At 33.4% G+C, this 72,089-nt stretch overlaps 1 protein-coding gene and 2 long non-coding RNA genes across 3 annotated transcripts; 1 reads left to right on the plus strand and 2 right to left on the minus strand.

Moving 5' to 3' along the window:
• Positions 1-24,718: 24,718 nt before the first annotated feature.
• CENPW (centromere protein W) lies at positions 24,719-32,639 on the minus strand. Its single transcript, XM_031964310.1, has 3 exons — positions 32,342-32,639; positions 27,114-27,227; positions 24,719-26,077 (listed from the first exon to the last, which is right to left on the minus strand). Exons 1-3 carry the CDS (start codon positions 32,462-32,464, stop codon positions 26,051-26,053), a joined length of 264 nt encoding a protein of 87 aa, XP_031820170.1. The 5' UTR covers positions 32,465-32,639; the 3' UTR covers positions 24,719-26,050.
• Positions 32,640-33,239: 600 nt separating this feature from the next.
• Positions 33,240-44,221, minus strand: LOC116423145. Its single transcript, XR_004233616.1, has 4 exons — positions 44,095-44,221; positions 42,869-42,942; positions 37,965-38,035; positions 33,240-33,397 (listed from the first exon to the last, which is right to left on the minus strand). It is a non-coding gene; the product is annotated as an uncharacterized LOC116423145 (long non-coding RNA).
• A 77-nt stretch (positions 44,222-44,298) lies between these two features.
• On the plus strand, positions 44,299-55,236 carry LOC116423146. Its single transcript, XR_004233617.1, has 3 exons — positions 44,299-44,480; positions 52,097-52,245; positions 54,591-55,236. It is a non-coding gene; the product is annotated as an uncharacterized LOC116423146 (long non-coding RNA).
• Positions 55,237-72,089: the final 16,853 nt, after the last annotated feature.

Raw genomic sequence — 72,089 nt, forward strand, 5'->3', positions numbered from 1 at the left:
CAAGGAAGTCAGTAGCACTCGTCCCAGGAAGCATAAAGTTACTTTCACCTATAGAGAAAGCTTGGGACAATCTCCCCTTGCCCTAAAAATAGACTTCATCATTTAAAAATGAGCAAAAATGTAAAAAGAACTCTGACCATGGACAGCTTTTATGAAGACAGAGAAGAACAGACTTCAAACACTGAGGACACTCAAAGCACATCATCTCTAGATGAAGCCCAAAGGATAATATGACTTGATGCCCATCTCATAAGGCTCTCTTGGAAGAATCCAAAAAGGATCTTAAAGAGAGAAGAAAAATGGAGAAAGGAAATGATAACTTTGCAAGAGTGTTGGGAAAGGGGATTATTATTTGAAGAAAATCCCTTAAAAATACAGTCAGTGAAATGGAAACATCATATAACTCCTTTAAAAACTGATCTGATGAACTGGAAAAAACCATAAAATGCATTACAATATAGATTTTTTAAAAAAACCAACTTGTTGAAAAAACAGAATTTGTGAAATAGAAAAAAAAATCCAATGAACAAAACAACTTATTTAAAAGTTCGATTGGCCAAATGCCAAAAAAAAAAAAAAAATAACTTAAGAAAATAATTCACTAAAAATTAGAATTGAATGGAAGTGAATGACTCAAAGAGATATCAAGAATCAAACACAACCCCCCCCCAAAAAAAAAAGAAAACTAGAAGAAAATGTAAAATATCTAATTGGAAAAAAAATTGACCTGGATAGCAGATCCAGGAGAGATAAAATAAAAATTATTGGACTCCCTGAAAACCATGATGAAAAGAAGAACCTAAACATCAGGAAATAATTAAGGAAAACTGACCTGATATCCTAGAACCAGAGGGTAAAATAGCCATTGAAGGAATTCACAGATCAGCTCCTGAAAGAGAACCCAAAATGAAAACTCCAAGAAAATTGTATATATTTTCAGCTCTATCAGATCAAGAAGAAAATATTGCAAGCAGCCAGAAAGAAACAATTCAAATATTAAGGAGCCATGATCAGGATTACCCAGGACCTAGCAGCTTCCAGTTTAAAGGATCAAAAGGCAAGAAATATGATATTCCAGAGGACAAAGAAATTTGGATTGTAGCCAAGAAACAACTATCCAGAAAAATTAAGAATTATCTTTCAGGGAAAATGATGGACATTCAATAAAACAGGTGAATTTCATTTATTTCTGATGAAAAGATCAGAGCTGAACAGAAAATTTGATCTTTACAGAATTCAAGAAGTATAAAAAGGTAAAAATGGAAAGAAAAACTATTTCTTTTCAAAGTTAAAAAGGTTACATCCCTATATGGGAAGATGATATGTTTAAATCTTGAGAACCGTATCTCTATTATGGGTATACTTAGAAGGTGCAAGTATAATTTGATTTTATTGTGATGATATAAAAAAGAAACTAGAAGTAGAAAGGGGATTGTACTGGAAGATGAGGAAAATGAAGGTAAAATGGGGTAAAGTATATGTCATGAAGAGACCAAAAAGACTTATTACAATTGAGGGAAAAAAGGGAAGGGGATGAGCATCTTACTCTCATCAGATTTGGCTTAAAGAGAGAATATCAGATATGTTTAGCTTCACAGAGAAACTTGTTTCACCCTATAGGGAAGTAGGAAAGGAAAGGGGAAAGGAAAGGGGGAGGCTAATAAAAGGAATAACAGAAGTAAGTAGAAGAGGAAAGGAATAAGAAAGGGGGAAGGTTTGGGAAGGGAGAGGCTGTTTGAGGGAGGTGGTGGGCAGACGCGAAATACCAAGAGGGAAAGGAGGAAAGGAAAGAAAAAAAGTATAACTTAGGGAAAATAAGATGATGGGAAATATAGAATTAATCATTTTAACTGTGAATGTGAATAAGATGAACTCTCTCATAAAACGGAAGCAGATAGCACACTGGATTAAAAGCCAGAATCCTGCAATATATTGTTTACATGAAATATTTTTAAAGCACAGTGGTACATACAGAGTAAAGGTAAAAGGCTGGAACAGAATCTCAGTAGACCAAGTTAAAAAAAAATAGATCTAATTAAAAGAGATAAGGAAAGAAACCATATCTTACTAAAGGGTATCATAGATAATGAAGTAATATCAATACCAAACATATATGCACTAAGTGGTATAAGATCCAAATTCCTAGAGGATAAGGTAAGAGAGTTGCAAGAATAATTAGACAGCAAAACTATACTAGTACAAGATCTCAACTTTGCTCTATCAGAACTAGATAAATTGAACCACAAAATAAATTAAAAAGAGATTAAGGAGATAAATAGAATTTTAGAAAAGTTAGGTATGATAGGCTTTTCGAGAAAATTGAGTGGAGACAGAAAGGAATATAGTTTTGTTTTTCTCAACAGTACATGAACCTGGACAAAAATTTAGTATATATATATTAGGGCATAAAACCCTCAAAATCAAATACAGAAAGGCAGAAATAGTAAATGCATCTTTTTCAAATCATGATGCAATAAAAATTACATGCAATAAAATGCCAGGGAAAAATAGACCAAAAATTCAGTGGAAACTAAATAACCTAATCTTACAGAATAAGTGGGTGAAACAACAAATCATAGATACAATCAATAATTTCATCCAAGAGAATGACAATAATGAGACAACATACCAAAATTTATGCAATGCAACCAAAACAGTTAGGGGATATTTTATATCTCTAGATGCTTATTTGCACAAAATAAAGAAAGTAAAGATCAATGAACTGGGCATGCAACTAAAAAAGCTAGAAAAAAAACAGATTAAGAACCCCAATTAAATACCAAATTTAAAATTTTGAAAATAAAAGGGGAGATTAATAAAATTGAAAGTAAGCAAACTATTAAATTAATAAACAAAACAAAGAGTTGATTTTATGGAAAAACCAACAAAATAAGTAAACCTTTAATTAATTTGATTAGAAAAAGGAAAGGAAAAAATCAAATTGTTAGTATCAAAAATGAAAAGGGTCAACTTTCCACCGATGAAGAGGAAATTAAAACAACAATTAGGAGCTCTTTTGTCCAAATAAATGTCAACAAACCTCATAATCTAAGTGAAATGGAGGAATACCTACAAAATTTAGTTTGTGCAAATTAACAGAAGAAGAAATAAATTATTTAAATAATCCCATTGTAGAAAAAGAAATTGAATAAGCTATTACTCAACTCCCTAAGAAAAAAACCTCCAAACAGGGACACTGATACATTGTTGGTGGAATTGTGACCACATCCAGCCATTCTGGAGAGCAATTTGGAACTATGCTCAAAAAGTTATCAAACTGTGTATATCCTTTGATCCAGCAGTGTTTCAACTGGGCTTATACACCAAAGAGATACTAAAGAAGGGAAAGGGACCTGTATTGCCAAAATGTTTGTGGCAGCCCTCTTTATAGTGGCTAGAAGTGGCTAGAAGAAAATGAATGGATGCCCATCAATTGGAGAATGGTTGAGGAAATTGTGGTATATGAATATTTTGGACTATTATTGTTCTGTAAGAAACGACCAGCAGGATGAATACAGAGAGGATTGGAGAGACTTACATGAACTGATGCTGAGTGAAATGAGCAGAACCAGGAGATCATTATATACCTCAACAACGATACTGTATGAGGATGTATTCTGATGAAAGTGGATTTCTTCGACAAAGAGAAGATCTAACAATTTTAATTCATCAAGGATGGACAGAAGCAGCTACACCCAAAGAAAGAACATTAGGATATGAATGCAAACTGCTTGCATTTTTGTTCTTCTTCCTGGGTTATTCATACCTTCTAAATCCAATTCTCCCTGAGCAACAAGAGAACTGTTCGGTTCTGCACACATATATTGTATCCAAGATCTACTGTAACCTATTTAACATGTATAGGACTGCTTGCCATCTGGGGGAGAGGGTGCAGGGAGGGAGGGGAAAAATCGGAACAGAAGTGAGTGCAAGGGATAATGTTGTAAAAAATTACCCTGGCATGGGTTCTGTCAATAAAAAGTTATTAACAAAATAAAAATAAATAAAAAATAAAAAAGAATTTTTCTTTAATTATTTTTTAAAATAATTTATTATTTAATATTTAAATAATATTGGATGGATTTACAAAAATGTAAATAATTACAAAAATGTAAATAATACAGATGGATTTACATATGAATTCTACCAAACAGTTAAGGAACAATTAATTCCAATACTATGAAAACTATTTGGAAAAATAGGGAAAGAAGGAGTTCTACCAAATTCCTTTTATGACAAAGATATTATGTTGATACCCAAATCAGGTAGGATCAAAACAGAGAAAGAAAATTATAGACCAATTTCCCTAATAAATATTGATGCAAAAATCTTAAATAAAAATGTTAGCAAAGAGATTACAGCAAGTTATCCCCAGGATAATACACTATAACCAAGTAGGATTTATAGTAGGAATGCAGAGCCGGTTCAATATTAGGAAAACTATTAGCATAACTGACTATATCAATAATCAAACCAACAAAAATCATATGATTATCTCAATAGATGCAGAAAAAAGATTTGACAAAATACAACACCCATTCCTATGAAAAATACTAGAAAATATAGGAATAAATGGAGTATTTCTTAAAACTATCAGCAAGCATCATATGTAATAGGGATAAACTAGAAGCATTCCCAAGAAAATCAAGGGTTAAACAAAGTTGCCCACTATCACCATTGTTGTACCAGAAATGTTGGTTTTCTCAATAAGAGAAGAAAAAGCAATTAAAGGAATTGGAGTAGGTAATGAGGAAACCAAGTTAAAAAACTATTAGGAACAAGTCACAACTTTAGCCAAGTTGCAGGAAACAAAATAAATCCACATAAACCACCAACATTTTTATATATTATCAACAAAGTCCAGGACCAAGAGATACAAATAGAAATTCCATTTAAAATAATTGTGAATAATATAAACTATAGGAGTCTACTTGCCAAGGAAAAATCAGGAACCATATGAACACGATACAAAACATATTTCATGAAAATAGTTACATCTAATCAATTAAAAAAATATCAAGTGCTCATGGGTAGGCCAAGCTAATATAATGAAAATGACAAAACTACCAAAATTAATCTACTTATTCAGTGCCATACCAATCAAACTCCCAAGAAATTATTTCACAGAAAAAAATAACAAAGTTCATCTGGAAGAACAAAAGGTCAAGAATTTCAAGGGAATTAATGAAAAAAAAATTGCAAATGAAAGTGGCCTCGCTGAATTGGCCTAAAATTATATTAATAAGCAGCAATCATCAAAAACATTTGGTGCTGGCTAAGAAATAGAATTCAAGCCATTGTCCAACTGATAAATGATCAAAGGATATAACAAACAATTTTCAGATGAAGAAATTGAAACCATTTCTAGTCATATGAAAAAGTGCTCTAAATCACTGTTGATCAGAGGAATGCGAATTAAGAGAATTCTGAGGTACCACTACATACCTCTCAGATTGGCTAATATGACAAAAAAAAAATAATGATAAATTTTGAAGAATATATGGGAAAACTGGGACACTAATGCATTGTTAGGGGAATTGTGAAGTGATCCAACCATTCTGGAGAGCAATTTGGAACTATGTTCAAAAGGCTATCAAACTGTGCATTACCTTTGACCCAACAGTGTTATTACCTGGATTATATCCCAAAGAGATTTTAAAGGAGGGAAAGAGACCCATAAATGCAAAAATGTTTGTTGCAGGCCTCTTTGTAGTGGCAAGAAACTGGAGACTGAATGGATGCCCATCAATTGGAGAATGGCTGAATAAGTTATGGTATATGAGTGTTATGGAATATTATTGTTCTGTAAGAAATGACCAGCAAGATGATTTCAGAGAGGCTTGGAGAGACTTAAATGAACTGGTGATAAGTGAAATGAGCAGAATCAGGAGATCATTATACATGTCAACAAGATTATAGGATGACCAATTCTGATGGACAGAGCTCTTTTCAACAATGAGATGATTCATACCAGTTCCAAAGATCTTGTGATAAAGAGAGGCATCTGCAACGAAGTGAGGATGTAGGAACAGAGTGTGGATCACAACATAGCATTTTTACTCTTTTTGTTGTTGTTTGCTTGCATTTTATTTTCTTTATCTTTTTTTTTTCCTTTTTGATCTGCTTTTTCTTGTGCAGCATGATAATTGAGAAAATACGTATGGGAGAATTGTACATGTTAAACATATATTGGATTATTTGCCATCTAGGGAAGGGGGTAGGGAAAAGGAGGGAAAAAATTTTTAGACAAAAGGTTTTGCAAGGGTGAATGTTGAAAAGTATTTATGCATGTGTTTTGAAAATAAAAAAAAGCTTTAATAATTAAAAAAAGTTTAAGTTCAGGAGGTAACAAAAGTAATAAGTGAAAGATATGGATATTCAAATCCAAATTATCTGATTCTAAATCCAATGTTCTTTCCATTGCACTATACAGTTCCACAGTGTATTATATAGTACACATACATTAGTTTCTGCTAATAGTTTAGTTACTAAAATAAACTGATCTAGAAAATTTTACTCATATCCTCAGACAATAGTCAAATAAGAATTATGCATATATTTTCTTTAATGTTCATCTCAGTTTTGATTAGAAGCACATTTGTCTCCTAAAACCACACAAGCCAAAATGACCAGACTTTGTAGGATAATATCAATGGAAAGATATGCCATATATCTTCCACAAATTTCAAAACATGTAATAAGGGAAGAGAGAAAAATGAAATAGATGGAAGAAAAGGAAAAACAACTTGCTTGGCAATTCCCATATGAGTCTTACTTACAGAATTTGAGGAGTCATAGAAAAAACAAAAATGTGTAATTAAAAATATATAAAGTTAAAGACATATACACTGACATATAATGGCATTAATCCACACAGTAAATTCACCTGTAATTTATTTGATTATTTCTTTTTTAGTAACCTTAATATTGTCATTAAAAGTTGAGTCACAAGGGTTATATAGCACTTACATGTAGTATTTCATTTGATCCAAACAACTATATTAAAAAAGGCAACCACAACTTCACAAATTTCTAAAATATTTCTAAAATAAAAAAAAATTCATTAAAACATTATCCACATTGGCTTTCTCAAAAATCAAGAACAATATATTTTTTTAAAGAATTAGAGATCATTTGGTCCAAATACTTCATTTTACAAATATTGAAACTAAGAAATAGATTAAGTGATTTGCCCAATTTTATGAAGCCATAAGAGGTATAAATGAGACCAAAACTTAGGTGTTCTATTTTATTATAACTCCCTAGCAAAGAATTACAACTATTATTTGTTAATATGATTTTTAGAAGTTATCACTATGAGAGCTATATATAAGTATGTATTGTTTTGTCATGTCAAAAACATGATATTCTAGAATGGCTGATCAAACTTTTTTTGTACGCTGATCCTATTAATATTTTAAAGAATAAATAGCATCTGGCTTTATAACAAAGTGAACTTTGTGAACAAATACAAAAACTATATTAAGAAAGAAGGCAGTTATGAAGTATGACTTTCATGTCCAGAGCACAAAGCTCTGGCATATGTTAGCTGATGAATTAAATCACACTGAAATAAGTTTTAACATAACATCAAGAAAAAGCTATATACTTGTTTCTTTTATATGGAATAATGTAAAGAATGAATTTAGAATCAAAGAACTTTGGTTCAAATCCTAATTCTGTTTTTTAAAACGAATATGACCTAAGATAAATCACTTAATATTGCTTAACCTTAATTCCTCAGCTATAAAGTGAGAATATTAAATCAAATAATCTTTAGGGGGTCCCTCTAGTTTTAAAGCTATGATTCTCATCAACAAAAAATCATGAAAAATAAAGAAATGTATAAAAAAAATTTTAAAACTATTAAGAACCAAATGCACAAGGCACAAAACCTATTTCTTCCCAAATAGTTCAAATCCACCATCATCTTCTGCTGGACAATTTCAAGAGCTAAGTTTGTCTTTAGCTGCAAAAACTATATTCTATTAAATTTTTTTCACAATGTAATTATTTGAAGTATGCCTGCCATAACACTAACAACATAGCTCTAATTTTCATGGCCAATACTGATTATAACAAATTCCATACACAGATCAAACAGTTTCAATATATAACCAATTTATTTTTAATGTGAAAATTATTGTTTTTCTCATACGAGTTTTATTAAAACTTTCTGCATAAAAGATGCATGTTAAAAATTAAATCCCAAACAAAAGTATTTAGCTACAAAATTATATAGTAAATAGTTATTTTTAAAAGAAATTAGAAAATATTTCACATAAACTCTTCAAAAAGAAATAACATAAAACTGACGCAAACATTTTAATTTTATGCATGGCAAAAAGCAAACAAAAATCATGAACATTTAGGTTTTAATGAGATCTTAAGTGTTTAAAGATTTTTAAGTAGATTATGCATAATTTATACCAATTACCAAGCCTCTGAAAAATTCTATGTAAAAACATACTTTGCACTTTGTGAAAAAGCAAAAGGATTTGAGAATGATAGATTAGCCATAAGATATATAAGCCCCTCTTTGAATTTCAATTTCTTCACCTATAAAACAAAGAAGTTGAGCTACATAAACTAAGACTCTTCCTAGCTCTAAATAATTGTGATCTTAGACAAAATAACAATACTTCAGTTATTTAATTCCAAAGAATAATTAGAGGATGTTCATATATATATATATATATATATAGAGAGAGAGAGAGAGAGAGAGAAACTTCCTATAATCATAAAACCATATTGAAATATGTCTAAAATGCCTACAACATAACCTATATTTTTTTAAATAATTATAACTTCTTATTGACAACACATAGGCATGGGTAATTTTTTACAACATTATTCCTTGCACTCACTTCTGTTCCAATTTTTCCCTTTCCTCCCCTGGCAGGGAGCAAGCAGTCTTATACATGTTAAATATGTTATAGTATATCCTAGATACAATATATGTGTGCAGAACCAAACAGTTCTGTTGTTGCACTAGAAGAATTGGAATCAAAAGGTAAAACAAACCTGGGGGAAAAAAAAACAAAAATGCAAACAGTTTACACTCATTTCCCAATGTTCCTTCTCTGGGTGTAGTTGATTCTATCCATCATTGATCAATTGGAAATGAATTAGAGAAATGAATTATCCACTTCCATCAGAATACATCCTCATACAGTATTGTTGAAGTGTATAATGATCTCCTGGTTCTACTCATTTCACTCAGCAAACCCAAAGATCCCATCTTTTGGGATAAGAATTCATTATTTAACAAAAACTTCTAAGAAAACTAGAAATTAGTATGGCAGAAATTAGGCATGGATCCACACTTAACACCATATACCAAGATAAGATCAAAATGGGTCCATGATTTAGGCATAAAGAACGAGATCACAAATAAATTAGAGGAACATGGGATAGTTTACCCCTCAGACTTTTGGAGGAGGAAGGAACTTGTGACCAAAGAAGAACTAGAGATTATTATTGATCACAAAATAGAAAATTTTGATTACATCAAATTAAAAAGCCTTTGTACTAGCCATTTTCATCAATGAGATGAACCAAATCAGTTCCAATGGAGCAGTAATGAACTGAACCAGCTACACCCAGCAAAAGAACTCTGGGAGATGACAAAGAACCATTACATTGAATTCCCAATCCTTATATTTTTGCTTGCCGGCACTTTGGATTTCCTACACAGGCTAATTGTACAATATTTCTGAGTCCGATTCTTTTTGTACAGCAAAATAACGATTTGGTCATGTATACTTATTTTGTATTTAATTTATACTTTAATATATTTGACATCTACTGGTCATCCTGCCATCTAGGGGAGGGGATTGGGGGAAGGAGGGGAAAAATTGGAACAAAAGGTGTGGCAGTTGTCAATGCTGTAAAATTACCCATGTATATAACTTATAAATAAAAAGCTATTAAAAAATAAAATAAAACTCCTTTGTAGAAACACAACCAATACAAACAAAATTAGAAGAGAAGCAACAAATTGGGAAAACATTTTTACAGTTAAAGGTTCTGATAAAGGCCTCATTTCCAAAATATATAGAGAATTGATTCTAATTTATAAGAAATCAAGTCATTCTCCAATTGATAAATGGTCAAAAGATATGAACAGACAATTTTCAGATGATGAAATTGAAACTATTTTTACTCACATGAAAGAGTGTTCCAAATCATTATTGATCAGAGAAATGCAAATTAAGACAACTTTGAGATCTCACTATATACCTGTCAGATTGACTAAGATGGATGGGATGCGGGAAAACTGGGACACTGATGCATTGTTAGTGGAGTTGTGAACGAATCCAGCCATTCTGGAGAGCAATCTGGAATTATACCCAAAAAGGTATCAAAGTGTGCATACCCTTTGATCCAGCAGTGCTACTACTGGGCTTATACCCCAAAGAGATACTAAAGAAGGGAAAGAGCCCTGTATGTGCCAAAATGTTTGTGGCAGCCCTGTTTGCAGTGGCTAAAAACTGGAAAATGAATGGATGCCCATCAATTGGGGAATGGTTGGGTAAATTGTGGTATATGAATGTTATGGAATATTATTGTTCTATAAGAAATGACCAGCAGGATGAATACAGAGAGACTTGGAGAGACTTACATGAACTGATGCTGAGTGAAATGAGCAGAACCAGGAGATCATTATATACTTCAACAACAATACTGTATGAAGATGTATTCTGATGGAAGTGGATTTCTTTGACAAAGAGACCTAACTCAGTTTCAATTGATCAATGATGGACAGAAGTAGCTACACCCAAAGAAAGAACCCTGGGAAATGAATGCAAACTGCTTGCATTTTTGTTTTTTGTCCTGGGTTATTTTTAACCTTCTGAATCCAACTCTCCCTATGCAACAAAAAAACTGTTCGGTTCTGCACACATATATTGTATCTAGGATATACTGTGACATATTCAACATGCATAGAACTGCTTGCCATCTAGGGGAGGGGGTGGAGGGAGAGAGGGGAAAAATCGGAACAGAAGTGAGTGCAAGGGATAATGTTGTAAAAAATTACCCTGGCATAGGTTCTGTCAATAAAAAGTTATTTTAATAAATAAATAAATTTTTAAAAAAGGTAAATTTAAAAAAAAAGGAAAAATCCATTTATTCCTATCCTCTCAAGTGTTTTTTATTAGGAATAGATGCACAACCTATATTTTTAATCAAATGGTCAATTTCACCCAAGATCATATTTTTAAGTTTTCAAGAGGAGAAAAAAATATCTAATGATTTGTGTCTGAATGTTTCCACAAACAAATATATTCATAATTTTCACAAGTATGCTCATTGCTATTTGATGGTGATATTTCTCTGTAGTTTTGCCAGAACAAACATTCAGTATTTCAGAAGGAAGGAATGTCTGAGCCAGAGAAGAGATTTATTATATATTGTAATCACTGCAGTGGGAACTTAGAGTTCCCAAAATAGTGACTCCAAGGATTTGTAAATAGAGTCAGATGTCTCATGATATTATCCTCTGAAATAGAAACAATAATAAAAGGAATAATTCTGGAAATCAATTTGTAAGCATGCTAAAAATGTACAACGTTTATACCCTTTGATTGAGCGATCCCAGTGTTAATCATATGTCTCAAGGAGGTTTAATGATATAAGGGTTTCATTTAGATCAAAAATATTTATAGCTGTACTCTGTAGTAGCAAAGAACTAGAAATAAGGTAGATTCCCAATTTATTGTAGAATAGTAAACAAATTGTGGTATATGAATATAATAGAATTACTTCAGTGTAAGAAATGATAACTGTGAGAATACTTGTGAACTGATCATTCAAAGTATATTATGTGAAACCTAAGCAATGATTACATCGACCTAAGCAAAAAGAACCACAGAACAATTCAAACTAAAGGCTGTGAAATTATGACTAAGATTGGTCCCAAAGAAGAAAAATAATAAGGCAGTTCCCCAATTTCTTTTCAGAGAGGCTGGATAATATGGTGTATAACACAATATAAAATGTCAAATTTTCTGTTTTGGTTAGTTTTACTGAATCATTTTTCCTCCTTGTTTTTCATTCTTTAAGAAAAAAATACAAATGACAGAAAAACAAAAGAAAGCAATAAAATCTTATTTGAAAAAAAAATAAAAGGGATGGAATCATTCATTTATTGTAAAATTTCCAGGAAACAACCGCCTCTGAATTATTTGCAGTTATAGCAAAGGTTTGAAATGACTAGCATATGGTCAGAAGAGAAGGAACCTTTGTAACTAGAGAAAGTGATAAAATGGACAGTCTAAATACTACAGTGCCTATGGAACTTTAAAAGACCAAGAAGAATGCCTCTGGCAAATTGAGTAAGTATTATGATTATTATTATTACTATTTCTTTTCTTTTTCTTTTCTTTTTTTTTTTTTTTTTTTTTTTTTTTTTACTGAGGCAATTGGGGTTAAGTGACTTGCCCAAGATCACACAGACAGGGAGTGTTAAGTGTCTGAGACCAGATTTGAACTCAGGTCGTCCTAAATTTAGGGTTGGTGTTCTATTCACTACACCAACTGGCTGCCCCAAGTATTATCTGAAGGAATTAGAGGAGAACATGGAGCACGTATTCCAGTGGAAAAGAACACTGATTTGGCAGTCCTAAAACCTCAATTTTAATTTGTCTTGCCACTCACTGTCTACATGACCTTAAATAAGATATTTTTCTTATAGTCTTCAGATTTCTCATCTGTACAAAAAGGAAATGAGTTACTGGTAGGAACAATATTCTAACTCCCCTGCCTTTATGCAAGTCAACCTAGTGTTTCTTTTTTTATATAGCTTTTTGTTTACAAGATATATGCATAGGTAATTTTTCAGCATTGACAGTTGCAAATCCTTTTGTTCCAACTTTTTCCCTCCTTCCCCCAGATGGCAGGTTGACCAATAAATGTTAAATATGTTAAAGTATAAGTTGAATACAATATATGTATACATGTCCAAATAATTAATTTGCTGTATAAAAAGAGTCAGACTTTGAAACTGTGTACAATTACCTGCATCAAAAATGCAGGCAGACAAAACTAGAGGGATAGGGAATTCTATGTAGTGGTTCAGTCATCTCTCAGAGTTCTTTCCCTAGGTGTAGCTGGTTCCTTTCATTACTGCTCTATTGGAACTGATTAGGTTCATCTTCATTGTTGAAGAGGGCCATGTCCATCAGAATTGATCATCATATAGTATTGTTGTTGAAGTATATAATGACCTTCTGGTCCTGCTCATTTCACTCAGCATTAGCTCATGTAAGTCTCTCCAGGCCTTTCTGAAATCATCCTGCTGGTCATTTCTTACAGAACAATAATATTCGATAATATTCATATGCCACAATTTATTCAGTCATTCTCCAATTGATGGGCATCCACTCAGTTTCCAGTTTCTGGCCACTACAAAGAGGGCTGTCACAAACATTCTTGCACATACAGGCCCCTTTCCCTTCTTTAAAATCTCTTTGGGATATAAGCCCAGTGGTAACACTGCTAGGTCAAAGAGTGCACAGTTTGATAACTTTTTGAGCATAGTTCCAAATTGCTCTCCAGAATGGCTGGATGTATTCACAATTCCACCAAAATGTATCAGTGTCCCAGTTTTCCCACATCCTCTCCAGCATTCCTCATTATCTTTCCCTGCCCTTCTAGCCAATATGACAGGTGTGTAGTGGTATCTCAGAGTTGTCTTAATTTGCATATCTCTGATTAATACTAGGAGCATCTTTTCATATGACTAGAAATAGTTTCAATTTCTTCATCTGAGAATTGTTTGTTCATATCCTTTGACCATTTTTCAATTGGATAATGGCTTGATTTTTTATAAATTAGAGTTAATTCTCCATATATTTTGGAAATGAGGCCTTTATCAGAACCTTTGACTAAAAATATTTTCCCAGTTTATTGCTTCCCTTCTAATCTTTTCTGCATTAATTTTGTTTGTACAAAAACTTTTCAGTTTGGTATAGTCAAAATTTTCTATTTTGTGATCAGTAATGATCTCTAGGTTTCTTTGGTCATAAAGTCCTTCCCCTTCCACAGGTCTGAAAGGTAAACTATCCTGTGTTCCTCTAATTTATTTATAATCTCATTCTTTATGCCTAGGTCATGAATCCATTTTGACCTTATCTTGGTGTATGGTGTTAAGTGTGGGTCAGTGCCTAGTTTCTGCCATATTAGTTTCCAATTTTCCCAACAATTTTTATCAAACAGTAAGTTCTTATCCCAAAACCTAGGGTCTTTGGGTTTGTCAAAGAATAGGTTGCTATAGTTGTTGACTGTTTTGTCCCTTGAACCTAACCTATTCCACTGATCTATTCCTTAGCCAATGAATCTATTCCTTAGCCAATACCAAATGGTTTTGGTAACTGCTGCTCTATAATATAATTTTAGATCTGGTACAGCTAAGCCACCTTCATTTGATTTTTTTTTTCATTAATTCCCTTGAAATTCTTGACCTTTTGTTTTTCCATATGAATTTTGTTGTTATTTTTTCTAGGTCATTAAAATAGTTTTTTGGGAGTCTGATTGGTATAGCGCTAAATAAATAGATTAGTTTAGGTAATGTTGTCATCTTTATTATATTTGCTCGCCCTATCCAAGAGCATTTAATATTTTTCCAATTGGTTAGATCAGACTTAATTTGTGTGAAAAGTGGTCTGTAATTTTGCTCATAAAGTTTCTGATTTTCCCTTGGCAGATAGATTCCTAAATATTTTATATTATCAGTAGTTACTTTAAATGGAATTTCTCTTTGTAACTCTACCTGTTGGATTTTGTTAGTGATATATAAGAATGATGATGATTTATGTGGGTTTATTTTGTGTCCAACTTTGCTAAACATGTAGATTAGTTCTAATAGCTTTTTAGTATATTATCTGGGGTTCTCTAAGTATACTGTCATATCATCAGCAAAGAGTAATAATTTGGTTTCCTCATTACCTACTCTAATTCCTTTCTTTTTCAGCTCTTATTGCCAAAGCTAGCATTTCTAATACAATATTGAATAGTAATGGTGATAGTGGGCAATTTGCTTCACTCCAGATCTTATTGGGAATGGTTCCAGTTTATCCCCATTACATATGATGTTACTAGTGGTTTTAAATAGATGCTAATGATTATTTTAAGGAAAAGACCCTTTATTCCTATATTCTCAAGTGTTTTTAATAGGAATGGATGTTGGATTTTATCAAATGCTTTTTCTGCATCTATTGAGATGATCATATTTTTTTTTTGTTAATTTGGTTATTAATATGGTCAACTATTCTAATAGTTTTCCTAATATTGAACCAACCTTGCATTCCTGGTATAAATCCTACTCGATCATGGTGTAATATCCTAGGGATGATTTTCTGTAGTCTTTTTGTTAATATTTTGTTTAAGATTTTAGCATCAATATTCATTAGGGAGATTGGTCTATAATTTTCTTTCTCTGTTTTCAACTTACCTGGTTTAGGTATCAGTACCATGTCTGTGCCATAAAAGGAATTTTGTAGGACTCCTTCATTCCCTATTTTTTCAAATAGTTTATATAGCATTGGGGCTAATTATTCTTTAAATGTTTGGTAGAATTCATATGTAAATCCATCTGGTCCTGGGGATATTTTTCTTAGGGAGTTGATTAATAGCTTGTTCTATTTCTTTTTCTGAGATGGGACTACTTAAGCAATTTACTTCCTCCTCTGTTAATCTGGGAAGCCTATATTTCTGGAGGTAGTCATCCATTTCACTTAAGTTATCGAATTTATTGACATAAAGTTGGGTAAAGTAACTCCTTATTATTGCTCTAATTTCCTCTTCATTGGTGGAAAGTTTCCTCTTTTCATTTTTAAGACTAACAATTTGATTTTCCTGTTTCCTTTTTCTAATCAGATTTGCCAAAGGTTTATCTATTTTATTGGTTTTTTCACAAAACCAATTCTTAGTTTTATTTATTAGTTCAATAGCTTTTTTACTTTCAATATTATTAATTTCTCCTTTTAATTTTAGAATTTCAAGTTTAGTAATTGATTGGGGGTTTTTAATTTGGTCTTTTTCTAGCTTTTTAAGTTGCAAGCCCAATTCATTGACCTTCTCTTTCTCTATTTTATTCAAGTAAGCCTCTAAGGATATAAATTTTCTCCTTATTACTGCTTTGGCTGCATCCCACAAATTTTGGTATGATGTCTCATCATTATTACCTTGAGTGAAATTATTAATTGTGTCTATAATTTTCTGCTTCACCCAATCATTCTTTAAGATGAGATTATTCAGTTTCCAATTACTTTTTGGTCTATTTACCCCTAACTTTCTGTTGAAAGTAGTTTTTATTGCATCATGATCTGAAAAGAAAGCATTTACTATTTCTGCCTTCCTGAATTTAATTTTGAGATCTTTATGTCCTAATATATGGTCAATTTTTGCATAGGTTCTATAAAGTGCTAAGAAGGAAGTATATTATTTTCTGTCACCATTCAGTTTTCTCCAAAGATCTATCCTATCTAATTTTTCTAATATTCTATTTACCTCTTTAATTTCTTTCTTATTTGTTTTGTGGTTTGATTTATCTAACTCTGAGAGTGCAAGATTGAGATCTCTCACTATTATAGTTTTGCCGTCTATTTCTTCTTGCAACTCTCTTACCTTCTCCTTTAGGAAGTTAGATGTTATACCACTTGGTGTATATATGTTTAATATCGATATTGTTTCATTGTCTATAGTACCCTTTAGCAAGATATAGTTTCCTTCCTTATTTCTTTTAATTAGATCAATTTTTGCTGTTGCTTAATCTAAGGATGGCTACCCCTGCTTTTTTTATTTCACCTGAAGCATAATAGATTCTGCTCCAGCCTTTTACCTTTAGTCTGTATCTCCCTACTCTAAAAGTGTTTCCTGTAAACAACATATTGTGTAGGGTTCTGACTTTTGATCCAGTCTGCTATCTACCTTCGCTTTATGGGAGAGTTCATTCCATTCACATTTACGGTTAAAATTTCTAATTCTGTATTTCCTGCCACCTTAATATCCAAGAATTGTGCTTTTCTTTTTCTTGACCTCCTTTACCCCCTTCCCTAGTACTAAACGTATGGGTCCCACTTGTGTCACGCAGCTCTCTCTCTTTAGGAACCTTCCCTCCTCCCTTTGAGTCCCTTCCCCTTTGTTGTACCCTTCCCCTTTGTTGTACCCTTCCCTTATTACTCTTTTCCCTTTTCCCTTTTCCTCTCCCACTTTTTAATGAGATGAGAGAAGATTCTCTGTACAATAAATGTCAATTATTTTCTCTTTGAGCCAACTCTGATGAGAGTAAGATTCACACAATGTTCCTCCCCTTCTCTAATTTCCCTAAGATATGATAGGGTTCCTTTGCCTCATCATGGGATGTAGTTTCCCTCTTTTTATCTCCCCCTTTCCCTTTTTCTGACACTATTCCCTTTCCATTTATACTTCCCTTTTTTATGTTATATCAATAAAATCAAATTATACATGTGGTTTTTATGTACATCCACAATACAGTTCTCAAGAGTTCTTGTTACTCTTTTCTGCTTCTCTTAAGTCCTATGGTTGGAGATCAAATGTTTTGTTTAGATCTGGTTTTTTTCCTTAGGAACAAATGGAATTCCTCTGTTTCATTAATTGTCCATCTTCTTCCATGGGAAAAAATGCTCAGCTTACCTGGGTAGTTTATTGTTGGTTGCATTCCAAGTTCTTTTGCTTTTCAGAATATCAGATTCCAGGCCCTTCGATCCTTTAATATTGAGGCAGCCAGATCTTCAGTGACCATTATCGTGGCACCTCGGTATTTGAATTGTTTTTTCCTGGCTGCTTGTAATATTTTTTGTTTAGTCTGATAGTTCTGAATTTGGTCACAATATTCCTTGGAGTTTTTATTTTAGGGTCTTTTTCAGAAGGTATTCGATGAATTCTTTCAAAGCCCATTTTACTTTCTAGTTCTATTACTTCTGAGCAGTTCTCTTTGATGATTTCCTGTAAAATAATATCTAGGCTCTTTTTTTTCATAATTTTTGGGAAGTCCAATGATCCTCAGGTTCTCTCTCCTAGATATATTTTCCAGGTCTATTGTTTTTCCAAGTAAATATTTGATTTTTTTTCTAAACTTTCTTTTTCTTTTTTTTTTTTTTTTTTTTTGTTTTGCTTGACTGATTCTTCATGTCTCAATAAATCAGTCATTTCTATTTGTTCACATCTGATTATTAGTGAGTTATTTTCTTCATTAGTTTTTTTTTTTTTTTTTTTACTTCTTTTTGTATATGTCCAATTGAGTTTTTAAATGAGTTGTTTTGCTCTATGGAATTTTTTTTCATTTCACTAATTTTTTTTAAGTGAGTTATTTTCTTTTTCCAATTCACAAATCCTACTTTCTTGGGAATTCTTTATCTTTTCCAATTCATAAATTCTGTTTCCCTGCATTTCTTGGGAGTTTTTTTACCTTTTCCAATTCACATTTCAGAAAGTTGTTGCTCTCTTGCATAGCTTCTCTTTCCTTTCCCCCTTTTTCTTCTAGTTCTCTTTTAAGGTTTTTAATAGTCTCTTCTAGGAGAGCCTTTTATGTTAGGGACCAACAATTGTCTGGGGACTTTCTGCTATTAGTCTCTTTGGGTTTGAAAACCTGCTCTCTTTCTGTATATAAGCTATCCATCATCCTTTTGATTTTTTTACTCATTTTTTTTACAACCTGTAGGGTCTGCATTCAGGGCCAGGAGGTAACCAGCTTCCTCTGCAGAGCAAGGATAGGTGTCTGGACGGGTAGCTGTCCTGCAAACTAACTACAAAGAGCAGCAAGGTACGGGAGTGCTCTGGGAAAAGAGTTCCCCACTGTGGGGAGCCGGCACTAATCTACAGCCACATAAGGCCAACCCTGAATAGGTTGAATCTCCTAATCACTTTATACCAAAGACTTCCTGAATAGGAATCTCCTAATCACATCCTAACTTTGAATAGGCAGCTATCTAGGCATCCCCTAATCACATCATAGAGCTTCCTGCCACCAGAAACATCTGAGCAGCTCATCCTTGGGCGGGATACCAACCCTTTGTCTAGGACCCTCACCCTATACTGTGTTTGAATAACCCTGCCTTCTTTTCTACTGCTATATATATCTGTACTATTGCACCCATTAAAATGGGGCTTGATCAGATGGATTTGTCTTGCCTCCATTTTGCGCGTCCCCTCTCTCTTGCCCTTATCTCTTTTCTTCCAGGGTCCACACACTCTGCCTCGCGGGCCGAGGCACCCCACTGGAAGTAACTCAGGCTCAAGTGCCCTGCAAAGAACCCTGCTATGCAGGTTAACATCTGCCCTGGGGCTAGAAGCTGAGCAGCAAAAAGAAGCTGAGCACTACCCTAGGCCAAAGCCCACAGTGGGACTGTGGGTATTAGTGGCTGACCAGTAAATAGTCCTGCACAGACCAGAAGGATCCCTGCCAGGGAAGCACTGTGACTCTGTGAAAGTTCTATTGCCCCAGACTGAGCCCCCCCTCTGTGCAGATTAGAAGCTACCCAAGATTGTACCCCCCCTGCCATGCATATTTGTAACTGCCCCTGCAAAAGCCCCATACTGCAGAATGTGGCTGCAGGGCTGTTATGGTCTTTGCTGAGTCACTTCCGGTTTTGGGTGGTTATAGCCAGATCTTGTTAGGTTCTGGCGTTTTTTAGAGAGTACCCTCTGTCTTTGGCTTTAATTTCTCTGCCAGTTTACTGCTTTATAATTAAGCCAGAGCAGTTAGCCTATGGGAGAGTTGTCTCTAGCCACAGAAGTCACTCCCGCCTCTGGTCTGCTCCAGATGCTAGTCTCTCCCTGCCTGCTCTGGTCTGTTCCTGACCCCTCATTCCTGGCGATCTTCCAGATTATCTTTGGCTGGTAAATTGTTGTACTTCTAACCTTAGTGAATTTTAGCAATCAAGCACTATTTTTGAGGCTGAATTTAATAGTTGATCATGAGGGCATGAGAGGAGCTTAGAAAGTTGAGTGTGCCTTCTCTGCCATCTTGGTTCTGCCCCAAAACCTAGTATTTCTTTAAAGCATATTAAAACTATGTCTAGTGTCTGAGGTGAAATTTTAACTCGGCTCTTCCCGATTCCAGGTTTGGTATTCTATCCACTGTGCCGCCTACTAGTATACCACAATAGGTAACTAAGTAGGGAGATTCACCAGAAATAACTTGCAGTGTCCTCAATGCATATCCTTGTATAATGTTCTCTTTTTATGTCTAAGCAACTATTATCTGTTAAAGGAGCTGCACATGACTCATTTCATTCTAATATAAAAATTAAACTACTACTGGGACCTCTTCAGTTGGGGCCAGTCTATTACTGGAGTATTAGAGGAATTTCTGAAGCTCCTTATAAACAACCCAACAACAAAAGTGAAAAAAGTTCTTTGGTCAACTTGATGAAATTACAGGGCACTGAAGGAAAACTAGGGACACAGGAAACTTACAATGGACCTCAAGATCCCTTTGTGACCTAAATAAAAAAAAGCAAGCTGGTCACACTTCTATCAGTCAGCTCTGAGGAAGGAGTTTGCTCTTTTTTTTTTTCCTTTGTCCCTCTTTCAGAGTCACTAAGGAGAGAGGAAAAGAGAGGAATTTTTTTTTATCTTCTTTCCCCCTCAATTAGCAATGAGATCTTACAACACAAATGGCCAGAAATGACATAATAATGTCTGGCAGTGAGCAGATGCAGAAATTCCAGCTCTGGAGTTCAACTGACAAAAGAAAAAAAGTACTTGGTATCTACAACTGATATCATGCTCTGGAAATGGTAGGCTTTTAGACAGATGCCAGCTGGTTTTAAGGTATAAGATCCTTCCAAAAAAACATAGCAGTAACAGAGGTTTGGATCTCAAATGATACTAAAGTTGGAGATATTGGAGCAGTAGCTTGTCTATCAAATACACCATGTCTGGCAAGGGGCAAATTCAAGGACATCAAGCAGTGATCCATCTAGCAAAAAGGTCAGACTCATAAAGGAGCAATAAAAGGACATTAAAAAGTCATCAGGATGTGATGAGTATATGAAAGATATGACTTACCTTGTCAATATTTCTCATGTGTGTGGATCTCCATTTGTGAATTTCATGTATGTTTATATTCCTCCTGACTGTATTTGTGGGAAGTATACTACAGGCTTATAGAATGAGAGGAAATACTGTTTTGTTACTACTGTTCATGCTATGTCATGTCAATAAATATCTTTACTTTGAGCTAATTATGTCAACTGGCTACTGAAATGAAGGAAATCCATCAATATAGGCTTATGAAGTATAGTTTCAAGGGTAAAGACTGATCAGGAACTTTGAATCTGAAGTAGTCATCTTTTAGAAGAGCTGACCTCTTTGAGTGCAAATAGGTGAGGTAGCCCAGAGGGCTGAGCTATATTACCATGAAACTTGGAAAAGACTATCTTTAAGGTCCCTTCCAGCAACAAATCCTGTTAGCCTACAAAAATCCCATAGCACAAGAAGGCAAGGATATATTACAATCACAGATCCATTTAAGTATTAAAAATTAAAGTTAAGATGCTGCCTTAAAATCTCATTTTAAAAATCTAAAATGAAATCTCACTAATGATATCTACATTAAATTAATAACAAGTTTTTAAGGATTAATATAAAAAGGGTTGCACCTCACAGAACATATGCAGAACCTTCTGGCTTACTATACACGATTACTAAGCACAGAAAGATTCAAGCTCTTTGGAATTTGGTAGCAATTCCTTTATTGATCCCTTACTTCATGACAGCAGTAGGAAACCTTTTAAAGGAGTCTGATTCTGACTCATTCTCCTCTCCATCTCTAAAATTCATGATAAGTAATCTATCTCTTTCACCTTCCCTCTTTTTTTTTAATAGCTTTTTTTTTTTTCAAAACATGCACAGATAATTTGACATTGACCCTTGCATAGCCTTGTGTTTCAGATTTTTCCCTTAAGACTTCTTATGATTGTACCCATAGGGCAAAACTTGGAACCATGGCTGAGAGTAATGTGGCATACAAATTATAATTGAATTCATAGCTTTTAATGATTGTCAAATTAAGAGACAGAGATAGGCTTGAAGAATTTTCTACCTCTACAGCAGGTTTAGAGAACATCTGGCCAGTGTGCCTTCAATCTTAGGCAATGAACTGAAATCTAGGCAGAACCACCTCCCATGGTTTGAGTTCTATAAATTGATAATTTTATATGGCTTGCAAATGATGTTATAAATATCCACATAACTCTTAGCAGAAAAGATTCCCCTCCCGTGCTCTACAGCTAAGTAGAGTGGGTTAATCTTTTCTATAAGTAACTTTAAAGATGTGATGATCATCTTTTCTATGTTCTAATTTAGAGGGCATCTTTGTTTAGATATACTTTAAACTCAGTGACTTTACAAGTATCTTCCAACTTTGATACTCCAATTTGCTTTCCACTATTCTGTAAGAAGGGGATTTTAGCTTTAGCTTAATAAATTCTAATATTTATACAATTGCAATTTGTAATTTCCAACAATCCACACTTCTTTTTTGAATATGTCCAATGTTGCTAAATAACTATTTCCATCTGTTATATTTATCAAAAATGTGGTTTTAAGTATCCCATTCTGGGTCTTAAAAGTCCAGAAAATCTGTTGAATACATTCATTAAACAAGCAAAGCTTCTTTTTAACAACTCCAAACATGGGTCCTTATTAAGGTATAAAATAACCTGTTATTTGTTTCCTTCAATTGAGACTATTACTCCCCTAATCCTAATATGCTGTTTCAATTAAAAGAAAAATTAAGAGGAATTATACTATAGTTTTGGCATACAATCTATAATCCATTTTAAATACTTCGGATTTCTTAGTTGCACCAGAAATATATTCCAGTTACTTTATAATGGATAAGCTCCTGAAAAAGATGGCTGTAAAATTAAAATTTTTCAATTTATTCATATTATAATTTAAGGTGTGACCCCACATCTTTTCAATGTTCTGCCAATGAAAACGCAAAAGAACAGTCAGTGATAATGGAAGGTAATGGGTTAGATTGATATTTGTCATTATCTCTTTATTTATACAGTTCTAAGCAAGAACATCAAGAGATGTCCATCTGTTAAATAGCTGAAGAACAAGTTGTGAAAAGAATTCCTTTAAATTAATCTTATAATGCATACTGAAATATTTTCATATTTTCTAGACAAGTAAATGGAAAATTTTCACATCACTAAAGTTGGGCACACCAGTATTTTTTGCCTTCTGTCTGTGATGTAACTTCCAAAAATCTTCCAGAAATCTTGAAAAATAACTTCATTTATTTTCTTTTTCATTGATTATAAGAGGAAACATAGCAGATAGGTTAAAAGATCAGCACTGGCATCAGGAAGATGTAAGTTCATGTCCTATCTGATTCATTCAACAATGTGATCAGAAGTTAATTGCTTAATTTTCCAATATCCTGGACAAATTAAGACAAAATTACACAAAACCTGCACTATTGCAGCAATGGAATGACTTTTCACACTAATGTTACTGAGGAAAAATACACTGGATAGATCATTGGACTTAAGAGTAAAACAAAACTCTTATTCTTTATTCTTAAGCAGTCTGTTTGCAGAATGCAGAGAATGTAGAATGAGAGACAGATTTGGTGAAGACAGGGAGATAATACTTGATGACCTCTGAGGCCCGTTCTTTTTCTAAATCTACGACTCCATAAAATCATAGATTGTAGACAGTACCCTCCTTAATCATTTCCTTCATTGCCTTGAGAATAACCAAGCATTATGGGTCCGGTATGTGCAAGAATGTTTGTGGCAGCCCTCCTCTTTGTAGTGGCCAGAAACTGGAAACTGAGAGGATGCCCATCAATTGGAGAATGGCTGAATAAATTGTGGCATATGAAAGAATATTATTGTTCAGTAAGAAATGACCAACAGGGTGATTTCAGAAAGGCCTGGAGAGACTTACATGAACTGATACTGAGTGAAATGAGCAGGACCAGGAGATCATTATACACTTCAACAACAATATTACATGATGATCAATTCTGATGGACCTGGCCATCTTCAGCAATGAGATGAACTAAACCAGTTCCAATGGAGCAGGAATGAATTGAACCAGCTACACCTAGCAAAAGAACTCTGGGACATGACTAAGAACCATTATAGAATTACCAATCCCTCTATTTTTGTCCACCTGCATTTTTTTATTTCCTTCACAGGCTAATTGTACACTATTTCAGAGTCCAATTCTTTTTATATAGCAAAATAACTGTTTGGAGATGTATACTTATTTTGTATTTAATATATACTTTAATATATTTAACATGTATTGGTCAACCTGCCATCTGGGGGAGGGGGTGGGGGGAAGGAGGGGAAAAATTGGAACAAAAGATTTGGCAATTGTCAATGTTATAAAATGATCCATGCATATAACTTCTTCCAGAAAGCTAAAACAAGTCACTCTTTAAGTATTGAGGGCCCCATAAGAGTCAAGGATGCATGTGTTTGCCCCACTGTGAATTCCAAATTGAGTTCCTTAATTAGTAATGTTGAATCAGAAGGGCCATGAGGACTTTGAGAACATGGTAGAGAAAAAGGCTCAGAAAAGAGGAAGAATTATATTGACTGGTTATAAGGTATTGTGAACCAATTAATATGCTTTTTAAATTGAGGCTCCTATAAATCCTTTGGGTCATCTGAATATTTTATGAGGTGAAATAAGTATTCTATATCCAACGTATACTTGTTACCTCAAGTACTTTTTTTTTTTTTTTTACAGGAGCCAGAGATCCTATTACTAGCATTTGTAGAAGGTCAAACACAAGTTATGTGAAGGGAGGAGAATAAGCACTTATATAGCATCTGCTATGCATCTGGCACAATCCTAAACACATTACATATTTTATGTCATTTCATACTTACAACAACCTTAAAAAGTAGGTACTACTACTACTATTCCCATTTTACCATTAAGGAAATTGAGACAGAGAAGTTACATACTTGCCCAGAATCTTGTTTAAAAGGAACTTTCGATGACAGGAAAGGTTATTTTGTTTTTTCTTTTTAGAAAATCTATTTTATCTTTTTAAAAAAAATACCTGTATAAAGAAAGAATAAAGCTTTTTTGTAGACATCTGTCTAATATCCACATTTTCATAAAAGATTAAGTTTTGTATGTTACTGGAAATTTAGTTCAAAAGTCACCAAAATGAAAATATTCTGAAATTCTCAGTTTGGAATAACAGATAGAGAATTGGCCCCACAGTCTGGAAGCTTTGGGTTCAATTTATGTTGAACATGTTATCAAATGACTTTGGCTCTGGACTGAGCAAGTCACATAAACCCTTAGTTCTTTAACTCAGTAAGATTCTAAGTTGCACAGAAGACACTGACTTACTTTGAGAGAATGAATTTCCTCCTCTTTAAACCAATAAAATTACAGGTCTAGACTCCATACTTGAAAATTTCAGCTAAATAATAAGATTTTCATACATACGTTGAATATGATGCATTATTTTTTTTAACAGATTTTAAGGGCTTTTCTTTAATTCATAGACTACACCTAAGCTATTAAAGACGTTATCATAAAACCATTTCCTCAAGTTATTTAATATAGTAAGCAATCATTTTTATCTTTAAAGAAAAACCATAAAACTCAGCAATGACAATTTTAAGATAAAAGTTTGAACTTTTAAAAACTAATATTGGTCACCTTTAGGAAAACATGAGCCTTCATAAAAGTGCTGAATAGTCTTTATAATATTTTTATTGACATATCTGTGTGGTTGTCATTACCACAAGTAGACCACAAATACACTGAGCTTTTGTGCCAATTATGAAAACAGCTATGTTCTATTTATCTTTGTACTTTCACTAAGAAAAAAATTCTGTAGAAATGATTAATAAACATTTGTAAATGAATAAATGAATATACCTAGGATACAAATTCAAAACTAGCAGTACAAAAGTTTGCCCAACTTATACAATGTTCCATGTTTTAAAGTGTTGTTAAAAAGCACAATTCATTATAAACATTTAATGAGAAAATATATTACACAGCTTCAAATAGCAGTCTTTAGGTTCTAACCCCTACTCTTCTTTAAAACCACCTGTCAAAAAGAAAAGAAAAGTATTATTTTTTTAACATATATACCTTAGCCCACAGGATATAACAACAGTTTTCCTCTAAAAGCCTCCTGAAATCAACACAGGGCATACTAATTAATTAATAATGTCATTTGCGAAATTGTAGTGAATTGTGACTGTTGGCATTTCAAAAAGTTTTCAATTTATAAAAGTACTCAATAAAATTTCCTTATAGGTTCTGTGCATTAAGTATCTAATGTGTATTTAATTTTTAGACAGCTTTTCAGAAAACAGAAAATAGCCTTTTGAATACCTGAGTTATGTCTCTATTTTAAATTAATCTGTTTTCAATTTAGAAAGGCCAAAGAAAAGAACACCTTGAAGACATTAAAACCATTCCACTTTTTACATCCATAAATGTGCAGCTAGCTTTTATGATCACACTTTTCCCAACAAGAGGATGAGCTTTAAAGTATCTGGACACACATTGACTTCATTTTCATCTAAACATCAAATGGAACTATGCTCAGAGATTAAATTTGGGTAGGAACTCATTTTTTCATAATGTTCCTACCCAAATTTAAATTTGTCATATAAATATCCTTCATAAGTTTACTAAGGCATATAATTTTAACTGCCAGTTAGAAAATTAAATAAACATTTAAAAATATTTAGCATGATTAAGTATGTAAGCTTTGTTGTAACCTTTATATGTGTTTTATTTTAGTTATACAAGTGTGCTATGTCAAAGTGTTGCTAAAACTAAAATGACAAAAAAAAAAAAAAAAAATCAAAGTTTTTCTCCTAAAGTATCATAAAGTCAGTTTATTTTTGAAACTTGTAGGTATTTCTTAACTTCCCCACCTAGAACAAAACTATGTGAATATGGAAATTTAATTATTATACCTTTAATTTAAATTCAATAACACACGCTCTAACTCCATCAACTACTACTGATTGAAATATAATTATCCAGAGTTTAAGGGACAAAGGAGGACACATTTGACTTATTCCATGGTCTTAAGTGTCCAAAAAAAGAAAATTAGCTTTTATAGTTACCTTTGCTGCAGCAAGTATATGTTTATCCTTAATTATCCTACTCTTGTTCTGAAAAGCTTGCATCCTGGATTCTTCTGCTAATCGATGAAGAAATAATAAACAGTTCAAGTGTACCTTAGAAAGAAAAAACATTTTTAAATCTCCATAAGTACTTAAAAATAGTTGATACACTAAAATAAATACCACATTGCATACATATAGACAATGTTTTAAAGTGTTTGCATGTGAAAATGTACCACACATTGCCTTTTCCTCTTCAAATTATTTTATTATATTTGTTTATTTGTGTATATGCAATATACTTGCACTCACAATAAGCTTATTGAGAGCAGTTAGTTTGACTTTATTTTTGTACTAACACCCAGTACATGTCTTTCACACAATAAATACTTAAATGCTTGATGAATTGAATTAATGCAACTACATGAATATTAAACTACTGTCTAATGATGCATATTTTCTATAAATATAGAACCTGGTTAAGTATCTAGCATAACAATTTGCTAGATGATCATATCTGCTTAATTTTTAAACTATGACCATAATAACATTTCAAACAAAGTGGCAATATAATCATAGTCAATGAGACAGGATAACCACACATCAAGAGTAAGAATAAATTGGATCAATTCAAATTTCCAAAACACTACTTCTGAAAGGCCAAAATTTTCCTTCAATTGATACAATTTACTAGATACTGATTTGAAATGTTATCTTTACAAGATATTCAGAATCTTTTTATAAACAATTATTTAGTCCCCACGTTCAGAAATATTTTTCTGATATTTTCACAAATCTTGATTACTAAGAATGACTTCCAGTTCTAATGCAAAGTTAAATAGTTTTCACAGGAGAAATGCTCACGAAACTGTAAGACTGTAAAAATGGCACATCAAAATGGGTCCCAAAGGCCAATGTTGTTCACAAAGTCTGAGATAGGAATAGAAAAGGAACAATTAAAGGACACAAAAGAACAGGAGATGGTAAATTATTTCAGAGGATTAAAATGGAAAGAACACTAGCTAAGAATGAATGCCAGAAAAAGGAAAACATGAGTTTAAAAGAAATAAAAGGAGTTTTGCAAAGTTTAGTAAGTCGATAAAAGAGATGTGTTTTTAAAAAGTGATGCAACTGCTTGATGAGATAGTTGGGAACACAAACTAAAGTAAGGAAACAAGTAAGAAAATAAACATTTTTACAAGAATTTCATTTCTCATGAAATTGAGAACTGCAAAATGTTTTCTACATTAGTCATTTTTTTTTTAAATAACAAAATTTGACAATAAAAATCTTTATCAACTTTAGCAAAGGATCTTCAACTCAGTGCCTTTGAAGATGGGCTAGAATTCAGTAACCCAGTATTCATTCCATTTTCTAAAATCAATGCAGCAGAGGGAGGCTGGAATCTCTGATCAACAGATGAATTGACTATTGCCCTGAAAGAAAAATATCTCAATTTTGCAGAATGACCATGAAAGTGTATAAAGAAGAACACAGGGTCGGACTCAAAGACCAAACAAAGTATTGAAAAATTCCCTAGGTAAATTTTAAGCACCAAGAGTTATGAGTGAATTTAGAACGAATTTTAAAACATTCATTAAATGCCTACTAGATGCAAAGTGCTAGTGTTATAAATAGAATAATTTGGGCTCTCAAAATGTTCACATTCAAACAGACAATAAACATACAGATTTTTAATTACAAGTCACATGACATGCTCTTTACCATAATTCTCATTAATAAAATAATTTCCATTTCTAATGCTAAACTATTTAACAGTGTCAAGAAAGTAGGTATATAGCATTTATTTTCACAACAGTTGCTCCCCTAGATGACGGATGCTCCCCTAGAGCTGAAAGGGTTGGGTAACAGTCTCGGGAATGAAGGTGGGGAAGAGTTTGAGGGGAACTTCTATTCCCAAATAGACCACTATTGAACTTCTCCTGTCGATTTGAAGGAAATAAATCTATTATTATACTCTTCAAACACTAAGGATATACCCCAAATTCTATAACTCTCAACTCATATGGGATCTCTCATCCATGAATTTCTATCTAAACCTTTCTTGAACTTTTTTTTTCTTCAAGTCTGTAACAATTTCAGGATCTTGTTAGAACTTTTCTATATATAAAAGATATTTTTAAAACAACTTTATAAAATCCTTTCTTTTATACTTTCCTAAGGAACTGAGGGCATGTCAACAAAATACAACATCTCATAATAAAGAATCAGAAATAAAGATTTAACACTTCAGGTGGCACAGTTTTAGTTCAAAGGACAGCTGTTTGCCTGAATAAACTGAGGAGGAGGAAAGGTTGGTGAGCAGCCTTATTAATACTTTTCTTATCTATCAATAGTACAATAAAAATTTGAAAGTTGAAAATTATCTGAAGTTTTATCCAACTAGCTACTGAAATGCATAAATCTTCTACATAACATCTGGCAAATGATGACCTAATCTGCCCTCTCAAGCTATATCAAATTATGTGTGTGTGCGTGTGTGTGTATATGTGTGTGTGTATATATACACACACATATGTATCTATATGTGTATTTGTGTGTATATGTACATATATGTATATATAATCATTCTTTAAATATTTGAAGACTATCATGTTCCCCACTACCTGATTTTTTTCTTTTCTTTAATATAAACATTTTCTGTTCCTGTCAGACACTTTATACTACTGCTAAACTGGCAGTCAGATGAAATCAGTCTTTTCCATCTGAACTGCTATATTCAGCCAGATAGTGCTTATATTTGCAATTTATTTTTTTGTAACTTCAAGATTGGGTTTAAATGCCTCCTTATTATTCATTAAGTCATATACTAAAGCCCTCCCCTTTAAAGTTCCCCTATATCAGCTTTGCATATATTTTAACATATATGTGAATCTTCTCTCTAAGCTCCAGCTCTGAGAGGTGAAATTGTTTCACTTTTTTCTTTGCAACACCTAGATTCTAAAGGACAGCATTTACTTAAAAAATGTTTTCTAATTAACTGGGGTCATCTGTAAATTTACTATGCATACTTCCTGGCTTTATTACAAACAATTTTGTAAAATTCATCAATTTGTAAATTGATAAAAATGCAGAATAAGATGGGGCCTAGATCAAATTCCATAGATCTTTCAACTACACACATACAAGCCCCATCTGATTCAGAAGATTCTTTCCTGATTAACACAACCACGAGTGACCTCTCTCACCTCCATTGCTTTTCTTAATTCCTGTCACTTATTATCTTCATCCCTCCCTCTGCAAAATAGTAATATGCATTACTTTTCTGCATTGGGATCTAGCTATTTCATGTATGAATACCTTATTAAATTAAGCTGTATGCTGTCAAACTGTCAAAAAATCCTTTCCATATCCCCTAGGTGCTGAAGGGGATATCCTCTTCATATCCCCTTCAGCACTTATTCACATGAAAGTAGTCAAATATTCTACAATATTATTTCAATAAAATGCCTGAAATTTATATTCACTATTTGCCTATTACTTAAAATCAGTACATGAGGGTTCATGTCCCTGCTGATTTTTATGACCAAATGATTACAGCTAAATCATTAAATCACCTATTCTTGGTGTCTTTATCCATAAAATAGGAAAAATAAGATTTGCACTGCCTACATTTCTAGGTTTTTGTTATTCAGTTCAATTCAACAAGCATTTATTGATTACTGTATGTCATGCATAAGAGACACACAGATCCTGCACACATACACTGTATCTAGAATATACTATGACAAATTCAACATATATAGGACTGCTTGCCATCTAGAGGAGGGGGTGGAGGGAAAAATCGGAACACAAGTGAGTGCAAGGGATAATGTAAAAAAAAAAATTACCCTGGCATGGGTTCTGTAAATAAAAAGTTATTATAATTTTTAAAAGAGAGAGAGAGAGAGAGAGAGAGAGAGAGAGAGATACACAGATCCTATCCTACACAAATCCTACATTCTGTTGGGAAAATACAACTTTTACATAGCTAAATTAAATTTGAACAGAGAGAATTCTTAACAATTACAAGTATCAAGAAAGATTTCTTATATGAGGATGTACCTCAATTACATTCTAACAATGTTGAAGTAACCTAACATTTCTGAGGAGGTAATGCACTGAAGTTATGGGGAATAATTTATGAAGGCGAAAACTGAGATCCTTAGCTCTTAAAAATAAAATAGTAAATAGGCCACTCTGATTCAAACAATATGTAAAAGGAAGAACTCTGAAATAAATCTGGAAAGTTAAGTTGGAACAAGATTACAAAGAGGAATAGATGAGAGTTTCAAAAATTGTTTCAAATGTAGCATCAATAGGGTCTGGTAACTGGATGGATGTGGGAGTAGAGGGAGAAGGAAGAGCCAGAGATAACACCAATATTTCAAATGTGGGAAACTAAATGAAGTCAAGAGTAAAATAAATTAGAGAAAAGATAAAAAAAAAAAAAAAAAAAAAAAAAAAGGCTCAACTCTAATGTGGTGAAATCAAGTCCAGGCAGAGTTGCAGACCTAAAATCCAAGTATTTAAGATTCAAAAACTGGTAAACTTTTCTATGATTCTTTTATTTTTAACAATACTTTACGTCAATAAAAGGACCAATCCATTAAATAACGCGATAATACAGCTCTGCCGCCGTACAGCTGAAAGAGCACTGATTTCAGTCGGAAAAAAACCTGCGACCAAACCCAAGTCCGAGCCCTAGTTCTACCATCTACTGGCTACGCAACCACAGGCCAAGTCATTTATTTCAGGATCCATATCTTTAGCATGGGGCAGGCCAACTGACTTTAAAGAACTTTTTTTAGCTCTGAACCTGTGATTCTATTACCTCCTCTGGCCCAGAAGCTCCTACATCTGCAAAACGAGGTATTACTACCAGCATCACTTATCTCAAATTGTTGTCAGTTCAACGCTTTGTAACCGTTAATTTTTTAAGAGTCACTAATCTTGAAAAGCAGGTAGAAAACTTCCTTCATAAACTTCTACGAGGCCCGGAATAACCTGCCAACTCGGGTGGGAAAACAGCTGACTCTTCCTGCCCCGCCCCCACCCCGATTTATCCCTCCACCCCCAAGGCCGCCCAGATTCCGGGTCACAAAGCGAGGAGGAACACAACGGGGGTGGGGGAGGGGAAGGGTTCGTCCCGTCTCTTTCTCCTTTGCCTTTTCCCCCCCCCCCCCCCCCCGCCTCCGCCTCGGCCGCAGCAGGAAAAGAGCGCTCACCCACAGGTCGACGCCAGACTTGAGGTGCAACTGAGGCTTCCGTCGCTTGATGAAGTTCTTCAGGAAACCGCGGGGAGCCTTGCGTTTCAACACCCGGGCCGCCGGCACCACCGCAGGCGTCATCCTCTCCTCGTCGCCGTCCTACGCGGCACCAGAGCCCCGCACACAGCGGCCCACGGCGATCGGGGATAAACAAGGAAGACCAGTCAGTCAAGTCGCAGGCGCGCCAGTCAGGAGCTCCCTTCCGGCTGTTTGAATCACCCGCCCTTGGCACGCGCCGCGGCGCTTCGGAGTGACGCGCGACGGGAAAGGAAGGGGGCGGGCCTGGCGCTGGAAGGGAGCGCATGCGCTCCTCTATTGTCGCCTCGCCGGGCCACTGGTTAGGAAGGAGCGCGCGATAATCTCTTGCTTGCCGTTTATACATTCGTTCCTAAGGGGTTTTTCCCCCTCACTTCTTACCCACTTCGCTTTTTCCTTTTTTTTTTCCTTTTTATTATCGTAGACTTACTATTCATTAAGAAATACAAGCACTTCAGGATAGGTCTCAGAACACTCGACCCTTTTCCTCCTATTAAAATTTATCTTTTATTCGATCCCCCTTAGGTCATGGGGGGAGGAGGGAGGAGGGAGGAGGGAGGAGGGAGGAGGGAGGAGGGAGGAGGGAGGAGGGAGGAGGGAGGAGGGATGTTCTGTTTTGCGGGGAGGAAGTAGCCTACCGGAGCCCCATTTTCAAAGAATGCTAAGAGAATGGGGTTCCCCTTAGCCAAGTTCCTCTTTAGACTGGTGTAAATTTTTGATAGATATTTTGTTACTCCTCCCGGGATTATTTTATTTTATTTTAGCAAGGTTAATGAGGAGCCATGCTCACACACACACACACACACACACACACACACACACCTGAAAAATAATAAAAATCTAATAACAATTCCATATTCTGGTAGATTTCTAGGAAAACAATCTTTCTCGGCATCCTCTGGTCTACATTATTACCAGCATCTCCATGCTGGGCCAGAAGACAATGAGAAGACCTTTGTTCTTGTTTTAATGGGTATCCTTTAAGAAAAAAAAAAAAATCATAAGTAATTTAGATATTAATTCAGCAGAAAACTAGATTCTGAAGAAAATAGATAATACTCAACTCTTCTCATAGATTCATAAATTTTAGAAGGGATTTAGAGATAGTCTAGACCAGCCTACAAGTAAATATTTTCCTTTCTTAAGCAAAGGTGTCTCCATAATATATTATGGAATTCTTTTTACAATTCTTAAAAAAAAAAAAAAACTTTTCAAACTGAACTTCTCGAAAGTCTCTTCTAATTTTAAATTCCTTTCATTCTCAATATATTATGGGGTTTTTTTTACAATTCTTAAAAAACATTTTTTTTTCAAACTGAACTTCTCAAAAGTCTCTTCTAATTTTAAATTCCTTTCATTCTCCATAATATATTATGGAATTTTTTTTTACAATTCTTAAAAAAAAAAATAAACTTTTCAAACTGAACTTCTCAAAAGTCTCTTCTAATTTTAAATTCCTTTCATTTCTCCATAATATATTATGGAATTTTTTTTACAATTCTTAAAAAAAAAAAAAAACTTTTCAAACTGAACTTACCAAAAGTCTCTTCTAATTTTAAATTCCTTTCATTCTATATATTTGACTAGGACTATGATCTTAACCGAACAGATTTAGAGCTAGAAAGAAGTTCAGAAACAATCTAGTTCAAACCTTTCTATTTACTGATGAGAAACTGAGGTTCTGGGGAGTTACCTTGAACAATGAGATATTAAAATACCTGCCCATGATCACATATTGAGTAATTGTGAGAGAACTTAGAAAGCCTTACTTACAAGTTTTCTTGACTTTATAACTGGTCCTCTATCCACAACAACATGGTATATCTCTATATACAGTTTCTCTATTATGCTCCCACGTATACATTTTTATCATTCTTTTCTTTGGAATTAGGATGGGCAGTAGGCAAAATTAAGGAGGAGGAAATGGTTATATGCAAAACCGCTTCCTCCAATAAAATTCCTTTCTTATGGATAACTAGTTCTCTTATGCTCACACCATTTTTTCTATCAAAATCTCTTAACCAATGCTCTTAAAATATTCTTAATTGTTACTCTGAAAAATGATAAACATTTAGTTTAAATGGCTTATTATACTTGAATGGGATGAACTGAGTGAAGACCTCTCATAAGCATGTGGCCTCAATCTATACTCTAATTGTGACTTTGCAATAACAGGTTGAGCTATAGCTAAAAGTTGCAGGTGTTCCATTATCTTAGATAAATATACATTTTCCTCCTGTTTCCACACACACACCTTTTCATTAGCATTTAAGTACCTAATATAGTAAAGAGAGTGTTGTTGACTAATATTCTTTGTTTTAGGGCTCTGGGTAAATTAGAACTCCCCAGCCAATGGGAGAAAAGGTTAGAAGGGAAGGTAGGGATTTCTGTGTTGGGGTCTATATAACCTTGTGTTTTGCAGTTTGCACTTTGCACTCTATTGACACCTTGTCTATTGGGAGTTACCCTTTCTCAAGAGATCATAATAACTTTTTTTTTGCTTTTGTCTTGAGAATCTCTTATTTTAATTTGGGTGTCATTCTCCCATATCCAATGTAATGGATTGAGAGAAGTTCTGTTGATTTGTTCTGACTTCATGGAGTATGCCTTGGAGTTACATTCCATCTAAAGATACATTTGCCCTGGCCCTTCTTATAGATGCCTTTTAAAAGATTTGGTGAAGCAATCACATTAAAGATGTGTCAGAGAGCCATTTATCCAGGAAAATCTGCCAGCAATGTGGACCTTAAAAAAGATGAGTCATTCCACCCTCTGTGAATCTCTCTTCTTCCTTCCCTGGTAAATATATTATGAATATTCACTGGGTTGTCTTATGAGAGATAGGAGAGGCAGAAGAAATGGCAACTTTTTGCATATAATTCCTTAAGTGAACCTAAATAAGAATCTCAAACCCCTGACTACTACTTCTGTTTTGTGATTCTTTGCCTGAACACAGGAAAATATGTGAGCAGAGTGATTCTGTGATAAACATTTCTAGAGTCAAACTTGTGAGTCTGAGAAGTTGGGAGTTCCTGGATCTTTTAGCCAATTTAACATAACAGACTTCATCTCTCTTTACGACTTGATGAAGACAAAGGACAGGAGGATATGCACAACTCCTGGTGAGACATCAGAAAAAAAGCATGAATTCAATGGGAGCTCTTGGGACAGTGCAAAGATGAGGTGAAGATAAATGCCTATTCAATAGACCCACCAAAAGCTTCATGTTTTAATATTTTGAGTAATCCTGGATGAATAAACTAAGCTTCTATCAGCTTCTGATTCCTTATCTATAAAATAGAGATAATAGTATCTACCTCACAGAGTGGTTATGAAGATCAAATGTGATCATATATGTAAAATATTTTGCAAACTTCAAAACACTATGCTAGCTGTTATTATTATCATGTGCCTTGTGAAAATAAGTCCTGTTATCTCACAGTCCTATGGTATACATCTATATAGTGAGGCTCCCAGCATGGGATAATGGACTAGTCCTTAGCTGTGAATTATAGTCTCATGTATAAGTCTGTCAATATGCACTAATGGGTCTTTCATGTTTTCAGGGTGGGAGAAAAATAGCTGTCCTGTACCTGGTCTACATTTTACTTTGAGTAAATGTAACATTCAATTACTGCTTTTGAAGAGAAGTTACAGCTGAGCCAAAACTAAGCTTTAAGCAGTTCTCTCCAGGAACTCAAGGCAGAGTATAAAAGAATCAGAGAGTTTGCAAAAAGCAACAACAACAAAAAAACAAAGTATGACTCTTTTTCTTTAGGAATCAGACTCTCTCAGTACTGAAATCAGTCTGCATAAATGAACCAAGGCTGAGGACCTATTTAGAGAGAGAAGTTTGCGCCCACTCACCCTGGGTCTAGGAGGAATCATCTGTTCTTATATTACTATAACATCACTATTTTCTGAGAAATTTTAATTTACATTTTAATTAGAAATAAACGATAGTGAAAAGAGACAGTAATTTTTTGCTTTGTTGACTGACAGCAATGCAAGACAAGTGTCATCAGTTTTCCAGCTCTCTAGGATCATATTAAAGGACACAACTTACAAAATTTTAATAGTCTGTTCACCCTGAAGCTGCTCTTACTGCTGATTTGTCTTCTAGAATATTATTTCTTTTTTGTGAAAATGCCTCTTGGGCTTCAGAACTAATGCCTTAGAACATAATCATTATTTCCTAAGTCATTTTTGTTGGGGAGTGATTTTCATATTTTCATCCTACCACATATTTGATACAATTTGCTCAGATGCTGTTAAGACCATGTTTACTCACTCTCCTTATTCATAGAAAGATCCCTAATTCCCAGGAAAATTACTTGTTATTTTTAATTTTTTCTTTACTTCAGGGTTTGGACTATATACTCTTCTAATTATCCCTAGATTCCCCCTAGATTTTCTAAGGCTAGGAATAAACACTGGACAACTTTTTATTCTTTCAATTACTTTCATTTTGCCATTGTGCCAGCACCATATCCCAAGCAAATTGTCTTATAACTACTATAGATTTGAAAGATTCACTTAGAAAAACTGATGGAGGAGGAGCAAAGCTGAATTTTTATCTTATATTCTTCCTTCCACAGTCAAAAAAAGTCATTGCACCCCAAAAAATTTACAGTGAAATCTAGGAAATCAATCTAAGATGATTGAGGAGATATTAGCTAAAAATGAGTAGGATAACATTCCAATTCTAAAAACTCCTCTAACTTACATGTCTGCCCAAATCTTTGAGCTTTTGAAAAGCCTCCTAGACATCTCACTGGACATCTCTTATTGTGTGTCCTATGATCATCTCAAACTTAATATGTCTAAAAGGGACTTAGTTATATAATCCTTACTAAAACTGTCCATTATCTAAACTTTCCGACTTCTGTGGAGAACAATTCCTTCTCTTCAGTCTCTTAGGTATATAATAGCATACTTGGCTCTTCCCTTTCAAATACTTCAATCCAAGTAATTGTCAAGTCTTGCCAATTCAATCTCTCAAACAGCTCTTGTATCTATTCCCTTCTTTCCAACTCATTTGGCCACCATGCTATTTCAGGTATTTGGCACCTCTATCCTAAACCACTAAAAAGGTTTCCTACTTGTTTTCTTTGTTTCTAGAGTCTTCTCTACATACCTCTCTATCCTTTCTGTAGCAGACAATGTAAGTCTTCTAATGTTTATATCTGACAATGTTTAAAAAAATCTCTACTGGCTCCCTATCAGGTCTAGGGAAACATTCTTCAGTCTCTATATGTAGAATATTCTAGTTGTTTTTTCAGCCTTATTTTGAAGTATTCCCTTTCATAAACTCTACAGTCTAGTCAAACTGGACTATTCAGTGTTCTCTTTATCCAAGTTTCCATTTCTCCATTCTATATATTCTTATATATCATCCCCTATTCCTAGAATGTGCTCTCTCCTCCCCACCTCAGAATCTTTTGTCTTTTTTCAATACTCAACTCATGTATCATCTCTGAATGAATATTTCTTCAGTTTACATCAAAAGATATATACTTATTTGCATATGTTATGTCTTGCTTACCTTGCTTACAAGCATCTTGTTTCCAGTGGCTGTTTCATTTTTGTCTTTGTATCTCTGGGATCTACATATAGCTATGGAAACACACCAGAATTGTTTAATAACTATTTGTTGAACTTTGTTGAACTACTCTACTTCCAGGTGAGATTGACTGATCAAAACGAACAGCTCTAGACAGTTACTGAAGGTTAACAATCAGCATCAATGTTTCCTGACTATATGATAAAATGTATACAAGTGAAATTTGAAAGAAGAAATTTTAGAAAATAAAGATATTATTTTGCTCTAATTCAAAATATGAATAACAGACACCAAAATTCCAAAAACAGCATTAAAATTAGAGTAACTATGACATATAAATCTGTGTCGCTTTCCTGTTGTAAATCTGATTATAATGGGCTTAACTATTAACTATGTGTCTGGTAGATTTCTAATAACAGGAAAACTTATTTATATCTATTCTCCTACTTTCTAGTTCAATTTGTAAAGGGTTTTTCATTCATAGAGGATTTAGTAAATGTAACTGCCAGTGATTTCACTTATCTATTAATATTGAGCCTACTGAAGAATGCCAGTATTGTGAAGTAGAATTAATTTAGAGAAAACTTTTTCCCATTTCATTTTCTCCTGGTTCCCAAAACAAAGGCCATGAGTGGGGGGCAAATAGGAGTTGAAAATATATCCTTAGGTATATAAAAATTCAATGAACATCCTGAAGAACAAAATAATTCATAATTATAATTAATAAGATCAGTTGACCTTTGGGAGATAGTTTTTTTTTTGACATGTCCTTTTTTAAGGAAATAAATAAATTTGAAAATTGAATTTTCTACTTTCTGATTTAGTACAAATATATATAAAAGAATGTGAAAACATATTGGTTATAATCCTAGTTGGATCTACAAAAAGAATCATTCTTAAATCATGAAACAAGTTTATATCCTGTGACCTCCTACCCTGGGCTGTAATGCTCTTGTCACTGACAAGAATTCTTACTGTTTCAGCAAGTCATCAGTTCACCCATTTTAAAACAAATTATTATATAAGCTTAAAAGCATGGAGTGGGGCAAAAAGGACCCAGGACTGTTATGCCTTATTGCTCCATTCATCGTCCCTTTGTTCTACCGTTTATGGTGTGTTACAGGAACTGGACTTGGAGTCAGGAATACCTGGGTTCAGATCCTGCCTTAGACACTCAGACTAACTATGTGACCTTGTGAAAATTAGATGAGGATTTAGTTTCCACAGAGTTATGAAACAAATCGGAAAATTTAAATGGAAATTGAAACTTGGGAAATGGAAATTAATTCAGGAATAAGGAAACAGACACTGATAGAGGGAAAATGTAATCAGATTCATAAGTGGAAGGGAATATGTAATTAAGGATTTACACTCAGGTGGGGGGGGAAAGAGAGAGAGAGAGAGAGAGAGAGAGAAGAGAAGAGAAGAGAAGAGAAGAGAAGATGTAATGATGCAATCAGAGATGGAAACTCACATGGAGAATTAGACTCTCCAGATAGACTGGAATTTTTGTAATTCTCAGTCAATAGGGAATCAGGGGAAGAACTGAACTAGGTCCAAATATTTGACACCAAATAAGGTGATATCAAGATGTAATGATGTAATCAGGAGTGGAGATTCATACTCACATATGGGGTTTAAGTATTCCTGATAGACTGTGACCTCTGTGTACTCAGTCAATGAGGAGTCAGGGGAAGGACTTGCATTTTGCAAGTCAGGATATAAAAAGATATGTCTACTGATTTTAAATGTGCCTATTCTATAGGACACTAACTTCTACAGTTATATAATTAAAGACTTTTATCTTCACTACTCCCAAATCTAATGGATTTATTTCTCACAATACTAGGCAAATCATATAACATTTCTGTGCTTCAGTTTTCTCCTCTTTGAAATTAGAAACCGAATTCAATGATCTCTATGGTTTCTTCTAGCTCTAAAACTATGGCTGGCTATATAATCCTATGATTCTAAAGTATAAAGTTCCTTTTAACACACACACACACACACACACACACACACCTTTTTTCTGACACTATTGTTAACAAGGTATACAAATCCCTTGACAAAGTTAATTGTGTGATGATGTATGAAGGTCCCACTTTGTTCTGTTGTACTAGTCAAAAAAATCATTTTTGCCCCTTTGGCGTAGTGTGGGGTCCATTTGTTTTCTGCTGATAATCTATCTAAGTTCTCAATACCTGGTCACTCCTGACTTATATTGTCTTCTCTGGAACTTCATATATCTAGAACTTTCCTTTCTGAAAATTTCCAGATTTCCAGAAAATAAATAATTGACACCTATGTGTCTGTCACTAGAAGAGAAAACCAATCAGAAAAGTTTAAATGAGACCCCAAACCTCTAAGCCACCTTCTATATGGGATGTTATTTTATAGCACTATCTGGATAGAGGCCTTTCCCATTTATCCCCAGAAAATCTTTACTTGTCATAAAGAAAGATATTTAAGCAAAACCAGTGGCCATACCTAATAGCTTTTGCAATGTTCTATGTCTATAATCCCCATCTCTCTAAAGAAAGAAGTTTAATACATTTTTTTCAGCTCTTGTCTTTGTCCAAGATTGACCATTAAAAACATAAAACAATCAATTTTATTTCACTGGGATGTTTTTCATTTGCATCATTGTTGGCATTGTTTATATAATTGTTGATTCTGTGTTCTTAACTCTGCATAGGTTCATAAAAGCCTTGTATTGTTTCTCTTCTTTATACTTATCATTCCTTACAGAGAAAATAATCTCCCATTACAGTTGTTTGCTTCAATGTGTTCCAACATTTTCCAATCAATTAACATTCTTTTTGTTTTCAGTTCATTCATCATTATTATAAGAAGCACTGCTGTGAATACTTTGGTATTATGTGGAAACTTTCTTTCTTTAGCCTTTTTTTGATATATTCCCAGGAGAAGGATCACTGGATCAGAAGATATAAATACTCATTTTTCTAACAATTCTAATGGTAAAACCATTTCATAGTCCCCCAGTACCATATTAGCATGCCTCTCTTCCCATATCTCCACCAATATCAGCTATTTCTATTTTTGACATCTTTGTTTATTTGCCATCTATAAAATAAAAATTTATACATTATTCCAGAATTATTTTAGTTTTCATTTGTCTTATCATTAGTTATTTGAAGCAAATTTTCATATGGTTGGTAATTATATCTTTTTGAGAACTGCTTATCCATGTTTTTAAATGAAATATCTACCAAGATTCCTTCTTGAAGAGGATCATGACATCAGAGAGCTTGATGCCATGACATAGAAGAGAATTGGTTTTAAGTCTGAGAAAGCTTTGCAAAGTCAGTAGCCTCACTTTATTCTCCAGAAATATCTGGAGAATATAGATATAGATCAGGACAACTAGAAATGGCTCTGGATGTGATGGGAAACCTTGGCCTTTTATCTCTTTTTTTTTCTTTAATATTTTTATGTGAGATTTCATATTTAGATTACATTTGAAATGTATGTATACAGTTCAATTTACTAGGACCACCTGTTCTGGGGTTATCTTGCATCTATTAATTTTTAGTATACTAGCATGAATCAGTTACTAGGTAGACTAATATTTTATGCCCTTAGTAGTTATTTAGAATGAATTTAGTTTTTTATCATTTACTCCTATTCTTTGTTATTGCTATAAATTTCTTGTTTCTGTGTGTTTCTTTTGAATATTGCTACTTCACTAAAGCTATTAATTATTAGAGTTAGTTTATTTGCTATTTCATGGGGTTTAAATAAACTATGTCATCTACAAATACTTCTTTTTTATTATTTTTATGAATTTAATTTCACTTTTCTTTTTGTTACCACTCTTTCAGAAATATTTAATTGATGCTTCTATGCCTATTTTAAAAAACATTTTAGAATAACTAAATACAATATTTTGTCAAATACTTTTTCAGAATTTACATAATAATGTGACTTTGTTGTTTTTGTTTTAATATGATTATGATAATTGTATCCCTAACACTGAACTATACTTGCATCTCTGATAACAATACCAATTTCACCATGAAAAACAAAATTTTGTATATTTTACTGTAGTCTTTTTATGGACAGAATTTTATTTAATTTTATATCAATATTCATTATTAATATTGATATATACTTTTCTTTATTTCTCTCTGGTTTTATAAAGAAGAAATTTTAGAGGAATGCTTCCTTTTTTCAATCATTCAAAATAATTTTGTAGCAGACATATTAATTGCCTTTAGAACATTGGGCAAAAAGAACATTGGATAGAATTCATTTATCTGGCCTTATTTTTTTCTTACCTTTATTACTTCATTTGAATTTAATTTCTAAAATAATGTGTAAGGCCTCTATTTGTGATTTTTTCATTTAAATTAAATATTTCATGTTTCCATAAATAATTTCCTCTAAATTCTCAGATTTTGTCAAAATATAATACTTGAATTTATTTCCTAATTCCTACTATGAATTCATTTTGTTCATTTTTATTTGATATATTGATTATTCCCTCTTCTATTTGATTAGATAAGCTAAAATGTTGTTTTTTTAATTCATTTTTAAAAAAACAAACAATTTTGTTAATAATTTCCAGTCATTTCATTTTCTATTTTATTGATTTCTTTAATTTCAAGATTTCTTGCTTTGTGCTTTTGGGGATTTGTTGATTTTCAAGGTTTTTTTTAACATAGCATTCTCAGTTCCATTAATTGTAATTGCAGTTAATTGGAATGTGAGTGCCTTGATTTCAGGAATTGTCCCTTTTTCATAACATGTATGTATTCTTTGTTCTTTATCTTCTCTTAATCCTTAGATATACATTCACTTCATTCACGTCATCAAAAAACAACCAAATCGATCAATAAATTAATCAAAAAAACATTTTTTAGTACCTGTTATATGCCAGCTGCTCTGCTAAATGCTACTGATTCAAAGACAGAATGAAATAGTTCCTTCCCTCAAGGACCTTAGATTCCATAAAGGGAAAAACATGTACACATATAAGAATTTACAAAATATATATATTCCCTGCCCTCTCCCAATCCTTAACTATCTTCTCTTTCAATCTTCACTAGATAGTTGCATTCTACAGGAAATGACTACCCTAACTTCAAAGAATTGTGGGTCTCTATTTCTAAAACTCCTGCTCACAAGTCATCACTATTGAATTCACCTTTAAAGGTGAAATTAACTCAAAGCAAAGACATTTATCAAAATGGCATGGCATGAACAGTAATAACAAGATATTCCTCCCATAAAACTCCCTTTTGAATAGTTACACACGTTAGTTGGAAATGTTTGCATACTTACAGTAATAGAAAGTGTATATGTTTAGCAATATAGTATGATAATATTATTATTAATAATATTAGTTATTATTATGCATAATAATAATATTAATAATAAAGTATAGTAATAGGAAGTAAAAAAAACTGTATATGAAGAACATATACAGGTAAGATAATTAACTCCTTAAATACTGCAAAGCCCTGATAATTTTTTTTCTTAGATTGTCTTGTTGAGCACAACTTATCTGCTGAGTGTATCATTTCTCTACTCCCTAGACCTCCTCTTCTCTACAATTCAACTCCACTATACAGCTAAATGTCCTGTGCCTGCTCCCTATCACCATATAGTGCCATTGCTATTAAAAGAGAAGAATCAACAGCCTCTTCTTTCTCTGTCTTACTTTGATGGGGCAACATATTTCTTCAAAGCCAAAAGTTTCAGATGCTTTCTACTAATTCATCATGCTGATGTCAGTTAGATCTCTTCTTGCCAGGAGTTGTTTTCCCCTACTCTCCCCAAGCTACTGTTTTTCTCTGCTTCTCCATCAAGTGCTATTCTAAAGTATTTATCAAAAGGGATTGCTCTCTGCCACTTACTATAAGTAAGATGCTGTTCTTTAATCCAACTGTTCATCAAGAGTGTCTATTCATTAAAATCAAAGAACACTTGGGGATACTAACTCACTAACTTTTATGCACCTTTCCCTATGGATTGTCACGGTTAAAATAAGCCTTCTATAGAAAAGGTGCAATCTATTGTACTTTCAATACACTGTATCATATGACCTTTCAAGCTCAGATCTAGTTCTCAACAGAAGTACTATCCTCACCTTCAGTCCTCCCTGTACCAGAGGGGATATGTTTCGTATCTTCTTTGCCCACAAAGAGAACTGAAGTTCTCTTCAGTTAGCATTTTAGTCAATGGCTATCAAGCTTTTTCCAGTCTTTGAAGTCAAACTGCACTAATTTAGGCTCAAGGTCATGTCTGCCTTTGGACTCTTCTAAGACTCTTCTCTTAACTGCTTCTTTTCTGAATTCCTCTCAACTACATTTCTTTAGAACAGTTAAATTTAACTGTCTCCCCCAGGTCTTAGCTGCCACTTAACTTAGGTCAGAAATAAATTTTAGTTTCTTCGTTCTTATCATACACCCTGATGGAAGTAAATCTACCCAGGATTTTGTCTTTTAGCAGTATAAATGAAATTGAGACACTATGGTAAGTAAACATTTAATTTTATCACACTGTCTCCTATATTCAGTGTAAAATAGCAATTGTTATGCAGGGCAAAGAATTGTGGGAAGATATGAGTTTAGTCCTATATGTCCAGCAGCATATCCCAGGCTGGTATCTCTATCCTTCTGGCCTCTATTCACAATCACAATAATGGAAACAAAAATTACATTATTTATATAACAATGACATAAATATTATAACATATTTTCCCCCCAATTATAAGATTCCCTGGAGAAGAAGATGAAAAAGTGCCTTCAAATACCATCATTTTTAACTTTTTGTAAACTTCTTTAGTTAAACCAACTGAAATATGCATCTAATAATTCCCATAGCAACCAGATACTTGCTTCAGAGAGAGACTTCACAATTCTGCTTAAATTATTTTGCTAAAAATGTTTCCCCACATCTTTCAGAATCAGCTTTAAATATTTGAAGGATTGTTGTATAAAAAAGGGATTGGATTTATTCTACATTAACCTGAGGGATGGGAAGCTAATGATAAGTAGTTTTCCACTATCTAAAAGAACTACCAAGCTGCTAAAGCTGTCCAGAAGTGAAATGGGTTGCCATATGAGTTCTCCATTCCTGGAATTCCTAAAGTGAAAACTTGGTGACCTCACAGAAATATTAACAGAGGGATGACATATTTCAAATAGGTTTAGACTAGATGACTTCGAAGGTCAATTCCAACTGATTCTAAAATACATTGAACTGTTTTAAAACAAAATGGAAATAGAAAAATCAGAATGGTTTTAAAATAGAGAAATTTGCTAGGACCATCATAAGAATTATTTGTAATATTTTTCAATGAAGAAAAACTTCTTATATTAATTATAACATCAATTCTAATATGTAGTCAGGGTAGGGCATTATTGTTTGTATTTTTCAGAAAGGTAAATCAAAGTTGGGGAGTAACCATAACCTTCCCAAATTAAATGGGTAGAAAACTTAGAACTAGATTTCAGGTCTACTTATTTATCTAGCATTAATTCCTAATTTTGTGACCTTTCTTCATTAAGCTGCAAAGGATTTCAAGGATTTATATAGCGCAAGTATTCGACTTAACCGGTCTTTTTTAAAGACAACTGTTCATTACAGAACATAACTAAATAGGTGATTCTAAGCTATCCAACCCTAAGCCCATCAATAATAATGAGAGTTACCATTCATTTGTCAGACTCCTGCAAAGCAGGTTCTCTCTTAGCAAACAAAGAACAGACATGTTGTTCTGTTTTAGGTGAATGGTAATCATCACAGCTGCATTGGTAATTCAGTTATTCAGCAGAGACATTGTAAACTACTTGAAAAGAAACCATCTGGTGCACAGTTGTGGGACCAAAACCAATTAAAACATTTAAATTACATTTTGTTTTTCATTTTTAATCTATAAAAATAAATTTAGCAAGTTCCAATTAGTGGCTTCATTTTTCTCTATTAGTCTATACCATATGCAGAACTCCTGGGTAGTTTGTGAATCAAAGAAAGGTGTATATGATATTAAAATTACATTGTAATATTGGATTGACTAAGAGACAAAAAGTATTTTATGTATACACAGAGAATCATTAAGCATAAAAATGAATATTCAGCATATCAAGACAGAATCCTATGATTATTTGTTTTCTTACCTTTAATTAATTTTTTTCTTTTCTTTTTTTTGGGGGGGGCTGAGGCAGTTGAGGTTAAGTGACTTGCCCAGGGTCACACAGCAAGGAAGTGTTAAATGTAAGAGGCCAGATGTGTACTCAGGTCCTCCTGACTTCAGGACTGGTGCTTTATCCACTGTGTCACCTAGCTGCCCGCTTGATTTTTGACCTTAGTTTAGCATAATGCTTGGCACATGGTAGATACTGAATAAATGCTTGAGTGACTGATGTAGACAGAATTGATTCGCAATGAATAGCTTATCATCTGATTATCTATTATTATCTCCTCCTACTGGTAGTCTGAACTCCACCTCCTTCATTCCTCAACTCTTGATAGGTCACCTTTTTTGTGGGGGTAATTTTGCCTGGACTCATGCCTCTGTTCCACTTCCTTGGACCTTTTAAGGTATAATTGTTCTCTTCATTCCAGGTTCACTTTATGTTGACATTTTTCGTTTGATTATAAGCTCCTCAAAGGCAGGGAGGGACTAGCTTGATGGTTTGTGTTTGTATCTTCCACATATAGCACAGTTTATGGTACATAATCATTTTTAATAATGCTTCATTTAACTATCTAATAAAATACACTTAATATTGCAAATCCTTAAATACATAAAGCCAGGTGATACACTGAATAAAATGCTAGACCTGGAATTAGAAAAAAATTGAGTTCAAATGTGACACTTAGTAGTTGTTTGACCCAAGGCAAGGCATTTAACCTCTGTTTTCCTTAGTTTCTTCAACTATTACAGGGGGATAATGGTTACACTTACCTCTCAGGATTGCTGTGAGGATCAAATGAGGTAATATTTGTAAAACACTTAGTATAATATCTGGCCCATGGTGATACTATATAAATTTATTATTATTATTATTATTACCCTACAAATCAAGTCCTTCAAATTTTAAGCAAATTAATTGCAGGCCTACTAAAGAAAAATTTCTTACAATTGATTTAAAATAAACTTTGTAATGTTTTCACTTACAGAAGTCAAGTTCAAGAAAAACCAATAAAATGGAATTCTTACTCTGAGCCTTCTAAGGCCATTTTATATGTCTGAACTTGCAGATTACTAAATTCTCAACTTGTAATAGAAGTTTATGATACTGAAATGTTTAAAAACCTCAATCAATAAAGTCTAATCCAGTGGCTGCTATAATATTGATGAAGCTAGACAGAATAATCATAGTATCAGTAAACACAAAGGAAATAAATATCAGTGTGCCTTTTCCTAACTACATTGACTGTGACAGTTTTGTGCCTTCCCTGAGTTGTGTCCTTTAATGGGAGACACATGTGAAGCAAAAAACCTGTAAAGTTCATGCAAGAACCAAGACAGATGTTCATGTACACATGGTTAGCATCATAGGTTCCTCCCTTCAGGATCATGACTTACCCTGAAGCTGCTTCTGTTCCCTCCAGCCCCACACAGTGATATACAAAGAAATGGATTCCCATTGAGAAAAACCATTCTTCCTCAGTTCAGAAAAGATATTATGACTACAATACGTTAGAAATGCATAAACACAGGAGGGGTGATGGAGCAAGAACAGGGAGTGCACATCTTCAACTATAAACAAGGTAAAGTGAGGATTCCCAGGTAACCAGGTTCTGGTAGGCTTGTGCTCATAGCTATCTATGTTCAGTTTTTTCTAACAAACTTTCCAGGGACTTGGAAGAAGATAAAGAAAACCAGGGTCAAGATAGCCAGTAGAGGTACCTGGCTCCTTGTTGACTTTCATAACTGCATATAATGCTTTCTGCAATGGATAAAGTTTTGGATCTATTAATCAGCTATAGATAATATAAATGTCTTTCTGCAAAGTATATTTGCAGCTTCTGAAGCTAGACACCATCCCTTTGACTCTGCCTGCCCTAAAAAGTCAGAAGGACCTGAAGATTATTATTTACCAATCAAAAGTATTCAGTAGCCACTGAATAGAAAATTTATAAAAGAAGAAACATCCTTTTGGTTTTGTGAAAACCCAGCTGCCACTAAAAAAGTTCAATATCTGAAGTCTAAACAACTTTGAAAAACTTTAGATCAAGGTAGGAGGTTAAAATGATATTAATAGTACACAATAGCATTTGCTTTCATGATAAACTATAAAAATCAATAAACATATTTCATATTTCTTTTTATCAAACTGTTTAACTATTATTAAATTTAACATTCAATATATTGAGAAGAGATGGCAAAAAATTAAACATAATAGAGCTAGTGGGACCCTTCAGGAATCATGTAGTCCAACTCTATCATTCGACAGATGAGGAACCAGAAATTTTAAGATATTTGCTCAAGGCTCATAGGTAATAAATGGCAAGTCTGGAATTTGAACTAAGGCCCATTGATTCCAAATCTATCACTCTTTCCACATCTATCACACTTTTTCCCCCTGAGGCAATTGGGGTTAAATGACTTGCCCAGGGTCACACAGCCAGGAAGTGTTAAGTATCTGAGACCAGATTTGAACTCGTCTACCTGACTTCAAGGCTGGTACTCTATCCACTACACCAACTAGCTGCCCCATACCACACTTTTAATTAACACCAATCCATATAAAAATCAAAGAACACTGTTGACCCAATATTTTATCTTATCTATGCCTCCATCCCAAAATTATGATAGACAAAGGAGATATTATGAATATTTAAGTCAGTGCAGACAAACTAGGGAAAGAATTTTACCATATACTTGTAAGATACTTATGAAATCACCATTGAGCATAACTTCATTATCTATCCTCAGATTTAACCCCCTTTTAAAGATAATTGTAAAGGTTATATCTTTCCACAGCGTTTAGAAAAGCCAACAATATTCCTATAGTCTTCTCTACTATCAAGATAATAAGCTAAAACTGTGATTGTACTATTACTTCTGGTTAACTTTCAAAGATAACAGAGTTAAAAATAAGGAGACTAAGACAGGTTCCTCCAAAGGAAGAAACAAAGTGAGAGTATCATGTCAGAAACCATTTAGCTATGTAAGCAAGGTGAGAAAATTAGAAAATATTTAATTTAAATTAAATTAGAAAATATCAAATTTAAAAGATGGCATTAAAGCTCAGAGAGTTTTTAGAGTAACTACTAACATAGGTCTGCCTTAATCTCAGATGATAAGAACAGTTGTAAAGAGCTTTGATATATTAACCCTTTGATTAATGCTTTCCTGATAACTATCTGAAACAAATGGACACTATCTCACTTTCTTGTACTGCAGGTTATGTCTCCTAATTCAGAAGTTCCCAAACTTTTTCTATTCATGGTACCCATTTTGTTTCATTCTTCAACAACCACCATTGTGTGTGCCTTCTGAGACAAAATAGGTACTTTATGAATGGTTACTGACTGACTTTTGAGCATAACTTATATAATATATAATATAATAAGCATCATATTGGATACCAGTCCCTTATTTCCTGTTCCACACTGATGTTCATGCAGCAATTGCTTTTTTTAAGAAATCATAGCCATCACTCAAGATCCATGTTTTCAAAAATATGATTGCATAATCAAGAAAGTTCAAAATACAAATAAAACAAAAACAACTCAGATATTTGAGAATATAGAATAAGGAATGTAGCTTGATTTTGTAATTGTAAATTTGTTGAAGTTGTAATTCGCACTGGACAGATAATGAACATCACTATTTCCTTTGGAAATTTAAAATATCCCACACTACAGCTCACTGAATGATAGTGCTGAGAGGAACCACAGAGATCATCTAGTACAATACCTTTATTTTATAAATGAAGAAACTGAAACCCAAAGCATTTGTTTTATCCTGGTTCCTGTCCAAGGCAATTAGATGGTGCAATGAATAGAGTGTCAGGCCTAGAGTCAGAAAGACCTGAGTTCAAATCTGACTTCAAACACTTACCAATTGTATGATCCTGGTCAAGTCACTTAATCCTGTTTGCTTCAGTTTCCTCATCTATAAAAATGACTGGAGAAAAAAAATGGCAAACCATTCTAGAGTCTTTACCAAGAAAACTCCAAATGGAGTTACAAAGAATTAAGACATGGCTGAAACTACTAGACAACAACAACATTCCTGTTCTATCCATTTGTCTATCCCTCTTATGTAATCACTCAGGAGATAAAGTGTTACAGTGGAAAAACACTGGCTTTCTAGCCAAAACACCTGGGTTTAAACTATATCCTCTGAGATTTATATAGGGATTTGGGTCTCAGTTTCCTTATCTATGAAAAGAGGAGATATATTTGATGTCTTTTAAAGTCTTTTCCAACTTTAGATCTATGGACCTATGAATATTACTAATTCTACTCATGATGCTAAAAAATTGTTATTTGTAAGAAAAGAAATAATCTTTTTCTTAAGTTATATAGCTCTAAATATATGAGCTTAGATTTTAGATTACATAACTTCATGATATAAGCTGATCTAGATTCAAACACCATCATGAATGATCTTTTATAGTTCATTTTTAAAAGTGTTCCTAACCTTTTTTTTCATCCATGGCTGTCAAATTGTTAGAATTTCCCTGATGTCCCCTGGGAAGATGTCCCTTGATGTCCTGTACCTGTTTAGGGCAGGTAGTGAGAAGCTGGTGGAACTGGAGTTAGTATCAATTGAAGAAGTAGCCCAAACATCCAAGAAAGTTTCTGGTGATGTGATTTTCTCTGCCTGAGAACATAAAATCCATTAATAAATAAAGCTTCATTGTTTTAGATGGGAAAAGATATCAGAAACCAGCTGTGTATTATGTACTGTGTATATCTATGTTCTCTATGTACAGACAAACAATTCACTCTATCTTTAAATATGAAACTTTATCACCTTTGTAACAAATATTACATGTTTATTTCCAGAACTCAAAATCTATTTATGAATTAAAATTTTATTGTTCATTTTTTTCCCACCCAATATCTCTAACTTCCCATTCTCATCTACATTTCCTGACTTTTATCATTTCCTTTGGTCTCAAATTTCAGTCTCAACTAAAATTCCATCCTCTACAAGAAACCTTTCCTGATTTCCCAGCCAATAAGCTTTTATTAAATGTCTAAGTATGTAAGCATTATTCTAGAAACTCCTTTCATGCCTTTTATCGTGATTGCTTGCACTTTATCTGGGAAATATCTTATTTGTATATTGCTATTTTTATGTTGTCTCTCCCATTAGACTACGAGTTTCTTGAACACAGGATCTATTTTTGACTTTCTTTTCATCCCCAGAGTTTGCTTAGCAAGTATCTGGTACATAGTAGGCATTTAATAAATGCTTGTAGATTTCATTTGACATTTCATTTGTATGTTTGAGAAAATTTTTATGTATTATGTTCATGTTGGATGTCAAGTCTTTTGTTTTGTTTTTATTTTGTGTTCTGATCTTAATGGTTCTATCAATTTTAAAGGTATTTATGAGTTTGGGGCTTTTGTTTGTATATTAGCAATTGATTATAGCAACTATTAGGAAAGTAAAAATTTCATATGTAGGTAATTGCAGGGAGTCAGGGAAGGGGGGAGAATTTAGATCTTTACAGGACATGCATGGTATCTTTCTGAGTCATATCATTCTGAGTCTCAATGAACATGCTATTTATATTCCTTCCATAGTCCAAATTAATAATAATAATAATGTTAATAGTTTAATTTCCTTCACTTAAGTATTCATTTTAATTAGTTGCTTTACAAGAATAAGTTTATAAAAATTTATAAATACATAGCAGTTAAACAAATAAAACTTAAGTAACCTTTTCCTTGCCAAAATAGGGGAAGAGAATAAATCAAATAGAAGTTTTTTCATGTTATTTATTTTATGTTTTCTTTTTATAAAGAAGAATAGTCACACTGGAGAAGACTTTGAACTTTATTATCAAACAAACATGTATCCATTTACCTTTCATATGTTTTCTGTCATCCTTCTTACCATCTTTCCCATCTTACCCAAGCTGTTTGTATTTAAGCTGGTCTCTGCTCTTTTCTAGTTTGACTTCTTCATCTATTTGATCCTGCAGTGAGGTTGAAATGCTAGATTTGATCAAAATTTGGTTGAGAAATAGTTGAGAACAACAATCTGCTTCATCTTATTACAGTCAACCCTGGCTTCATGACCTCATCATAGAAACAAACTAAGGTAAAAATTTGTACAAATTATTCAAAAATGGTAAAAATTATCCTTTTATCATTAAAGAAAAGCCAAAAAATAGTCATATGTAAGTATGGCACATATATATGGCCAAAAGTGGTTGAACTTTTCTTTTTTCATTTTTAATCTTTGTATTCCAATGACAAGCACAGTGACTATTACATTTATATTCATAACACGTAGTATTCAGGGGATATAGAAGATTGAAAGCTAGACTTGTCAGAAAGAGTTCAAATTCTGCCTTAAGATATTTCCTGGTTATGTATTCCAAAGCAAGTCATTTAATTTCTCATCCTCAGTGTTCTCATCTGAAAAATAAATGATAATAGCACCTATCTCATAGGCTTGTTGTGACAATAAAATAAGATAACATGTCAAAAATTTTGCAACCCTTAAGGCACTAAATAAATACTACTTTACAAATAATTGTTTCTTTAATATATTTATTTTTATATAAATGTCCTCTATATCTAAATGTGGTAACCTACAAGGGTCATTTACAAGAGAGAAGATGGGTACCACTATATGGTAAAGAATATATTTCAATATACATGTACCCCTTATGATCTTCACCTTGCATTGGAGTCATTTAATCAGATGGCTCTAATTTGGATATTCAGGTTATGAGAGGTGGGGGGTGTGGAAGAGGGAAGAGGTTAACCACATTCTGTGGGACTACAACCAGATTTTTGGCATCTGAAACAAAGACAAACAGATTACATGATGCTACAGCTTGGGTACATATGCATTTTATGTATATGGATCGACATATTCGTATTTTTCTCCATTGTAGTAGATTAAGGTTGAATCTCATGGCACTATACTATCTGTGTTTACAGCTAGAAACCACAGTCATACTGAATGCATTTATAACTAAGTGCACAATTCACAGCTTTATCACTTGTTTTATGAGTCCATTTGGTTTGGCACAGAGAAAGCAATTAATCAAATGTAACTTTTCAGGATCTTGTCTTTATTTATCCATCGACATTTCATCAGTATTAACAACAGAGTACTGCTTATTTCTTAACAGTAAGCATTTCTCATTTCATCTCAAGGAGATATATATTACAGTTACATGGAAACAGAGTGGTATTCAGTAGATGGTTGCACAACTACAGATGCCTTTTTCCCCGACACCATTATGGCTAAGGAGATCCAACCAAATGAAAAACAGTTCTGATGAAGTGAGAAACAGAAAAGTGGTACCATGCAAATGTTATTACATAGTAAAATTCAGGCCAGCACACACATTTTTTGTCCTTCCCTTTAATAAGTTTATGTTGATTCAGAAGAAAAGGGTGAAAATATATTTATCCCAATCAACTTATTCTCCAGATAATTTAAGACAACTTGTTTAACAGCTATTCTTAAAAGGTTTCTTTTATTCTTCTGCTTCTATTTTAGTTCAAGGTAATTTACACCAAAGTTAAATTCTGGGTAATTGAATAAAGAAATAGGATAAACCAGATGTTATTTTTCTGGACTAGCATGGGAGGCAGCAGGGCATAGTAGATAGAGGTCTAGGCTTAAATTTGGGGAAATCTGGATTCATATCTTTCCTCCAATAAATACTAGTTGGGGAAAAGCCATTTAACTTCTCAATGTTTTAGGTTTTTCTCTAAAATTATAAGTAAGGCTGAGTGTCCAATAGGTCTGGTGGACATTTACACACACATGGGCTCCCCATGCCAATAAAAGCATAAGTGTGAATCTTCCCTCCAAAAAATACGTGTGCAATGTAATAATTGAAGGAATTGAATGAATAATTGAATTTACATGAAGGTCAGTATACTGTCCACATATTTCCCAAGTTAAAATATTTTCATGAGATTCATTTTAACCTGTTTCGACAGCCGTACTAAAGTGTCCACCCTGCTCCTCTGGGATCCACGCCAGCCATGCAATGCATGAAATCATGGGATATGTTATGATGCTATCCCTGAATGATTTCCAACATAAGTTATATTTAAAGCATTATACCATAGGGAGAAGAGTACCCCCAAAGTATTATTAAAGTACATGCAGATGTGTTTTTTTAAATGTGTAGCACAATAAACATTGTATATTCTACTAAAATGTGCTAGTAGGTACCCATAGAAATAGCAGAATACTGGGTTATGAAGGTATTGCATAAATGAGTTAAGCATATGTACATTAGAAAATATGCAATGAAATAGTAATTTGTTCTCACTAATATATGTGTATACACATGTATGCATATCCATATGGTTGATTGTTTCAGCTGAAATAATTATAGGTATGCATATTTATACTTATTTGATTAATGCACCTGTGTTGGAATAGCATAAAACTAAATTCCTTTCAAATAGGAGTTTCACAATTCCAGTAAATTCGACTGAGTTGTTCTACTTCTTTTGGGATGGCCAAGCAACATTCTAACAGCTGAGTATGGTTATAAGAACAATTCCAGTTCAACATATTTTCTTCAAGGGGGTCATACTTTGTGACTAAACCTCACTGATTCAACTGAAGCTTTCTGAGGGAATTTTTGAGACTTCTGGATTTCCAATGTCAAATGCCTTTCTGAACTGCCCCCAGCAAGATCCAAGAATATTTGAGAGGAGCACAAATCTACCATAAGACCTGGAATACTTTGATTCAGCAACCCCTGCTGCTTCTGAATCTTCAGATTTCAGCAGAGCTGGCATTTGCCCAGGTGAGAGTCACCCAAGAATGCTTTGTGCACTGTTTCTTCCAGAAGCCCATGTGTTAGACTTGGTTTATACACAATGAAGTCCATTCTCCCTCTTTCCCTTATGCATGCTGGGCTCTCCTCAGCTGCTGAGATAGAGAAGATAAAAATGAAGTGAAAAGAGTCTATTATCATAAGCAGCAGAAAAAGCAAAGTGATGGATGATGTGTTATCCAAATTCTTAATTCTCTTTGGTTTCACTGGCCACCTGAGGTGATATTCCACTATGAGGAAATTATACTATTTCCTGTGTAACTATCAATTAATCAATAAACATTCACTTATTAAGTATACCTTTGTACCAGGCATTGTGCTATAAGCAACACAGAAACAAAAAAAGAAAAAACATCCCTATTATGAAAAAAAAAATCACATTCTATCAAAAAAGGAAAGACATAAAGATGTCAGTATATGTAGTTTTTAGAGACTGTGGGGTCCTTCTTTCAACTTCCACTCTTACTAGCAAGTTAGATCTCCAGAGATCAGTTATATTTTCATCTTCTCTCATTATTTTAGGAAGTACTTTGTGGTAGTGTAGGATTATCCTAATGTGCTCAAAACCCAATCCAACATATTTCATACCCCCAAATAATTCAACCAATTATCCCTTCGATATCATCAAACTAGCTTTTACCACAGGATATTTACTTAAAGATATGCTTAGAAGAAAATTACACACCCGATTATTTCCTCCCTGCTCTGTCACCAATATGAGAGTGATTGAATTGGTAAGCTATTTTGTCAATTTTGCATCAGCAACCAATCAAAATAACTTTTCTTTACCACTAAGGAAAGGTTCAGAAAATAGTTACAGGATGCTTATATATCCTAAAGTGGTCCATCTATTGCTCTTTTATCACACACTTCAAAAAACAAGTTTATTCCCATGCACATTCCCAGAAATGGCAACTCTCTTTCTCTCTCATATGTATATATATATATATATATATATATATATATATATATACACATACACATATATATGTACATACATATATGTATACATAATCTCTAACATATACATATATGTGTGTGTATCTTTGTGTATGTGTATGTATGTGTTTGTGTATATATGAAGAACAAGAATCTCTAAAGCCTACATATATATATATATTTTTCTCTATTGATAGACTCTAAGTTCTTTGATGACAAGGATATTTTAAATTTTTGCTTCTGTGTGCTCTACCTCTTTAGAGCACACAGAAGCAAAAATATATATATATATATATATATATATATATATGAAGAAAAAGAATAGATAATGGCAATATACATATTGACTACAAGGGTATAAGTAGAACAATTTACCACAAAAATATTGAGTGAGTAGTTTAAAATATTTATTATATGGACTGACTGATCTCTGGAAGCAATGAGGAATATTGAGAGAAAAACCAAGATATTCACAAAATTATTTTTAAAGGAAATATAGGTCATGGGCCAACTTGGTTTGAGTTCTTTAACAAGAACCAAAAAAGAGAAAGATGTAAAAATAATTAAAACTGATCAATACATTAGAAGGTCTAAAGATATATGCAGTGTGTTACCTTGTATCTCTTATCTCTGCAAAGGAGTGGGCTAAGAATATCTTATCTTTTCTTTGGGGTCATGATTATTATTTGAAATTTTAAACTGTTCTCAATATTTTTGTAATAAGTTGTTCTTTTTACTTATACCATTGTTGTCAATATGTATGTTATTTTGGGGCTCTAGCTCCATTTACCGCCCTCTACATCAGATCATTTAAATCTTTACATATAGCTTCATATTCATCACATCCATCATTTTTTATGGTACAGGTATATGCCATTATATTGATGTTTGTTTAGCCATTCCTCAGTCAATGGGCATTAATTTTATTTCTAGTTCTTTGCTACCACAACAAGTACTGCTATAAATGTTTTGGTAAGTATAGACACTTTCTTCTGTTAAATGACTACCTTGGAGAATGTATCTTATAATAGAATCTCCAGATGAAAGAGTAGAGAAATTTTAGTCACTTCAAAATCATTTTCCAAAATATGTATATTAATTCATAGTTCTACTGACAAATACTTCTGACATTAACTATCTTCTTTTCTAACTTACTAGGTATCAGGTAAAACCTCAAAGTTGTTTTGATTTGCATTTCACTTATTTCATATGGTTGCTAATCATTTGAATTACTTTCTTGGAAATTGTTTGTTCATATCCTTTGACCATGGCTGTGACCGTTTCTAATGGTGACATATATTCAAGGAGTTGTACAAATAATTTATTTAAAGAAATATGTGATCAGAAAAGGAGATAAGTTAATTCTTATAATGAGAACAAGGGATAATACCTAAATAACCAAGGATTACAGTAGCATATATTCAAAGTTCAACGACCTAAAAGATCTCCCATTCGTTTGATAACTAAGAGTTCTTAACCTGATGACTGTGAATTTATTTTTAATATATGTATATGTTGTTAATTTTATTTCAATATAATTGGTTTCTTTTCTAATATTGTGTATTTTATGCATTTAAAAATATTATTCTGGGATGGGGTCCAAAGGCTTTACCAAACTACAAAAGGAATCCATGTCACCCACAATAAAAAACTTTTAAAGCCCTTGTATGTGAGGAGGAATTCAACAAGAATCATACATTATGATAAGATATCAATACAGAACATTGTTATCTGTACTACACCAATGAAAACATATGTGGATCTATTCAAAGAAATAACATGAAATATGCATTATTCTAATCTTCTGAAAAAATACTAGACAAAAATAGCTCTGTCCCAGGAGTACTTGAAGATGAGGAGAATGTTCTAGGGATCCAAATCATTGGTGGAAATATTAATAGACATAAGACAGCCTCAAAGCTTACTTAAACTACAATATAATAGCAAGTCAGTCAAAGTTTAAAAATATTGCCACATAACTGAGAGCCCATTTGAAATTATAGAATATCAATTTATAGTTGATACAGTGAGCATAGTTATGTGATTTCATTGTTATTCAATGCCATGAAAATGGGAGCTTAGAAGCAGTTCTTTCACTAGATCCAAGATTTAACATCTAGGAAACAACAGATAGGAATTCTCTTCCCTTTGGGGTATTTTTATATAATTTCCTTTGTTCACATAAGGAATTACCTAGAGAGAGAGGTATCATATGTATCTTTTCATTTGATACAAAACTCTCTCCTCTGGAATGTACCCTCTTTTCTAGTTATTGACAAAAAGGCTGAACATCCCCTCCCAAATGCACTATTTTCTTTTTTATTCAGGAATGCCAAAGAAGCCCAGTTGTCTTCCAGTGTAGTAATGGCTAACATTTATGTAGTAATTCAAAATTTACACTGCTATAGATGTACAGATGTATATACATATATGCATATGTGTACATATGTATTTATAATTTTATCCTTAATCATGTGATATAAATACCATTATTATATTCATTTTACAGATGAGGAACCTGAGGCTGAGATGTTAAGTGAATTTCTCTAGGTCACACACCAAAAATTGTCTGGGGTTAGTTTCAAACTTAATCTTCTTGACCAAGTCTAGTATTATAACCATCAATGTCACCTAGCTACTGAATCTTCTTGGGAATGCCCTAATTACCTAGAACTTTTCAATGATTAAATAATGGTGATAACTTTTCATTACATTTCCAACCAGTTCTCAAAGCAAATATGGTCTAGAAAATTGCCTTCAATTCTAAATCTGTGTAGAAGTAATGTGATGGAGGCTGGGAGTTCAGAATATTTGCTCTAGCTTAGTTAGACTACTCAAGAAATTTTATTAGCAATTCTTCACAACATTTATCATCATTTTTCAGTTGAATTACACATTAAGTGACGAGATTACTTTGGCTCATTATTTAAAAATTTTCCCAATGGAGTATATGGAGGTTGCAGCTGCTACAAGCATGGCAGCCTGCCTAATCCCAGGAAGTGATTACCAAGATCTTATTGCTACAACATTCCATCTTCCACATAATGTCTAACCACTAGAGTATTCAATGCTAGATAGTGACCTTCCAGTTTTAAGGTCCTTACTGTACAGGAAATATACAAGGTGAGTGAAGGGTCTGATAAGTCTGAATAAAATTAAGCACTAAGTAGCTTATATTAAAAATTAATATTTTATATTTACTGGATAAATATCTTTCACCTAAATCTTTTCTTCTGAGTCTGATGTTTCCATGATTCCAGATTTCTAACCCAAAGATCCTCCTATTCAACCACTCCTCCTCATCCATTCTGCAGATCTCCATAATTATCTTCAGAAGTTGTTTGCCTTATCTCTTGTTCTGTCTCTGTTTCTGTCTCTCTTTTCCTCTGTATCTATGTCTCCATGTCTCTTTCTGTCTCTCTATCTCTTTCTTTTCCTTTCCCTACTTCTAGCTCAAAATCCTCATTCCTTGAATCAAATTTTCATATCTGTACCTGGCATCCAATTCTTACTTAAACCATCTAATGGTTTAAGTAAGTAAGGCCCTTCCAAACTTGGATATCTATCTTTACCAAAACAAATGGATCTCTAGTTCTAAATTTATATTCTGTAGTGAGCCCATCTTTAGATCCCCACTACTGACTAAACTAAGTAAAGACATTATTATGAATAATAGATTTTAGGTACCTGCTGTCTTCTATATATAATCATTTCTTTAACTCATAAGTGACAAATCATTGAGTATACTTAGTTCTCTCTCTCAGACAATGGATCCTGAGATGACAGAGTTACAACAGAACAAGGATAGGGATTGGACCTGTAATTTCATTGTTATAGAGAACTCCCATATGATAAAGTTTCCTTTGCCAATGTGGGCCTTCACCATTACTATAACATATAGAATTGAAGAGCTGCTTAGAGCAATGAGAGATTACGTTATGTACTCAGAGTCACAAATCCAATCAGTGTCAAAGACTAAATTTGAATCTGGATCTTCTTTACTTTCAAGATAACTTTTAATCTACTTTATTATAATGTCTTTTGGGTTACAACAATTGCTAAAAGAATTTGTACAAACTAAAAGCATCACTGGCATATTCTTGCTTCTCTCCCTTCCTGACTCCCTTACTCCCATAAAGAAGCTGAATTTTTGTTTTCGTTTTTCTGTTTGTATATTGTTTTTGTAGCAAATATTTAAGTCTGAAATAATGAGTTTTCTTGTCCTTAGTCTCTTCACTCTCCAAGTGATCCTTTTCGTGGCTGCAAAATTGATATTCCACATAATAGGTTTGACCACATCTAAGTTTCTCTTATTCAAGAAGTTTCTATATTCTATCACTTGTAGAACAAAAATAAAAACACTTCTGTCTACCACTTATTTACAATCAGCCTCTAACCTACTTTTTCAGATTAATTTCTCAACATTCTCTCCCTATATTCCTGCCAAACTGGCCAGTTTCTTGCCCCCATTCCTTTGCTTAGACAGCCCTCATTTTGAAAATGTTCTTGCTTCTTACCTCTACCTCTGGGAATGCTGAGTTTCCTTCAAGGCTCACATCAAGTGCTACTTCTTACACAAAGTTTCTTTTTGTCCTCCCATTTATTAGTGCTCTCACCTCTGAAATTAATTTGGAAACAATTTATATTTATTTAATTGTATATCTTTTATCTTCCAGATTGTTACCTTTATGCCTCTACCACTATTAGAATATGTTTCTATGGGGACAGAAGCTTTTCTTTTTTTTTTTTTTTTTTTTTGCATATCCTCATTTCCTGGCACATAGTAAGTGTTTTTAATGTTGGATTGAATTCTATCAGAGAAAGAAGACATTGGCATCTATTCCTTTCTTACATTATATTCATTTAGAGAAATATTTAGAGAAATCGTAAGATTAATGCAAGAGCTTTATATTATGTGCCATGTGTAAATTTAACAGAAGCCTTGATACCAGTCCACAATCTGAACTCCCGAGGACCTATCACAGACACAGATTTTTATTTGGGGAAATTTGAGAAAAAGACATAGAAAAAAGAACCTTGCTTCCAGGACTTCAAAAGGGGTGGGAACTACAGTAAACAAATAAAAAAGTAAAACAATGATGAAATGTGTTGTTGATCTAACCAGAGAAACTTGAAGACAATAGCAAGAGAGGTCTTTAAATAAATCCCTACCTTATAGTGAGATGAAGATCCTTTTCCATTTATTGAGGCAGGGTGGACTTCAATACAGATGTACCAAATTGAGGACTCCTGTATTCACTATGACTACCCTTTGTTGTATGTTACTGATGCAAAAAAAAAAAAAAAAAAAAAAAAAAAAAAACACGACATGTTGTCATGAAAATAAAAGGAGCACATAAAGGACAGCTGATTTAAGGAATCTAGAGACCTTATTGAATATTCAACGATATAGTAACACTAAATGGACTGGTTATCTCTAAATTTCAAGTCTTCAAACTGTAAGTCAGTGGATATTGGCTACATTTTGAAGGAGTTTAAAAGGATTTGATTATGGAGTTGCTTCTGTAGTTGGGTAATTCAATATGGTGATACAAAAAGTTCAAAGATAGATCAAGAGTCCTCACACCCTAAACCCAGGCCTCCAGTTATTGTATGTAATCAAAGCAAAATTCAGATTTGGAATTTAGCCCAATGTACTCCTTAGGAACAAAAAATATACATTATTCAAGTATAAGTTTCAAAAAAAACCAATAAAATAGTTACTATCCTTACTGGGATTTTGATACTTGACATCTAGCCACTATGTGGCCATATTACTATCACTAATATGTTCTTGTCATTGTAACAAGTGCTGTCATTTATCAGGTGTTCTTCACTTTTAAATAAAACTAAACTTGAAAATAAATTGAAAGCAAAGTCTTGTAAGATATCCACAGACTGTAAAATTAAGGAGATGTTTGGCAGGGATAAATATGCTCTGGCAACATTACTCTTCTCTAATTTCAAGGGCAAAATTGAAACCATACTTCCAAGGGGTGCAAACATTGATTACTATATGTTCTTATAAACAGGGTACTACACACAGCCCTACATCATTCTCTTTGCCCTCTTTTACTTTCATGTGAAGTCCAAAAACATATTACTTAAAGAAAGCTTCTGAACTCAATTCAAAAAAGAGACACCGATCCAAATGGCAAAAGCTGATAAAGCATGCAATAGAAGTAAAAGTAAAAAACCAAAGTAAAGCTATATAAATATATAAAATAATCTTCATATCTATGACCAGAAGTAGTATGACTTACAGAGTGCTGTACTGGGAGTCAAGAAGACCTGAATTCAAATTATGTCTTTAATATTTAGTAGATTTTTCTCCTTAATATACAATCTCTAAATACCCTACACAGCTTTTTAGATCTTATCTTCTAAGCCTTGAATAAAATGCAATCTACATTTGTGGTACAAGTTCCCACATTTGAGAGATCCTATACTAAGGAAATTATAGATCCTTTGAATATTTGCATGTTCATAATCTAAATGGATTGATGATCCCAAAGAACAGATAACCCCAAAGTATCATTTTTGTTAAGCCTTTTCATTTCAACAGTGTTTCAATGAATTATGGTGCTTTCTAATCTTGTGCCATGCAAGTCACCATTTTCCTGTGTGATTCTTCATTCAAGTGAATTTTAAGAATAAACATTTTAAATACCACCCAAATAGTGCACTGCCCTAGTGATATGAAGCTAAATCTTATACTCGAACAAAAGTTCCAAAATGGTTCTTTTTTCTTTTTATGAGTCTAAAATAAAAGTAATACCAGACCTATTATAATATAAAAGGTACTTACACATGATATAACTGAAGTTGATATATGTAAATCCACAATTTTATGAAACTTTAACATCCCTTCATAACTCTATAACATGCATGTTTTTGATCATTTTTAGCATAATATAGTCCATATGAATAGTCTTTTCCTTAGAAACCATGTCATCTTTTTAAAGAAAAAAACCTAAATTCTTCATCCAGCTGAAAACCAGTTCCTAGGTTTGTTGGGAACAAGGAAGGTATCAAAGGAGGGACTATCTTATTTTCCTTTTGCCATATTTATATATATTCAAATAGGCTTAAATTTTTGTTTTCCTTTTGTCAGTAGAGTCTCTAAAAAAGAGAGAATGGTTTCCTAAGCAAAAGATGGAAAGAGTTTGCAATGGGCTGAGGTTTGAGTTGATGCACTGAGGTCCCAAGTACATGAGGCTAAATAGTAATTGGGCTATACTCTATTAATATACATGATTGGATAAAGAATGGCCCCTGCTCACTCTCTGTGCAAGTCCTGATGTGTTGTATAGGAAATGATGATTTTGGGGGGTGGAGGCAGAGAGACAGGAAGAGAAGCTGGGAGAGATTGAGCCTGGGTTCCATACTCCCAGCTGCTAGTCATGTGGCTTCTGGTCTATCTAGCTTCTTGACTCAGCTTCACACATTGCTATTGCCCATTCTCTTCCACCTCCGATTTTTCTTCACTGAGAATAAAGACTGACTCTTTTCCCCTAACTTGAATTCCTGACTCTGGCTGATTTTAAAATATGCGGTCTTCACAGGAGTTGTTCCCAAAAGATAATAAGAATTAACAATTAATATTTCAGGGGTAACTTTATAGAGAGCAGGCCTTTAGGAGTAAGAGTAGATACAGTAGAGGAAGCAGGCATAATTATATTTTTTTCAAAGAGTTTGACTAGAAAAGGGAGGAGAAGTTTATAACTTCTTATAACTAACAAAGAGATTCCAATGGAACAGGAAACATAAGTAGAAAACATAAAAAGAGCAGGGAACAATATAGCTAATATTCATCTATGTTCAGTGTTCTTGGTGCTAACCTGTTTCAGAGAGTTTTGTGAAAAGAATCATATTCCAACAGTGACTTAATTCAAAGTCTAAGATCCTTGCCTAGAATACAAGGATTTGTAATAGCCACTGAAACTCTTCAATATCCATTCTATCAACAAGCATTTATTAGTGTCTTGTATGTGTCAGCAAGAGATGTAATCTTGTATACAGAGAACAATAAGCAATCCAATGTGGTTTAAAAATACATAATGTCAATGGGAATGTGTAATCACTATGAAGAAAAAGGCTAGAGATGGATCATAAAAGACTTTAAAGGTAACCAGTCAATAATATATTGTTGCCTATTGTCCAAATGTTAGAGTGGCTTCAGAAAACCTAGAAAATTGGGAGAGGAGCAAGTGAGCCTAAAAATATATATATCCTGAAAATATTCTCTAGTATACAAAGTATACTCCAGAAAAAAATAAGTTCTGAACCATTACTAAGTATACTGTAGCACTAGGAAAGTATTTAAAGTATTCATGATAGTACTCAGAGTTTCAAGTCATTTTAGTATATCAGTTCATCAAAGATCTATGATCTATGATATTTTTAGTATATAAATAAATTCTGATAATGCAATCCCAAATGCTTCACAGTTAATGTGTCAGAGCCAGAATTTGAACCAAGATTTTCCTGACTTTAAATTCATCCCCTTGCTAACCATCACTTTGAGTCATTTTGGAACCATGATAGTATTTATAATTTATAAGGAATTAATAATACAATTTATAGGGATTTAAATGTTTCATTTTATTATAATAGATTTTTAAAGTCCACTTATGCCTCAATTTGTGATCAAAACACTATCCCTCCCTGAAATAACTTTTATGTTCATCTCTTCTCATCAGAAGTGTTAATCTTGAGGCAAAGCCAAGATGATGGGGAAAAAAGTTAGGGTTTCACCTGAGCTGTTCCAAATTTCTCTCCAAACAACTTTAAGTACTTCCTCAAAACAAAATCTGCAGTGACACAACCTATAAAAGGATGGAGCAAAAGAGTTTTCCCATCCAAGCTAGCTTAGAAGGTCAACAGGAAAGGTCTGTTACAACAGGTTAAGAGAAGAGGGCAGGCTGGGACAAAACAGGTCACACCCAGAAAACCAGGATCAAGATTTGGGAAAAATTTTATCAAAGCATCATTAACTGCTTCTGGAGGTCTCAGTCCACAGGTGGTAAGGGTGTCAGACAGTTGATCAGAAGAAGATTATATGGGTCCCTTTGCTGGCACTGAGTTCATGACTCTGTAGTATAATCCATACTCAGAACCAGGTTGCAATCCAATGTGTTAGTGCCACGGAAAGAAGGAATTTTAGCACATGGAACCTTGTATCCCTAGAAGAGTAGGGATTCTATTGCTACTACCCGGGATGAAAAGAGTGCTTGTGGTCATTGCCAGAACAGAGCACAGACCAGGAGTGTAGTAAAACACACATCTTCTTAGATTATACTACTTTAGAGGAACCCAGAACTAGGTGCACAAAAAACCTGAAGCTTCAGAGAGTGCTCTCTTCCCCTCAGGAGTAAAGCCAAACTTTTATATTAAGCTAAGTCAAGAAATAGGCTGGGGAAAATGAGCAAACAACTGAAAAATATCCAGACACCATAGAAAGTTACTATGATGACAGGGAAGATCAAAATGCAAACTGCTACATTCAGAGCCTCAAAAAAAAAAACATGTGAGTTGGTGTTAGCCGAAGGAAAAAAAAAAAGAATTCTTGGAAGAGTTCAAAAAATATTTTTAAAACCAAGTAAGTGAAAGAGAGGGAAAATTGCTAAAAGGAACTGTAATGTTCTGGTGAGTTTTCTGGAGGTCTCAGGACCAGCTTTGGTTTTAGCAGAATAATCACCACAAGAATAGTCAGGAATAAAGTCCAAGGTCTTTATTTATCTCCTTCACAGTCTGTCTCCTTTGCCTGGGACCCAGCTAGCTTTCTGGAGGTCCTCTGGAATGGGTCTTGGTTTCAGTGAAGGAATGCAGGAGGCAGGATAGCCACCAGGAGGTTGGTCAAGTCTTCTCTCAAAGTGCAATAGGCAGGAGAGCCACCAGGAGGCTGAGAAAAGATGGAATCTCTGTGGCTGACTTTGTCTTCAGTTTAAATACTTTATTACAAGTACATCATCATAGGGGTCAATCTTGTAGAATAGATGTCAACTTGTAGAATTATACTAAGTACCAAGTACATGTAAACTAGAGAATCATTATCTTACTTCCACTGAGTTAACACTTTGTTTTAGGATTAAATCAATCATACTGAACTAGAGAACTATTAATCACCATGCTAAACTACATAATCATTGTCTTATCAGTTTCACTGAATTAAAACTTGTTGCAGGATTTAATCAGTCATACTGAGTCTTAAGTATATTTCTCCAGAGTTCCTACCCTTTACAGGAATGATTAATGCATGAAAAATGCCAATAGCTTGGTAAAGTAAGCAAAAAAAAAAAAACTAAAGAATGTAACACCTTAAAAAACAGAACAGCCCAATGGTAAAAGATATACAAAAATCCATTGCAAAGAAGAATGTGATGAAAGGCAGAATTAGCTTTATGAAAAAAAGATGTACAAAAATTTGCTGAAAAAAAATCTTGAATAATAGAATTGACTAAATGGAAAAGGAGGTACAAAAGCTCAATGCCTTAAAAATTAGAATTGGGTAAGCAGATGTTAATACTTTATGAGATATCAAAAAACAATAAAAAAATCAAAATAATGGGGAAAATGTGAGATATTTCATTGGAAAAACAGTGAATCTAGAAAATAGATTGTAGAAAAATAATTTAACATTGCTGACTACCTGAAAGGTATGATAAAAAAGGAACCTAGACATCATCTTTCAAGAAATTATCAAATATATTCTAAAACCAGAAAGTAAACAAAAAATTGGAAGAATCCATCAATTATCTTTTGAAAGATATACCCCAAAATGAAAACTCCTAGAAATATTGCAGCTAAATTTAGAAATTCAAATATCATGGAGTCAGCATAACACCATTACATAAAATGATCAGAGGTCTTAAAATATATTTCTGAAGTCAAAAAAACTAGGATTAAAACTAAAAATCATATATCCAGCAAAACTGGATATAATCTTTCAGAGAAAAAATGGATATTTAATGAAATAGAAGACTTTCAATCTTCCCTAATGAAAATACCAAAGCCAAATAGTCCTTTCAGATACAAGACCCAAGAAAAGTATAAAAAGGCAAACAAAAGAAAAATAAGGAATTTAATGTTTAAATTGTTTACCTTCACATATGAGAAGTTGATACTTGTAACTCCTAAGAATTTTCTCATTATTAGGGTAGTTAGGAGTATGTAATATATAGGTATCAATTGAATGTGATGGAATGGTTATCTAACAAAATTAAGGTGTAAAAAAGAGAAATTTAGTGGAAGAAAGTGATAATGAGTAGAATGAGGTAAATTTTCTCATATAAAAGAGGCACAAAAGAGCTTTTAATTTGGAGGGGAAGATGGTTAAGGAGAGAGAATGTGAAATTTACTTTTATCAGAATTGGCTTTAAAAGGGAGTAACATACACACTTAGTTGGGTATAAAAATGTATCTTACTCTACTACTCCTAGTACAGAAAACTAGGAATAAGAAAGGGGTGAGATCTAATAGAAGGAATAGCAGATAGGAAAAAACAGGAGTCAGAAGTAAAACATTTTGAAGATAGCATAAAAGAAGAGTGAAAATAGACTAAAGAGAGGGAAATATGAGGGAGGAAAATATAGTTAGTAATCATAACTATGAAAAATAATTATAGCAAGTTTCTCTGATAAAGACCTTATTTCTCTTTTTTTTTTTTTTAATTTAATAGCCTTTTATTTACAGGATATATACATGGGTAACTTTACAGCATTAACAATTGCCAAACCTCTTGTTCCAATTTTCACCTCTTACCCCCCCCCTCCCTAAATGGCAGGATGACCAGTAGATGTTAAATATATTAAAATATAACTTAGATACACAATAAGTATACATGACCAAAACATTATTTTACTGTACAAAAAGAATCAGACTCTGAATTATTGTACAATTAGCTTGTGAAGGAAATCAAAGATGCAGGTGGGCATAAATATAGGGATTGGGAATTCAATGTAATGGTTTTTAGTCATCTCCCAGAGTTCTTTTCTGGGTATAGCTAGTTCAGTTCATTACTGCTCCATTAGAAATGATTTGGTTGATCTCGTTGCTGAGGATGGCCTGATCCATCAGAACTGGTCATCATCTAGTATTGTTGTTGAAGTATATAATGATCTCCTGGTCCTGCTCATTTCACTCAGCATCAGTTCGTGTAAGTCTCTCCAGGCCTTTCTGAAATCATCCTGTTGGTCATTTCTTACAGAACAGTAATATTCCATAATTTTCATATACCACAATTTATTCAGCCATTCTCCAACTGATGGACATCCATTCAGTTTCCAGTTTCTAGCCACTACAAAAGGGCTGCCACAAACATTCGTGCACATACAGGTCCCTTTCCCTTCTTTATAATCTCTTTGGGATATAATCCCAGTAGTAACACTGCTGGATCAAAGGGTATGCACAGTTTGATAACTTTTTGAGCATAGTTCCAAACTACTCTCCAAAATGGTTGGATTCGTTCACAACTCCACCAACAATGAATCAATGTCCCAGTTTTCCCACATCCCTCCAACAATCATCATTATTTTTCCTGTCATCTTAGCCAATCTGACAGGTGTGTAGTGGTATCTTAGAGTTGTCTTAATTTGCATTTCTCTGATTAATAATGACTTGGAGCATCTTTTCATATGACTAGAAATAGTTTCAATTTCTTCATCTGAGAATTGTCTGTTCATATCCTTTGACCATTTTTCAATTAGAGAATGGCTTGATTTTTATAAATTAGAGTTAATTCTCTATATATTTTGGAAATGAGGCCTTTATCAGAACCTTTGACTGTAAAAATATTTTCCCAGTTTATTGCTTCCCTTCTAATCTTGTCTGCATTAGGTTTGTTTGTACAAAAACTTTTCAGTTTGGTATAATCGAAATTTTCTATTTTGTGATCAGTAATGATCTCTAGTTCTGCTTTGGTCATAAAACCTTCCCTTCCACAGGTCTGAGAGGTAAACTATCCTATGTTCCTCTAATTTATTAATAATTTCATTCTTTATGCCTAGGTCATGAACCCATTTTGACCTTATCTTGGTGTATGGTGTTAAGTATGGATCAATGCCTAGTTTCTGCCATATTAGTTTCCAATTTTCCCAGCAATTTTATCAAACAGTAAGTTCTTATCCCAAAAGCTGGGATCTTTGGGTTTGTCAAAGACTAGGTTGCTATATTTGTTGACTGTTTTATCCCTTGAACCTAATCTATTCCACTGATCAACTAATCTATTCCTTAGCCAATACCAAATAGTTTTGGTAACTGCTGCTCTATAGTATAGTTTTAGATCTGGTACAGCTAAGCCACCATCATTTGATTTTTTTTCATTAATTCCTTGAAATTCTTGACCTTTTGTTTTCCATATGAACTTTGTTGTTATTTTTCTAGGTCATTAAAATAGTTTTTGGGAGTCTGATTGGTATAGCTAAATAAATAGATTAGTTTAGGTAATATTGTCATCTTTATTATATTTTGCCTCTATCCAAGAGCATTTAATATTTTTCCAGTTGGTTAGATCAGACTTAATTTGTGTGAAAAGTGGTCTGTAATTTTGCTCATAAAGTTTCTGATTTTCCCTTGGCAGATAGATTCCTAAATATTTTATATTATCAGTAGTTACTTTAAATGGAATTTCTCTTTGTAACTCTGACTGTTGGATTTGTTAGTGATATATAAGAATGCTGATGACTTATGTGGGTTTATTTTATAACCAGCAACTTTGCTAAAGTTGTGGATTATTTCTAATAACTTTTTAGCAGAATCTCTGGGGTTCTCTAAGTATACATCATGTCATCGGCAAAGAGTGATAATTTGGCTTCCTCATTGCCTATTCTTATTCCTTTAATCTTTTCTCAGCTCTTATTGCTATAGCTATCGTTTCTAATACAATATTAAATAGTAACGGTGATAGTGGGCAACCTTGTTTCACTCCAGATCTTATTGGGAATGGTTGCAGTTTGTCTCCATTACATATGATGCTTACTGATGGTTTTAAATAGATGCTGCTGATTATTTTAAGGAAAAGTCCATTTATTCCTATACTCTCAAGTGTTTTTAATAGGAATGGATGTTGGATTTTATCAAATGCTTTTTCTGCATCTATTGAGATGATCATATGGTTTTGTTAATTTGGTTATTAACATGGCCAATTATATTGATAGTTTTCCTAATATTGAACCAGCCCTGCATTCCTGGTATAAATCCTACTTGATCATAGTGTATTATCTTGGAGATGATTTTCTGTAGTCTTTTTGCTAATATCTTATTTAAGATTTTAGCATCAATATTCATTAGGGAGATTGGTCTATAATTTTCTTTCTCTGTTTTCAGCCTACCTGGTTTAGGTATCAGTACCATGTCTGTGTCATAGAAGGAATTTGGTAGGACTCCTTCATTCCCTATTTTATCAAATAATTTATATAGCATTGGGGCCAATTGTTCTTTAAATGTTTGGTAAAATTCACATGTAAATCCATCTGGTCCTGGGGATTTTTTCTTAGGGAGTTGTTTAATTGCCTGTTCTATTTCTTTTTCTGAAATGGGACTATTCAACCAATTTACTTCTTCCTCTGTTAGTCTGGGAAGTCTGTATTTTTGGAGGTAGTCATCCATTTCACTTAGGTTATCAAATTTATTGGCATAAAGTTGAGCAAAATAACTCCTTATTATTTCTCTAATTTCCTCTTCATTGGTAGAAAGTTCTCCCTTTTCATTTTTAAGACTACTAATTTCATTTTCCTCCCTCCTTTTTCTAATCAGATTTACCAAAGGCTTATCTATTTTATTGGCTTTTTCATAGAACCAACTGTTAGTTTTATTAATTAGTTCAATAGTTTTTTTACTTTCAATATTTTTAATTTCTCCTTTTAATTTTAGAATTTCCAATTTAGTATTTGATTGGGGGTTTTTAATTTGGTCTAAAGACCTTATTTCTCAAATATATAGACAATTGAAACAAATTGTATGAATAAAAGTCTTTCCCCAATTAATAAAATAGTCAAAGATGTGAATGGTCTTCAGATGAAGAAAAAAGCTATCTATAGTCATATTTAAAAAAATGCTTTTAATCGCCATGAATTAGAAAAATGTACATTAAAAAAAACCCTGAGGTACTACCTTATTTCTATCAGATTGGTTAATAGGACAAAAAAGACAAGTGACAAATAGTGGAGGGAACATGGTAAATTTTTTTCTCAGATATTTTTTATTTTTTATTAAATTTTTTTAATAATTGTAACTTTTTATTGACAGAACCCATGCCTGGGTAATTTTTTTACAGCATTATCTCTTGCATTCACTTCTGTTCCAACTTTTCCCCTTCCTCCTTCCACCCCTTCCCCCAGATGGCAAGAAGTCCTGTACATGTTATTTATTTATGTCACAGTATATCCTAGACACAATATATGTGTGCAGAACCAAACAGTTCTCTTGTTGCACAAGAAGAATTGGATTCAGAAGGTAAAAATAACCCGGGAAGAAAAATAAAAATGCAAAAAGTTTGCATTCATTTCCCAGTGTTCTTTCTTTGGGTGTAGCTGCTTCTGTCCATCATTGATCAATTGGAACTGAATTAAATCTTCTCTTTGTTGAAGAAATCCACTTCCATCAGAATACATCATCATACAGTGTCGTTGTTGAGGTATATAATGATCTCCTGGTTCTGCTCATTTCACTTAGCATCAGTTCAGACATAGTAAAAATTTATACAAGAATTCATTGTTGTGGAGTTGGAGAGCAATTTTTAAGTATGCCTCCAAAGCTATAAAACCATGCATACTTTTGCCTTAGCAATACCACAAGTAGGTCTGTATACCAAAGAGATTAAAAAAAAGAAAACAACTTATAAGTACAAAATATTTATAGCAGTTCTTTTTTGTGGTGGCAAAGAATTGGAAACTGAGGGTATATTTATCATGTAGGAAATGGCTGAACAAATTATGGTGTGTGGTTGTGATGGAATACCATAGTGCTTTAAGAAAGGATGAGCAGGATGATTTCAGAAAAACCTGGAAATACTTAAATGAATTGATATAAAGTAAAATTAAGCAGAACCAAAAAAAACCACTGCACATAGTAAAAATAATATTACACAATGATCAACTATAAATAACTTAGCTGTTCTCAGCAATTCAATGATCCAAAAATTCCAAAAGACTTATGATAAAAATTGTGCTATCCACCTCTGGAC

The sequence above is a fragment of the Sarcophilus harrisii genome, chromosome 4, assembly GCF_902635505.1.
Source record: "Sarcophilus harrisii chromosome 4, mSarHar1.11, whole genome shotgun sequence".
Lineage (NCBI taxonomy): Eukaryota > Metazoa > Chordata > Mammalia > Dasyuromorphia > Dasyuridae > Sarcophilus > Sarcophilus harrisii.

What these genes read in the sequence shown, in the direction of transcription:
- CENPW (XM_031964310.1), bottom strand. Translation starts at nt 32,464, where the DNA reads ATGACGCCTGCGGTGGTGCCGGCGGCCCGGGTGTTGAAACGCAAGGCT. An exon ending in AGTCTGGCGTCGACCTGTGG is followed by an intron (nt 27,228 to 32,341) that starts GTGAGCGCTCTT and finishes TTTCTTTCTAAG; the next exon opens with GTACACTTGAACTGTTTATT. An exon ending in ATATACTTGCTGCAGCAAAG is followed by an intron (nt 26,078 to 27,113) that starts GTAACTATAAAA and finishes TCTTTTTGACAG; the next exon opens with GTGGTTTTAAAGAAGAGTAG.